The sequence below is a fragment of the Neoarius graeffei genome, chromosome 24 (genome assembly GCF_027579695.1).
Source record: "Neoarius graeffei isolate fNeoGra1 chromosome 24, fNeoGra1.pri, whole genome shotgun sequence".
In the NCBI taxonomy this organism is placed as follows: Eukaryota; Metazoa; Chordata; class Actinopteri; order Siluriformes; family Ariidae; genus Neoarius; species Neoarius graeffei.
In genome coordinates this window covers 12,750,907-12,811,854 of record NC_083592.1, presented here as the reverse complement: position 1 = coordinate 12,811,854, position 60,948 = coordinate 12,750,907, and the positions used below count along the sequence as shown (strand labels likewise).

Genomic DNA, 60,948 nt, shown 5'->3' with positions numbered 1-60,948 from the left:
TAGCGACAGAATGATGGAACTGTCAATGCACGCTCAAAGGTAAACCTGTAGATGGCAGTAATGCAACACTGTGGATGCCAGCTGCCGTAAAACCCAAATGAAGAAGAAAAAGATGAAGGTAAACCTGCGCATGCGCACACGGACTTCCTCTTTCTGCTTGACTGCATGAAGCGAGCGATTTGCTCGGGAATCCCCTCAAATTAAATAACTTCCCAACCACATATCTGGCCTGATATTTTGTGAGATATTACAGAAATAAACATGTATCACAATGACCACGTTTCAGAGGGAACTAAATTTCACCGAATTTATGAAATCGAAAGGCCGTCTAGCTTTAAATCAAGACCATTATTTAATGATTAATTCCTTTTAATTCACAATGAATATATTATATTTGATGGTCCAAAAAGAAACATTACCGCCCCCAAACAGGAACAACTAAAGAGACAGAAGTGCGAGGACTACGATTTTGAAGCAATACAAAATAAAAGGAATTTGTTATGAGAATTATTCGCCAGATGAAATAAAGATATTGAAGGGATAATAAGGTTATCAGTGTCACGGCCACCTCTGCCATCAACCTTGTTCTTCTGCCTTATTTCATGTGCAATAGCACCAAGAGATTCTAACATACCGTACACTTTCAACTGCAGGGTTAAAAAAAGTAGTCACGGGAGATCTGTGTGAACCCAAAGTGTAAAGGAAATAATTACTGCAGTCTTTTTTGTACATATTCAGATCACTGTGGTTTTCACAAAATTATATCAACACTCATATTACTGACTTACAAGTCAAGCATCATATCACTTCATACCGCATCCCTCCATCACAACCTTTACATACCAAACAAAGACGAGGCTGAAATGACAGTACTAAAGCTTTAAAAGAAATGTGATAACTTGTATATGTATATACTTTTACCATGGCCCGACTATCCACAAACATTACAATTACTGTTGGGCTGGTTCTACCAAAGGCAAAGCTCATTTCACGTTGATCCTGAAGCACCTTGTCACGCCACCATTTTATAACTCTTGAGGACATGGTACAGTCACAACATCCTGAAGCAACAACTGCTGGCTGCAGTCGACTTTTAAATGAACTCGGCTGAAATGTATGAGTGGCATGAACATTATCCAAAACAGCAAGTGTGGCAAAAGAATGGACTAAGCTACGTCAACTTCCATATATCTTGCGCAATCAATAGGAAACCAGGCACCAAATGAATCACTGAAGCATTTTTAAGCTACGTTCATATTCCTAGATGACAAGATATGACGATATCAGAAGTCGTTTCAGTCCAGGAAGGTTGAAAAATATGACTTTTTTTTTTTTCTGATGAGTCAAACTGTGTACTAGACAAAGCTCACAGTGTCATTTTGGACTTTTCCTACTGAAAATATTAGGGAAGGCAGCAGTTGCTGGCAATGTTGGCAGTGTATCATGGGCATAACACACCTGAATCCTCCATTCTTAATGCTGAGGTTAATTGTGGCATGGTGTGGTGTTTGAAGGCATGGTCAGACTGGCACGGCAGGACCTTTTTTCCTGGATTGACATTTCAGCTAAACGTAGTTGTTTAATGTCCTGAAATATAAGTGAGCGTCACTTAAGCACCTGGTTGTCACATGTAAAAGTTCTGTACGTGTTCCATAACTGTTGCTGTGGTTGTTAAAAGGTCAGTACATTTAGCAGAAAGGAGCCAAACAGGGCAAAAGACACGTGCTGTGCCAAACCAAGGAAGGAAACTACATGTAAATTATTTTCTTAATCTTTTCCCCCTATACTGTAGCATACTGGTTTGTGAGTTATATTCCACACTTCCCCTACCCCTTCGTCTTCTTTTTACTTTTACTTGTGAGCACTTGTATGCTAATGAGTCCAAGCACATGTTTTTTTCTGCAATAATATTGTAATTTTATCTGAAGGGGTCATAGTTAATTTAGTGTCTTAAAAAATAATTGCATGTCGTTCTTCCATGAGGATGTGAACTGAATTCTGGGAAATGAGAGAAAATTAGTGAGGATGAGATGAGTCCCATCCTCCCACTGTCGTAGGCTAAGTATTTGGATGCAAATACAAACATGTATTCTGTAATATTCCTCAATGTGAATAGGATGTTTGGCATGTATTATTAAATAAATGAATATTTAAGTGAATTTGGCCTGGAGTTTCTTGCTCTTCTCTGGTGTGATATATGATGCACTTCAGTAGAGATGACTTTCTTGGAATTCCTTTTAAGACATGTTGGAAAGTCCAGATCTGCATTCCTGATTAGTTATTGATTAGTAAATAATATACTTTAAGATAAGACGATTATGTGAAAAAAAGGTTAAGATAAAGACATACAGAATTCGTGTCTAACATTAAGTAATTTGTTAAAAACATGGGCGGGAAAAATAATGAAATATACTTAAGTGAAAGGATACTTAATGGGTCAAAATTTTAATCAATTAAAATTGGAAGTATCCAGCCAAAACGTGCTAAAGTGATTTTTTTAACTTGACACTGTACTTTTAAATGTACTCAAGTCAGTGGCGGCTGATAGTCTTTCAAACAGGGGAGGCTGGTCAGTTACGATGTTTCCAGATTTTAAAAGAAAAAAGAAAAAACACATCAATTTTGCCCATACTCTTGCCTCTGATCTGGCTGATTGTTGGCAGCGTCACAAACTGTGAAATAACAGGTTCTTTTGGCCCATTAGCCTACTGTCCAATATACATGATGGTGGTGTTGGGGGGGGGGTATATTTTAACATTTTATGTTTTAAAATTGTGGCATGTTGTTTAAAAATTGATCATTATTGAAAGCAGCTCTTTGTCAGGAACCTCAGCAGTAACAGCAGAGTGTTCTGGAATAGGCACAAGCACTGACCTTGGGGAGCCAAACATAGAGCTGGGTGCCACACATTTAATTCAATGACACTTTCCCTATATTTTACTTATTTTGACTGAGAAATGTTTTATTGACAATTTTGATAACCCTTCACTTTTAATCCAGGTCTGTAGTGTGAAATGTTCTCGGCTGTGTTTTTGTTTAAAAATGTTTTTCAAATTGTAGCTGTGTTTAATTCATATCCAAAAAAATATATATATTCCAATATCATATACTCAGCATAAACATTTTAAATAGATTCTGTATTTTTGGTCCATCCATGACATATTACTAAAGTAGCCTATTTACTGTTGTTGATGTGGGTCACTTGCTGTTAGCCAATTCACTTTCTCGTACCAGGAGAGCTGAAAGGAACGAGTATTATTCCCTACCTTTTTCACCAAGTCAATTTGAGGCGTTGGTCTACCCTGCTCTTTAATTTTAATTTTTTCCTTGAAAGGAAGACTGGCAAATGGCTTCGCCAAAATTAAATCAACAATGCTTGGCATCCGTGCGCAGCTTTCTTGCTAGCTGACTAGCCCCCTCAAGTTCAAGTTCAGTCACTCAAATAAATGAAATTTCTGGAACTAAGATAGCAAACTTGACAACACTATATTTACACTTTATTTACAATGAAAATATATACAAACTAAAAAAGCTGGTAGAAACCGTATGTAATGAATGAAATCGAAATGTAAGCTGATCTCTTACAATACACCACAGCACTTGCGAATCCGCATGAGACTGAACTGAAATTCACCGCTGCCTGTCTATATTTGAAACGAGCTGTCAATCAAAGAAAATATCCGGCCGCTTTCACCAATCACCAGTCTCCTCGCGGAAAGCTTTGCCATGTCCCTCCCACTGTGAGGCTGGGAGTCCGTGGGCAGGCGTTTTCGCAGTATTTGTCCAATAATAGTCTTGCATTTTGATATTGAAAAGCACATAGCTCCCAAATGCCATTGAAGTCCACTGAGGCTGGGCTGCATCGCGCTGTCACGAGGGGGAAAAACTCACGCGCACATTAGGCGAACTGGGGAAAGTTATAACGGAATGATTTCGCACTGTAGTTGGGTTGAGCACATATATTTCTATGATTCTGAATCTGAAATAGCAATGTTATAAGGTCGGCTATAACATAAGCCTAGCGCAATTCATCCTACACGATGTTCGTCATTTTTAGAGGAGGCTGAGCCTCCCTCGTTGTCTTAGAGCAATCGCCTGTGACTCAAGTATTAAACAGTAAAAAAGTACATGATTTTAAGTGACAAAATTAAGTAACGTCATGTTTTCAAGTAAAAAGCTAACCTTTGCTACTTCCCTACATCTGTTAGAAAATGGTGTTTGTATTAAACTATACCGTATTGCCTAGAAATATAATTCAATATCTTTAACTTTGCTGGTCATATGCATGACTTACACGACATAATTTGCAGGTGAATTAATCAGAAATAAAATATAATGTAACCAGTATTTACCATTAGCTAAAAATTGACTTGATGCAAATGTATTTTACTGGAATCTACGCTAGTCTGTGCTGACCTCAGAAAAGATGGCAGGCTAACTTAGTCAAATGCAGACAATTAACATTAGCAAAACAGCAAAATGTAGCTCAACATGTTTTTTTTTTTTAAGAAGAAGAACAACAACAACTTTATTCATCGCACGCATGTGAAATTCCTCTCTGCATTTAACCCATCTGAAGCAGTGAACACACACATGCACACACACACATACCCAGAGCAGTGGGCAGCCATGCTAACAACGCCCGGGGAGCAGTCGGGAGTTAGGTGCCTCGCTCAAGGGCACCTCAGCACAAGGCCGTCCCATATTAACCTAACCGCATGTCTTTAAACTGATCAACTGTGAGCTACTGCTCACTTACGTATCCCCCCGCTCTCGCTTATATCAGAATGCAAGCAATGGAAGGAATAGGACACTTATTATGAATGTTGACTTCAAGAAATAATGAACCCTGAACCAAGTAAGTAAAGAGCAGTGTCTCTCCACAGGGATTTCAAATCGCATCCTGGTAAACTGTCACTTTGAAATAGCATTTTGCTTCTTGAAATAGCGTCAAAATCCACCTTATATGTTCTGTAAATACATTCAGTCGGTAAACAGGAAGTCGATGTGCGACAGACCTGAAAACAGTTATACACAGTATAGAACCCCAAACTGAAGCTCATTACCAAATATCAAGCAGTTGTGGTTTGCAGTTGCTGAGAAAAATGTTACGAAACTTTTGTAAATCCACGCTACATGTTTCATAAATACGTTAAGTCGGTAAACAGGAAGTCGATGTGCGACAGACCTGAAAACGGTATACACGGTATAGAACCCCAAGCTGAAATTTGGTACCAAGTGGCTATGATTTGTGGTTGCTGAGAAAAAGGGTGTTTCAGACGGATGGAGATACAGACGGACGGACGGACGGACAGAGGTAAACCAGTATACACTACTCTGACCAGAGTACTCTGGTCTACTCTGAGTCTCTCCCGAATGACCAAGCCTCTCACCCTGTCTCAAAGGGAGAGCCCAGCCACCCTGCGGAGAAAACTCATTTCTGCCGCTTGTATCTGCGATCTCATTCTTTTGGCCACCACCCATAGCTCGTGACCATAGGTGAGAGTGGGAACGTAGATGGACCAGTAAATTGAGAGCTTTGCCTTTTGGCTCGGCTCTCTCTTTACCACCACAGACCGGTTTAGCGTCCGCATCACTGCTGACGCTGCCCCGATCCATCTGTCCAACTCCTGCTCCCCCCTACTCTCACTCATGAACAAAACTTTGTTTTTCATGCATTGTAAAACTGAAATGTCACAGCACAGCTGCTCTTCACACTTATTATAGCCACATTCACTGGCTATGAGCAATCGCGCACTCTGATTGGCTACTCTACTACTAGGTTATCGGCTCATATACCGTGAGTAGAGAAAAACAAAATGGCGGAGTGTGTTGCTGAACCAGCTGAGGACGAAATAAAAACTCTCCTCGAAAACAAAACCGTAAAAAATACAAAACAGCAACAAAATTGGAAGTATTTGATGATAAGAACGCATCTTTTTTTATTTTTCAAGAATTATTATTATAGCATTTTTCACAAATGGCTACTGTCATTTCGCCGGTTTGTTTATGTTCTAAGCAGAAATTATTTTGTCGGACGTTTTGTATAAAGTTTTTATTGATCAAATTTGCAAAAAATAAAAATAAAAATGCTCTGTTTCTCAAAATCCAGTGAATGTATTCCACTCAATCTTGTCGTATATACCTTACAGCCGACTCGGTGCTAAGCGCCTCATCGGCAGTCAGCTCATGTATGACTCAACTTTGTGGAATAACTGTTAAACAGAGCAGCGGCTACAATTATCGACACCTTAATGATCTTTTGGCCAGTGCAAAAGTAGAAAAGATTTTGATTACGTAAATTGTGCATGAATAATTGCTCAAACTTCCACTGGGGAAGAAAAATGAGTTGATTCCCGATTACTTAGCGTATCAGATCATGTGACACCGTTCCACAATTATTGATACCTTTGTCCACAATTATCGACATCCAGATGATTATTTATTTTAAAAAAATTATTGGTATGTAGTATTAAGTTAACAAAAAATAGTTTTTATTTAAAATTTGTTTTACATGGACTTATATTTAGTACAAAGTATCTTTTATATAAATATATCAATGTTAGTGCTCACGTAAATGGGGAAGTAATTCTAATGTTTGCAAACAAATGCACTGATAATGTTTAACCTGTGTCAGAAAATCTTTTTGTTCCACTTTCTAAGTATTTTCGTAGATCATATTTTGTTAATCATTCGTTGCTGTTTGTATTAATTTCTAGTTTTGTCGTTTACCAATAAATATCAACAGCAGTGGCGTGCACAGACATTTTGTGGGGCAAGTGCTCTGGGGGGAAAAAGGGCACTTTTTTGCGCATGTGGAACACCTTATTATAAAAGTCTGAGATTTAACCCTCCTCTTGTGTTCATAATCATATCAAAGTTTTGGGTATTTTTATGTAGTTCCATCTTTAAAAAGTCTGATCTTCCCGTCACTGACTTGAGTTTCAAGACTGTGTTTATTCACAGATTTCCGTGAGATCATCTTAAAATTTGTAACGAAATATACACACTCAATGGGCTCAACGGAGCTCTCCTTTATTTGCATAACGGCGTGCATACTAGCATAACGTGATATTCTTAATCATGTTATAAAAACAGGTTGGAATTGGAGAGTGGGGTTGCCTCAATGGTTTAGGCTACATTTAAAATGTTGTTCAGTTTGTTTCTCCATATGGAAAGGGAGCAAATAAGCTGGCAAAGGCTGCCATGTGCAGTTGTTTCTGTATGCGACGGGCTACTTCACGACAAAATAATTACAGCTTGGGCTTAGAGGGCAAACAATACATTTTCACTCAATTCATGTGTTACCTGGCTGGTGGGGCAGGGGAAGAGCTGACTGACTGCCCGATGTGTTGTCTGCGCTATGACAAGGCCGTGGCTTCCAGGATGCTATGCTGCTGCAACCTCACATTGAATGCACTGCACGCTTGTTCACGTGACAGAGCAAGAGAGACAGAGGTCCGGTGTGTGTGCGGAGGGGGCACACATCGGGACATTATTTTCACACATGCTTTTAATGCCGCGGCTTTTCTAAAAGATCATGTCGACATTGGCCTCAGTAAACTGTAAAAAAGGGCACTTTTTTGGACAGAGGGCAGAGGGGCAGGTGCTTGAGCACCACCTCGTGTCTATCTGTGCACGCCACTGATCAACAGGCAATTGACGTTGTAACCACATGAAAATCCAGGTCAAAGGTTGCATGTCATTCCTCGAACCAAAATATAATATGCGGTAGATATTTACAACAAACTGCAAAAATATATTTTCTGAATGGAATAGAAAAATCTGAATATTTCAAGCATGTAATTTTTTTATATGCTAGTAATTTAATTCTGGTCTAATTCTATTTATTGCAGTAGGATTCCAAATACTCTATAAGTATTCCATTCTGTTATGAATCAGAAAAAAAATATTATAAATCACAGCACTTTTATTTTTTTTTTAAGTACTTCATCTACTTCAACAATATTACACAAAGATTGATCCATAACAGTTGTAAATGTCACTTAATTCCACAGGGTGTCGGTAATGGTGGACACCGGTGCAAGTGATCACTATTATCGACACCTCACGTGACTCCTCAAACTCGCGTTTAGATACAAAATCTAAACACGACTGTCAAATTAAAGAGTAAGAAACAAAGTAGGTTTCGACAAGGAGATCATGAAATATCGGTGAATTTGATCAGTAAAAACATGTCCATGATCTTTCCACCATGCTTACTTGCGATGATAACGTCTGAGTTTTCCTCAAATTGCTGATCGTGCTGACAAAATTCCATCTCAGGTAACAAGCTGTGTCATCAGACGACAAGATCAAAGGGCGGGGGGTCTTCCGGTTGATTAATTAACCGATAATAACTGTTGGAACTGAAACTCACCTTTGTAAAATTGTTCTTTCTTGGTAAATCTGAAAAGGCCTCGATAATTATGGACTGTCGATAATTGTAGCCGCCGCTCTGTATTGTGTGGAAATGTATTTATTCTGACTGAAAGCGAATTATTTGATATTAGTAATAGATATGTTGTAGGTCAATTGTGGTTATGAACATGAGCAAAAAAAATCTGCAGATGTACTTGTAATGCAAATGCGGCATGTCGGCTCTTCAGCAAGCGGTCATGTCCTCAAAGCGGTGTGCTTTCGAGGACAGGTAGAACTCACCTGCAGACATCCCAAGTCTCCCGAAAGTTCCAGGAGTCTCCCGCATATTGATAGCGGCTCCCTGATGTCCACAAATTACATACAATCTCACGGAATCTAGAGCAAGCGAGCAATCTTCATCCAGAACCTATCAACCAGTCAGTGAGTGCATAGAGCATGAAGAAGAGCAGCAGCTGCTCCAGCTGTTTTCTGGAACCCAGGAAATTAATGCATGGTACAAATCATCGGGGGTTTTTTGTTTGTTTGTTTGTTTGTTTGTTTGTTTGTTTGTTTGTTTGGGTTTTTTAAACTGATTTGGGTGAGGAGTGTGCTCCCATCACCCAATCAAGCATCCAGCCAGAGCAGGTCATGATATATTTTTTACCATATTAACATGCCATTGTGTGTTATGCCTGATGTAAAGACTCTCGTCTCTGCGAGCCTACCACACAGATTTAATACTTGTCATTTTTAGGGCATACCTAACAACGTGTTTTCTTTCTCTCTCTCCCCCCCCCATCTGTCCCTCTGAGTTACATGTTGATCCTGGGATTGAGATGCTGGCCTCTTCTGCCCCTCGGACCTGCTTGATCCATCCTGGTGCCCTGTGTCTGGTCGGAGTTTTATCGCCCCACTCCTGTGAAGGACGGCCCCATGAGGACAGTTGAGGGTTATACCTGTTAAAACTGTTAATATTATAGTCAGGCTGTCTGTTGTTGCCCAAATGAGGATGGGTTCCCTTTTGAGTCTGGTTCCTCTCGAGGTTTCTTCCTCATGTCGTCTGAGGGAGTTTTCCTTGCCACCGTCGCCACAGGCTTGCTCATTGGGGATAGATTAGGGATAAAATTAGCTCATGTTTTAAGTCGTTCAAATTCTGTAAAGCTGCTTTGCGACAATGTTTATTGTTACAGTAGAAGCGCTGTACAAATAAACTTGATTTGATGTTCAGCTTTCACGGTTATGATATAGCAGTGTCTCTTTGCAATTGTCATCTTTGTAAGCTCGGCACAAGGCTAAATCTCATCTCTAGCTGCTTTATCTTGTTCTACAGGGTCGCAGGCAAGCTGGAGCCTACGGGCGAAAGGCGGGGTACACCCTGGACAAGTCGCAAGGTCATCACAGGGCTGACACATAGACACAGACAACCATTCACACTCACATTCACACCTACGGTCAATTTAGAGTCACCAGTTAACCTAACCTGCATGTCTTTGGACTGTGGGGGAAACCGGAGCACCCAGAGGAAACCCACGCGGACACGGGGAGAACATGCAGACTCCGCACAGAAAGGCCCTCGCCGGCCATGGGGCTCGAACCCGGACCTTCTTGCTGTGAGGTGACAGCGCTAACCACTACACCACCGTGCCGCCCACAAGGCTAAATAATGGCAATAAATTACTTTCACTTTCAGTTCTGGAGCTGCAGGAGCAGGTGGTGCGCAACTGTCAGGAATTTGTTCAGATTCACCTCCAAAACTAAGTCGCTCATAAAACTACAACCAGGGGTTAAATTGGGCCGGGGCTGTCCGGGGCTGAGCCCCGGCACATAAGCTCGGAGCGGATGGCATATGATCACGCACACATCAAAAGCAACAAACCCTTTTCACGATTTTCAGTTCTGAATAATTAAATATCGTTTTATTAATCAATAAACCCATGACTTTTATGAGATAGATCATAGTTTTCCTGATAACAAGACGACCTGTCAAAGCTATTTAGAACAGAACTTTTTTTTTTTTTTTAGAACAGAACGTGCGATCAGAGATTCTGGTTTCTGGAACACTGCGTGGGTTGCCAATTCCGCTTTTTATAAGTGACTTTGGGGTTTCTTTTTTTGTGAGCTCGCTTTAAAAAAAAATCAGAAGTCGTGGTTTGCGGGTTTTTGGGCTTGTGTTTCAGCGTTGTGACTTGTTTATAATTTTCTCCGTACACCGTCTCCCCTTTTACCTGCATACGATCCTAATCCATCAGAGGTGCTTGAACGAACTGTCTGTGCATTTGGCGAGTTCAATTTCCAGGGGAAAAAATAATACTGATCTAAATATGTTGTGTTTTTATTTTTAAACAGTATGTGTTTAGCAAAACACATACTGTCTAAAAATAAAAACACAGCATATTTAGATCAGTATTATTTTTTCCCCTATTCAGTATTATTTGATATTTTGTTTTTAATAATAAAAAATATGATAATGATTATGTTCACTGTATTGTTAATATTATTAGTGTTTTATTATTTATTGTTAATATTTAATTTAATGTTAATTTATTATTATTTATTGTTAATATTATTAGTGTATTATTAGTGTAATTATTATTGTTATTATTATGTATTCAATTATTTATTTGGCATGTGGTGCTTTTTGTATTGTCTAGAACGTACATAAGATGAGCATATTATAGCAGCAAAATAGAAGCACAATCATTTGAATGCAGCAAAACTTTTGCTGCATTCAAATGATTGTGCTTCTATTTTGCTGCTATAATATGCTCATCTTATGTATGTTCTAGACAATACAAAAAGCACCACATGCCAAATAAATAATTGAATACATAATAATAACAATAATAATAAATGCTTCCAATGTTATAGTGTTGTTTGTATTTTTTTGCATTCACTGCATGAATATATTTGATTGACAATTTGACTGACAGTGTTTTGGCATATTTAACATTTATCCTCCAAAATAAATCAACTGTTTTGGTTTAAGATTGTGCAAGCCTTCAAATTTTCTCACTGAACATTTCTCCTTCACATTTTTCACCTGTAGGCATGCGACAAGATTTTACATGATATTGCTCAACCTACCTCTGTAAAGTCAGCTAACAACTTATTAAAATGCACCTGAATTCAGCAAATAACATGTATGATAATAAAAAACTTCTGGGGGAGGACCCCCAGACCCCCCACTAATCATTTCCTTCAAACCAATGTACAACAACCTGTACAATCTGTTACATTGGCCAACCAATCTACATTCAAACTGCCATAATGTGTAGGGGGGCACTACAAGACACACATAGGCCTACAACACACAGATAAGGTGTATATCTCTGTGCAATATGATATGGTTATCAAATTAGAGGGTTATTTTCCAAAAAGTATATTGGGGCAGGGCGGCGGGGGCAGGGGCGGGTACGAGGCAGAGCCCCCCCACATAACCAATCCCAATTTAACCCCTGACTACAACCTTTTCTGGTTCAAACAGAACCAATTAGGACCATGTACACCCTTTCTATTTTGTACTATAACGTTAAGTAGAGGTGTGGGGGGGGGGGGTGTCAACATGTAATTACCGTTATTTATTTATTAATTCATTTATTTTTACTAAAATCATCGTATCTCTGCAACCATACAAGATTTTTTTTTTCAAAATTCCAAACCCTATGATCTTTTTGCGGCGTCCCTTTACAGACAGCTGATTTTAAGGTGAATTAACTGTTTGAAATTTTAAGGTAAAGTCTCTACAATAATCACAGAACTGGAGTGAAGGAAAAAGCCATTGCAAGGTTAATTTATAATTTATCAACTTCCCTGTGTATTTCTGAATATTGTCGTTGCCTTTTTGTCCACTGAAACACGTGTGATGTTACATTGCATCTAAAAACATGATTCCAATATCAAATGAATGGACACACCATCCTGTTATCTCTCTCAACTAACTCATTGGTGTTTTCTGTGTTTATAAGCTCTGAAAGAGATTCTCTCACAACATGAGCAAAATTTACGCTGTTCAATTAATACTGTATCTTCAGGTACTATTAACACATCCATCTTCCGTCAAATATGTGATTTTCCGATGTGAAAATCAGCACTCTCCAGTCACAAGACAAAGCAATTCTACAGAGATGCGAGAGCATTCTACGTCAGAAGCTTTCCAAAAAAAAAAAAAAGGAAAATTCCCAGTGAGAGATCAAATCTTGACGAATCTGTCAGTGGTCAATCCTGAGAACCATGATGATGTGAAACCAGAGCAGATTTTGACTTTGGCAGAGAGATTTCCAAATGTAATGAAGGCAGATGCCAGAGAACAACTCCATTTAGAAGTCCTGGATTATGTCTCATCTAACCTGGAAGCACTGGTACCAAATTATAAGAATTTACCAGGGAAGCTGTCCAAAGTCACATCTGTGAGCTCAGGGCAGTTGAGATTCAGGGAGCTCTCTCAGCTGATGAAGCTGCTATTGGTGCTGCCAAATTCTAACTGTGATGTGGAAAGGGCATTCAGCATGGTGCGTCACATCAAGACAGAATTTAGGAGTCAGACGTCTCACCAAACACGTGTGAATCCGATGTCTTGCAAGATTAACAAGTTTATTGACAGATACCCCTTTTCCACCAAATCAGTTCCAGGGCTGGTTCGGGGCCAGTGCTGGTGCTGGTTCACAACTCATTCAACTTGCGAGCCAGCTGAGAACCAGTTTGCTTTTCCATAGCTCGCGGTGCTAAGGGAAGCCACGTCATTACGTCGCTGTATACATCAGTTATGTCGTTGTATACGTCAGTTATGTCGCTGCGTTTGCATAAACCTTGGCGCAAATATCGAAGCAAAAACAACACGGAAGAAGCAGCAGCAGCAACAACAATAATAATGGATGACTTCGCGTTTGTACAGCTGCTGCTTCTCGTCGCTTAAAAATGGCGACCTTTCGCGGTCTTGTTATTGTTGTTGGTCTTAACAACTCCGCCCCCCCGCTGACGTAAGCGGTTCTTTCCTCTGGCCCAGCAGAGAGTTGGTGCTAGCCTGGAACTGTTTTTTCTGGCCCCAGAGCCAGTTCTTTGTCAGTGGAAACAGAAAACCCGGTTCCAAACTAAGCACTGGCCCCGAACCAGCCCTGGAACTGCTTTGGTGGAAAAGGGGAAACAGAGTACTACGAGGTGGAGGTGTCTGGAAAATTGCTCAAATCTGCAAAGCAAGCAGCCTCTAAATACAATGAAAGCTTACAAAAGGAACAGGCATAGAACAGAGGAAAGGAAAGAGTCCTTTAGGCCTAGGCCTACATGTACAGTTGCATTCATTGTCATTCATGCAATTCATTCATTGTTCTGTTATATTCATCTGTGTTTCGGTATCTAAGTAAAGCAATGTTCTGTGGTGAACATTTCTATCTATCCTGGTCATCCTTCCTTTTTTTTTTTTTTTTTTTGGGGGGGTGGCAGATTCAATCAGTAAGGAGCTTAATATATGGCACATTATAGTTATCATAGTTTATGGGTTGAGGGCAACTAAGTCCCCAAGTCAGGGTGTCAGCCAGGGGCGATTTCTCAGAGACAACAAGGGAAGCCGAACTTCCCCTAAAATTCTCTCCCCAAACTGCGGCGTCTACGACGTTGAATTCTCATTAAAACAATAACTTGCATAACATAATATATGCCCAAGATTGTATTTACGCTCATAACTATCTCTATGTCATCCTGTAACTTATTTGAGTGATGTCTGATGAACTTGCAGTTCGCTACGAGAATCACCTTTCTTATTTCAATGGGCTCTATGGACTGGCAGCCGGGTATCCGTTGCAGTCTATGAGACGGCTCTGAACAGCCAATTTCGGCTAGTTGTTATTGGTTAAAATCGACAAAATCGTCACTTCCGGGGAAGCTGGGTATCTCTGGGGGTAAACGGGACATGGGCGGGCCAAGAAGCCAGGCTGATAAAGGATTATTGGAGGTGGTGTTTGAAAGACATGAGGAGGGCGGGGTCGCTGTACTTCGGCGTCGGCGAGGAACACGGTAAGCATGATCAGTCAGTCCCTAGCGGATGTCGAGAAAGTGTAGTCGTGTGCCAAAGTGCTGTCCGAATTTCTTTTCATATAAACGTTTCTTCTCATTGATGTCTCTGTACATTACTCTGTAAATAAATGTAAATATTACTCGTTGTGCTCCGTTAACTTTCATCCATTCTATCAGTTTGATAATTCGTAAATTCACTCGTTTATTTCATTTGTAGTTCAATCAACGTGGTTGTAGGCTAGCTTGAGCCTTATTGGGATCTGCAGTGCTAGCTGCTAACAGCTGGTATCTATCTGCTATAATGGCAAAGTACGGCCAGTCATTTTGCCCCGCCCCCGCCTCGCGCTCCGTCCGGTGCGGTAGTGATGTCCCGATGCTCGCGCGCCGCAGCAGAGACCCGCGCAACCTTCAGCCGGTACAGTCGCTGTTCTTTTACCAGCACCGTTATTCTCATCTTTCCGGTGTGTTCTTGATTTTTCCATTGTGTCCTGTTTTGCCATATCAAATACCCAAAATGTATCATATTGTTCATATTTAAGTGAATAATCAATTCAGTCATCATAACTTGGCATTTTTAACCCAAGCAATCAAAAAGAGGAAATGTATTCAATATTTTCAAAAAATTTTACAAAAACATTTGAATTGTAATAAAAAAAAATTCCACAGCAGAGGCCAGATAAAGCAAGACGCTATCTTTATTCTTATTAAACATGATAAAAGAAACATTGAGTGTTAGATAAATGCAAAAAAAATAGTAAAATTAGAAAATTTATTTTTTGACCATAATGTCCCAAATGAGAGACCAGTTTCTGAGACAGACCCACATAACAACAAATTGACTCATCATAAATAACAAATAATTGAAAAATTGTATTACGTAGACCTAAAACTGAGCTTCCCCTATTTCAAAGCCCACCAGCCGCCACTGGTGTCAGCTATGAATCTGAGTGAACTGAGTGAATTCAGGTATTGTTCATCTCCAAAAGGCCACCCCAAAATCCACCAGAATGCAGGAAATCACATCAACCAAATTCAAATTTTCTGGGGGAGTACCCCCATACCCCCTGGCAATGTATTTGGCCCCCCAAAAAATCCTTCCCCAAAGAGGGGAACCTCCCTGAAATGAATTTTGTCAGGTTGGGATGTCTGCACCTGTATACATCACTGATGAAGGTCTGCCTCATGTCCTTCACAGAACTGAAGTACTGCCAGATAAAACATTTAATTCACTAAAAAGTTAGTACACTAGCTGTAACTGTCAAAGCAAGTACATTATTATATAAGTCATTACTGAATGTTGAATATACAAAACATTATTTCATTTCACGACTTCATTCATTTTAAATATTACCTCAGATAAAGGGTTGGTGTTTGTTAGCACAGCAGCTAACTACATGCCTTAGAAAGTTCTAGATAAGCTAGGCAGCAGGTTAAAAATAAAAATACAGCTAACCATATATTTGATATTTGGACAAATTATATTCGCTTATTTTCACATATTGTGTTAAAATATGAGTAAAATCCTTACATTTTCTTCAACGCTGTACCATTGGTTTGGACAATACAAACAAACAAACAAACAAACAAACAAACAAAGCTGCTGCACATAGAGATCAAAGTGACCAATCACCGCCTCCTTCTATTTGATTGGCTAATTCAAACTAAATTGAATAATTTTGTTCAATTGCCCCTGTGTAAACCCCCCCATGATATGCCAGCAGTTTTTGTATTATTATTATTATTATTATTATTATTATTATTATTATTATTATTATTTTCCTTCCCCCAGTTGGGACAGGAGATGGAGCTGATGCACTGAGACCCACAAGATTTTTCCAGAACATTAATCCAAAGCTCACTGACACAGACATTAATTCCAGCACTGAGAGCTGTAGACGATTCAATTGATTGAATCCAGCAACAATGATCCTGAAGCTGTCTTCAATTTTTTTCAGCTTCTAATTATTCAATTTAAAACTTTAAATATCGTTAAATTTATTCACTTCCATTAAATGACTCTGCAGTGACATAACTCTTCCTATAGGTGTCACTATTGAATCACTTTCAGACCAATTTAATTGCTGGTGTATTACAGGCCTATTAAAGAATGGTGTTTTGGTTTTGTTTGTTTTTTAAATATTTAGATTATTTTTCTACTATTTTATGTAATGTTTGACTCGAATTATCCAAGTAATAGGCTTAGAATTATACACAATAAACTTTAATATTAATTTCACTAGTTCTGAGCTTCCTAAAAGAATCTGAATTGGAACATGGAAACACTCATTTCTGCAGAAGGTTCCCCAGATGAACAACCAAAGAATCCTTAAGGACTCTAAATTAACACTTTACTTTCCTGTGCTCCAGCCTTTTACAACAGAAATGTGCAATATGCATTATGTTAAATGGTATATGGGAGAAAGAGTGAGTAGAGTGGGTAGAGAAAGTGGAGTTTATATCAAAAGGAAAGAGACAATGCATGCTTAGACTGATGAGTGAAGAATGTAATTCATAAAAAACAAAAAGGGCTATCAATGAATTTAGGGAGAAAGTTTCAACTGAAATATTAAAAGTCTGATTTCTTGCTAGATTGTATTTTAGTCTCACTTATTCTTCAAAAGTTTTTAGATTTTACCAAACTATTTCATTGTTGTGTTTTGCATTCATGAAAATAGAAAAATAATATTTACTGACATTTGGTTCCAGAAAAGTAAAATGCACAATGACAGTCACAGTAGAAGGAAAACAAAAACAGTCCTTTTTTTTTTTTTTTTTTTGGGGGGGGGGGGGGTGTTTGTTTGTTTGTTTGTTTGTTTGTTTGTTTGTTTGTTTGTTTGTTTTTTGGGGTGTCTAAAATAACTGAAGCTGGTAACTACTACTATTGTTACAACTTAGACAAGTTAGTAGTAGTAGTAGTAGTAGTAGTAGTAGTAGTAGTAGTAGTGTTCTCGGAAAATATCACAACAGTGAAGTAATTAAGAAATCCCAATCATTTGTTGGTTAGATTAGTTAAATAATAAAGAAGCTGGAAAATAATTTACCATCTGGAAAAGATGGTCTACTGGTATGAACAGCTTGGGATGTGTTTTAGCAGCTGGTCAGACAAAGCAGTAATTTTTCTTTTTCTTTTTTAATATAAAAATAGTTTGAGACCACATTCCCCATGCTAATACTGTTGTGTGTGTCGGTCTACAGGCGAAGAAACGCCTTTTTTTCACAGTAATCCCCAGAGCACAGTTCTTGGTAAGCGAAATTATTTGCATCCAAGAAGCAACATATTCCTGCACACAGACCATGCAAACACTGGCCCCCCGAGTGGTCCACCCACGCTTCCTGAATTCACACTGCAGTAGCGCGTCTCCGCCGCTGCGCGCCGCTCGAGTTCATGTTTATTTCGCTTTACTCAGGGAACATTCTGTTCCACAGACCTGCAGCGGGGACGCGCGTGACCTGCATGTGCCCTGTCCTTTGCAGTGTGTGTGTGTGTGTGTGTGTGTGTGTGTGTGTACAGTCACGTATGGGTGGTCCTAGAGGTCGCTTTATTAATTTAATAACAAAGATTTATCGATTATGATTAATTAGACAAAGTGCTAGATGACAAATCTGGAGTTGAAACTCAAAGCATGTTTGCCATGCAGGCTAAACACTAATCTGTTGTTTGTTTGTTTGTTTGTTTGTTTGAAAATACTGGCTGGCAAGAATAAAGGGAAAACAAATCTTATTCCAGTATGTAGAATTTGTCCTATCTGACGTCTTCGATGCAAATAATTTCACTTTCCAAGAACTGTATCCTGGGGATTACTGTGAAAAGGCTCAGGTTACACTCCTCTCACAGATACACAACATACAGGCCGCATCTTTCTTTTTTAAGGTGAAGAGTCCCTCCATCATGGTTGTAACAGTGTAATAACAATTATCACCTTGTGTACAAGGCGGGCTCAGTGCCAGGCGCGCTTCAGTGAGGTCTGAACGCACACGCCGCTTCAGGACGCAGCATGTGCCCGACGGTTTCCGCGTGCGCGCTGCTCCAAGGCCACTCGCTCCGCCCAGGGAGCACGCGATTGGACAGCACGAGCCATGTTTCCGCCGTTTGCTTGGGGATTCCTGGTAGCGCGTGAGACAGCGTTCCGGAAGTGACCAATCAGAGCGCGGTGTTCCGATGACGCCCTGGGATTCCGCGAAATTGTTTCTTTTGAGAAAAAGAGCAGCGAAAACACTGCGGCGGCGGCGCGCGCGCTCACAAGTTTTGACGCAGTTATGAGGAAAGCTCGCAAGGCGACGGCACGACTTCGGGATCCGACCGACGCCTGGAAATCGTACAACAGCTGTACAAAGGCGTAAAGAGAATCAGGGACACCACGTTTCCTGGAGGTGACTCGGAGCTTCTGATAAACGAGTTGCGCAAGACTGAAGAAGCGCTTTGTTCCTGGCGTTTAATTATCGCCCGGTCTTGTCAGGACGATCATGACGGATGTGGATGTTGCCGCGACGCGCGCGCTCTCCTCCACCGACGGAGCGGATGCTGAGATGGAGAACCAGGAGAGCCGCACGCTGCTGATGGTGGCGATGATCCTGCTGGACTTGAACCGGTGCGGCAGAGTGTGCCCTAAGGGCTCCGTAGAGAGCGACGCAGCCGGTCAGTCCGCCGTGAGGGAGAAGCGCAGAGCGGCAGGGGCCGAGCGGCGGGCGCGCAACCGGCAAAACCCCGCCGAGAAGAAGCACGGCTGCCCCTACCCGGGATGTGGCAAGATCTACGGAAAGTCATCTCATCTCAAAGCGCACTGCCGTGTCCACACCGGTACGGACGGGATTTCTTTCATGATCCCACAATATAAAGTCAGGGTGATGCCAGATCAGTATTTTCTGTAAACGTAGTTAACATTACAAACCACACATAGGATTAGGTGGAATCAGTACTAATGTACAGACAAATCAAATCAAATCATCCAGTTCGGGGTAGAATGTCACAATCTGGCAACGCACATCACAGGACGCACGTGCTGAAAGCGTGGACTGTCCTGAGTGTCTCTGGTTTATAGGCTGCCGAGTTCAGGACTCCTTAATTCTAAATATAACAACATCCACACTGCGTTTTTGTTTTAGATTAGACAGAACTTTATTGATCCCTTTGGGAGAGGGAAATTTCAATTCCAGGAACAGAAAATAGAGAAGACTTCTAGATAAATGAAATGAAATTAAGTATTTACGTATACAAATATAAAGAAGAGTAAGATTTGGGGTGGGCGGCACGGTGGCGTAGTGGTTAGCGCTGTCGTCTCACAGCAAGAAGGTCCGGGTTCGAGCCCCGTGGCCGGCGAGGGCCTTTCTGTGCGGAGTTTGCATGTTCTCCCCGTGTCCGCGTGGGTTTCCTCCGGGTGCTCCGGTTTCCTCCACAGTCCAAAGACATGCAGGTTAGGTTAACTGGTGACTCTAAATTGACCGTAGGTGTGAATGTGAGTGTGAATGGTTGTCTGTGTCTATGTGTCAGCCCTGTGATGACCTGGCGACTTGTCCAGGGTGTACCCCGCCTCTCGCCCGTAGTCAGCTGGGATAGGCTCCGGCTTGCCTGCGACCCTGTAGAAGGATAAAGCGGCTACAGATAATGAGATGAGATGAGTAAGATTTGGGGTGGGCAGCACGGTGGTGTAGTGGTTAGCGCTGTCGCCTCACAGCAAGAAGGTCCGGGTTCGAGCCCCGTGGCCGGCGAGGGCCTTTCTGTGCGGAGTTTGCATGTTCTCCCCGTGTCCGCGTGGGTTTCCTCCGGGTGCTCCGGTTTCCTCCACAGTCCAAAGACATGCAGGTTAGGTTAACTGGTGACTCTAAATTGACCGTAGGTGTGAATGTGAGTGTGAATGGTTGTCTGTGTCTATGTGTCAGCCCTGTGATGACCTGGCGACTTGTCCAGGGTGTACCCCGCCTTTCGCCCGTAGTCAGCTGGGATAGGCTCCAGCTTGCCTGCGACCCTGTAGAACAGGATAAAGCGGCTACAGATAATAAGATGCGATGAGATGAAGATTTGGGGGGGGGCGCAGCAAGAGAGGTATTGCACATTGTCCAGTATTGGTTTTTGTCAGGCTAGGCTACTGCTCCTTCCCATCCTCTGTCCTCCTGTTACCCCTACTCCCCCCCCCCCCCCCCCCCACCCCCCCCCCCCCCCCCCCCCCCCCCCCAGACAGGAGTTGTACAGTCAGTTTGAATAGAATAGAATACCTTTATTGTCACTATACACATGTACAATGAGATTAAAGCATCTCCAATAACAGTTAACTACAATGTTAACTGTTAAGACATTAATTAACTAACTGTTAACTGTTAATTAATGTTAATGTGTTAAGACACATTAACTAAAATGTACTATTTTGCACATTTTAGTACAAAATAAACCGTCCAAACATTATGGGAATGTTTAACCCCTGTAAGGTCGGCTCCAGAAAGTCAAAAGTCGTGGAATGACAAAAGTAAATATATGTATTTACTTCTAGACACGTCACATTTTTTGCTTCTTTGACGTTTCGACACGTGGTTTTCTCTAAAGGTAGCTCATGATGCATGGAAAAGACGTGATGGAAGGAGGAAGGGGCGTAACCGCAAGCTGAAAGGTGTAACCGTGTGGAAATGGGCGTGGCGCAGGCGGAAGGGGGCGCGGCCACAGGCGGAGCGCATCCTGCGGTTGTGACGGGATGAAATGTTACTCCAAGAACAACAAGTGTGTTTTGGCAGGACAGTGGAATGAAGTAATCCAGGGTTGTGTCACGGTGTCTTTATAAATAGCGACAAAACAAATCCCCATCTGAGGGTCTGCAAATGAAAGGAGCAAATTATTCAGGGTTTGATTTGGGAGCTTTGTGTTATTATTATTATCTCATCTCATTATCTGTAGCCGCTTTATCCTGTTTTACAGGGTCGCAGGCAAGCTGGAGCCTATCCCAGCTGACTACGGGCGAAAGGTGGGGTACACCCTGGACAAGTCGCCAGGTCATCACAGGGCTGACACATAGACACAGACAACCATTCACACTCACATTCACACCTACGCTCAATTTAGAGTCACCAGTTAACCTAACCTGCATGTCTTTGGACTGTGGGGGAAACCGGAGCACCCGGAGGAAACCCACGCGGACACGGGGAGAACATACAAACTCCACACAGAAAGGCCCTCGCTGGCCGCGGGGCTCGAACCCGGACCTTCTTGCTGTGAGGTGACAGCGCTAACCACTACACCACCGTGCCGCCCTATTATTATTATTATATAAACAGTGCATTATGGTAATCTGAAAAGGTGACATCAACCTCTCTCTCTAACACACGCACGCACGCACGCAGTTTCTTTATTGCCTGTACACACCCAGTGCACATGGCTTCTTTACTGTTTCCAAGAACAATCTGTGCTTTATAGCTTATATGGTGCTCATAAACCAGAGATTAAACACTGATTATATTTATCAACGTTGCCTGAACAGCAGATGACGGACTCTTTATCTATCAGTCTATTTAACAGTTATCCATGAAATCGAGTCGTACGTGAGCTGATAGCCAACAAGTCACATAGCACCGAGTCGGCTATAAGACATGTATGATGAGATTGAGTGGAATAACTGTTTTATTCGATCCACATTCACTGGATTTTGAGAAACAGAGCGTTTTTTCTTTTTTGCAAATTAGATAAATGAAAACTTTATACAAAACGTCTGACAAAATAATTTCCGCTTAGAATGTAAACAAGCCGGCGAAATGACAGGAGCAATTTGTGAAAAATGCGATAATAATAATTCTTGAAAAATCAAAAAGATACGTTCATGTCATCAGATGCTTTTATTCCATATCTTGTTGTTGGTTTTTTTTGTATTTTCTGGGAATTTGTTTTCAAGTAGAGTTTTTATTTCGTCCTCGTTTGGTTGAGCAACACGCGCCGCCATTTTGTTTTTTCCTACTCACGGTATATGAGCTGATAGCCTAGTAGTAGAATAGCCAATCAGAGCGCGCGCTTGCTCATATCCGGTGAACGTGGATAGAATAATAAGAAACGCACAAAGTGGGTTTGTTGCAAATGTTGTAAAAAGTACGACAGTGGTCCAATTACCTATCTTAATATAATTAGGTTCCTCTAAATAAAGACATAAAACCATCTACCTGAGGATCCCAATGCACTTGTTCCTTAAGATACCAGTTTAATCCCTTTTTTCTTCTGAAATTAAACTATATCCATGACTAACTGTCTTTATAGCAGAACAAATTTTTCAGTGCAGAACAGATACATTCAACACCGAAGTGTGAATCACAGTGTGTTGACCCCCCCCCCCCCCCCCCTTCTCTTTTTAGGTGAGAGACCGTTCCAGTGCACATGGCCTGGCTGCGTCAAGCGTTTCTCCCGATCAGATGAGCTGACGCGCCACTTCCGTACACACACAGGCGAGAAGCGCTTTGCCTGTCCCCTCTGCACCAAGTGCTTCATGCGCAGCGACCATCTGACCAAGCACGCACGCCGCCATGATGGCTTCCATCCCAGCATGCTCTGCAAGTCCAACAGCTGGAGGTGCCGCTCCTCAGCCTCCACATCCTCCTCTGGCTCTGGAGACGCTGAGTGATGCTCAGAACTTTTTAAATGCAACTTATTACATATTACAGATCAGTGTAGGATCTGCACACCCTTCTGATGTGTACACTGCCGGATCAAAAAAGTCAGCAGGACCATCTCTAGTCTGCGCTTTCACGTTATCCGTATCCGACAGGCAGAAACTCTTTTGCACACACAATACATTAAACTGACAGCAATATATACACCGATCAGCCATAACATTATGACCGCTGACAGGTGAAGTGAATAAAATGGATGCTCTCATTACAGTGGCACCTGTCAAGGGTTAATAAATGAAGTGAATGCTGGCTAAAACAGAAAGGTGTCAGCGTTCACTTTTTCAGCAGTTTGTGCTACAGGAGCTCTTCTGTGGGATTGGATCATATGGGCTAGCCTTCATGCGAATCAGTGAGCCTTTGACACCCATGACCCTGGCGCCGGTTCACCGGTTGTCCTTGGGATCCTTGGACCACTTTTGTTCGGTACTAACCACTACACACCAGGAACACTCAAGAAGATGTGCCATTTTGGAGATGCTCAGACCCGGTCATCTCACCATTGCAATTTGGTCCTTGTCAAAGTCACTCAGATCCTTATGTTTGCCCATTTTTCTTGCTTCCAACACATCAACTTCAAAAACTGACTGTTCTCTTGCTGCCGAATATATCCCACCCCTCGACAGGTGCCACTGTAATGAGATAATCAATGTTATTCACGTCACCTGTCAGGGGTCATAATATTATTGCTGATTGGTGTGTGTGTATATATATACAGTGAGAGTAAAAAGTATTTGATCCCTTGCTGATTTTGTTGGTTTGCCCATTAATAAAGACATGATCATTCTATACTTTTAATGGTAAATGTATTCTAACATGGAGAGACAGAATATCAAAAAGAAAATCCAGAAAATAACTTTAAAGAATATATATTAATTGATTTGTATTTCATTGAGGGAAATAAGTATTTGATCCCCTAGTATGCATTAGGAGTTCTGGCTTTCACAGACCAGTTAGACACTCCCAATCAACTTGTTACCTGAACTGAAGACACCTGTTCTAACTAATCACCTGTATGAAAGACACCTGTTCACAGAATCAGACAGTCAGACAGATTCCAAACTCTCCAACATGGGTAAGACCAAAGAACTCTCTCAGGACCTCAGAGACAGGATTGTTGACCTACACAAATCTGGAATGGGCTACAAAAACATTAGCAAGATGTTGGGTATTAAAGTAACAACCACTGGTGCAATTGTGAGAAAATTTAAGAAGTATAACATGACCATCAGTAGACCTCGGTCTGGTGCTCCACAGAAGATTTCACCTCGTGGGGTGGCAATGATCATGAGAACTGTGAGAAATCGGCCTGCAACCACACAGCGGGAGTTAGTGAATGACCTCAAGGCAGCTGGGACCACAGTCACCAGGAAAACAATTGGCAACACTTTGCGCTGCAATGGATTAAAATCCTGCAGTGCCCGAAAGGTACCCCTGCTTAAGAAGGCACATGTGGAGGCCCGCCTAAAGTATGCCAATGATCACCTCAAAGATGTACAAAGTGATTGGGAGAAGGTTCTGTGGTCAGACGAGACCAAAGTTGAACTATTTGGCCTAAACTCTACTCGTCATGTGTGGAGGAAGAAAAATGCTGCCTATGACCCCAGGAACACTGTGCCCACCGTCAAGCATGGAGGTGGAAGCATTATGTTTTGGGGGTGTTTCTCTGCCAAGGGCACAGGGCTACTTCACCGCATCAGTGGGAAGATGGATGGAGCCATGTACCGTGCAGTCCTGAGGGACAACCTCCTCCCCTCTGCCAGGAAGTTGAAAATGGGCCGTGGTTGGGTCTTCCAACATGACAACGACCCGAAGCATACAGCAAAGGCAACAAAGGAGTGGCTCAAGAAGAACCACATTAAGGTCATGGGGTGGCCCAGCCAGTCTCCGGACCTCAATCCAATCGAAAATCTATGGAGGGAGCTGAAGGTCTGAGTTGCCAAGCGGCAGCCCACCAACCTTAATGATTTAGAGAGGATCTGCAAAGAAGAGTGGGCCAAAATTCCCCCTGATATGTGTGCTAACCTTGTGGTTAACTACAACAAACGTCTGTCCGCTGTGCTTGCAAACAAAGGCTTTGCCACCAAGTATTAAGTGCTTTTGGCTAGAAGGATCAAATACTTATTTCCCTCAATGAAATACAAATCAATTAAAATATATTCTTTAAAGTTATTTTCTGGATTTTTATTTTGATATTCTGTCTCTCCATGTTAGAATACATCTACCATTAAAAGTATAGAATGATCATGTCTTTATTAGTGGGCAAACCAACAAAATCAGCAAGGGACCAAAGTTAAAGGAATGGTTGACAAGTGCAATGGCAGAAATGTAGATGTGTGCTGATATAAAATCTAGGCTCCACAATTATCATGGTTTACAATAATTATGATGACATGACGTAAAAAATACCATCATATCATCATTTCTCACATAAAACACATCGGACCAATTCTTGTAAATTCAATAATGAACTCCTGTTGAGTATCACCAGATATTACAGAACCAGCAGTTTCAGTAGCATTGGGTTTTGTATATTGTTTCCTTTTTTTGTCGTTTACAGAAAATATGGCTCTCACAGCAATCAGAAGTACATAATCCCCCCCCAGACCACTTGTACTTAATCAGCTATTATATATTCGGTTTTGGAAACGTTTCCTTGGTTTTGCACTGGAGCTTCAGTACTGATGTAAGTAACAAGTCTTCCTGCAGTTTTTTGCTGGCTGATGTGATTTAGGACACCGTAGCACTTACTATAATCCATAAACATTAACAGAAATTCAGCATAGCTGAACATTGTATCACCATGGAGGCTGCCATTTTGGAAAACAAGAATCTGGGTTGTTTTTTTGTTTTGTTTTTGAAGTATGTATGAGACACACTTCTATTGCTTGTTAGCTATATTAGCCTTCGAGGTCAAAGTGAATCAAATGTCCGACGCCAAACCAAACCAAACCAAACCAAACCACTTGGCTGATTGAATACATTTGTTTAGGGGTCTTTAATAGAAATGTATTATGAACGGTCATCAACATTCTATGTGAGTAGTATAAGAATAGTATTAGATAGCTAACGCTAGCTGAGACTGAAGACTTACATGTGGAAAAAGTCACGAAACTCGATCGCATTAGCTGGGATTCAGTGTCATGATGAGAGAAACTCTTTGTGTCGCGAATTACATACTGTAGATCTTCTCATTGTGCCATTTTATTACATAAGCTTTCAGATGATATGTTGTTGATCCATAACTTTTTATGACTGTAAAATAATGTGTATTTACTGTATATCTTAACGCCCCATCCGAAGTCCTCCATCTCTTTCTTTATTTCTCTGTTTTCACTGATGAGCGTGTTGCTTCTACAAAGAGAATGTGTGTTTTGTTTTGTTTTTTAACTATTTCTGCCTTGTTTTTACTAATCCATAAAATATCGGGATATGATTTAGTACTGCCGTTGTTGGCGTGTGTTTTGACGAATCCCTATGGCTAGTTTAAGTTTTGATATTTTATCGGCGCAAATGTTTTTTCCACTGAGTCTTTGGAGTTCAAATATATCAAGTAAGTATGACTAGGTTAAGCTGAGTAGCAGAATTTACAGAGAAAGTACCATGAAAATGGTCGATGTAGCCATTAAACGTAAGCATGAACACTAAAATGCTTCATATATGTAGATATAATGTGTAACATGCTACATGATAATAGGATTCTTGTCGAGGTACTCCAGCTTACAAGCTAATTAGCAAGCTAGCAGCTTCCGGTAACTAGTTGGCTAGTCAGGCAGTTTGAGTTTTGTTGAAAGGAAATTGAATCTGGAAGGAAATGTGTTTAACAAGAACCGACATGACATGATTCATGTTATTCTTGTTTTAACCTAGCTAGCTAACATATCTTGGAGACAAGCTAGCTAGCGAGCAAGTTGGTATGATTCCGCAAACAATGGGCAAAGGAAAGAGACTAGAATCCCCCAAAAGCAAGTGCAATTTTTTTATGTTAGTACTTGCAAATTCATTTTGATAGGAAGTAAACAAACAATCACTAGTTACCGTATTGATTATATGTACTAACTTCATCTTTTGGTTTATTAAGTGGTAGGGAAAAGGATGCATGTGTGTGTGTTTTTTTTTTTGTCTTTCTTTTTTGGATTTCAGTAACCAACTCATCTTGCACAGAGGCAAAACAACTTAATTTACATAATTTACTTGAAATATTCAACACTGTGACTTAGTGTTTTGATATACAAGCAGCCACCAAGCGAATGACAATAACAGTAATGACTAATATAGTGTGTTCAGATAGTGTGAGGAAACTAATTCAGCTGTCAGTCACACGGAAAATTGCCACGTCAGTACAGTACACCTCTTCTGTACCGAGGCTCTCAGTTCACATGCACTTTTTACAGATATGGATGTATTTTTCCATGTCAGAATTTTCAGGTTCTGTTGATTCTGCTTTCACCTGTAAAGAATGTAATAATACACTGCCTCGTCTCAGACATCCTACCAAATTCGTCCTTGTAGTGAAGGTCGAATGGACTGAACTAACCACTGACATGCTTTGTATTCATTTTTTGTTGTTGTTCTTGCACACCTACCACATCTGTACATATGATGATAATAATAATAATAATAATAATAAGATGAACACATTTCTCATTTTGAATTTTCTTGTATTATTTTCAACAAAACATGATGTTCACTTGTATTTTCCGTTCATGCCTTCATTCAGAATTACTTCTTTTTCTGAAAATGTAAAAATAAAACATTTAAAACACAGTGAGGAAAGTGGTGTATCGGTGAATTTCCATGGTGTCACGCTTAACCTAAATGAGTTTGTTTGATTTTTGAATGCCAGGTCATATTTCATTCAGTCATATTTCCAAACATGACGCCCTCTTGTACTTTGTAGATTGCACTTTTGCTGTAATTAGTATTTCTTACTGTAACAGAATCTCATCTCATCTCATCTCATTATCTCTAGCTGCTTTATCCTGTTCCACAGGGTCGCAGGCAAGCTGGAGCCTATCCCAGCTGACTACGGGCGAAAGGCGGGGTACACCCTGGACAAGTCGCCAGGTCATCACAGGGCTGACACATAGACACAGACAACCATTCACACTCACATTCACACCTACGCTCAATTTAGAGTCACCAGTTAACCTAACCTGCATGTCTTTGGACTGTGGGGGAAACCGGAGCACCCGGAGGAAACCCACGCGGACACGGGGAGAACATGCAAACTCCGCACAGAAAGGCCCTCGCCGGCCACGGGGCTCGAACCCAGGACCTTCTTGCCGTGAGGCGACAGCGCTAACCACTACACCACCGTGCCGCCCCAAGTGTAGATCATAAAAACAATTTTCCCAACACCCAATTATTTTTGTTTAGTGGACTGAAAGCTACTGAATTCAAATCACAGACTTCCAATTTTATAAAATATTTTTAAATAGAAAAATTTATGAATTTACAGCCATGCAGCCTTAAATTCTCAACTATTTTTTCCTGCTTCACCATGAATCAATTCAAGATACTACATCATGCATCACGTGATGGGCTTTCCCTGTTCACGCAAGGCATTGTGGGATACAAATTTGAAACAGGAGAGAAAAATAGAGGATGTGAGCGTGCGAATAAAACGTGAAAGACCGACTACAGTAACGGAAAGAAAGCGAGAAGAAAAGACGTTATGTTATATACAAAGGAAAGGAAACGCAGGACCAAACTAATAAATATCGGTGCTCAGCGAGCACCTCGGTGTGATCAGTATGTTCGTTTAGCGACAGAATGATGGAACTGTCAGTCCACGGTCTTATTGTTTCAGTGGGGTTTCATGGCACCAGCTGAAAATCACCACATCAAATGAATCCACTTGAACAGTATCGCAAGTTCATCCTGAGATACAGCGATTTCAAAACATGATGCACGAATCGATCTATCGATCTAATTTTGCTGTCAATGCATTCCTTTATGTATAATGTATCCATCACCAAAGTATTATACATTAAAACAACCTATAAATATGTCTTTATAGGTCAAATAAATGTGTGCAATACATTCATTTCAAGTTACACATCACAAAGTTTCCAGCTGATTTACTCCAAACTTAATTTTCTCTTCAGAAGATGATGATACTCAACATTTCCGAACATTGAAACAAATAAGAAGTTGGAGTTTTGAAATATTTTGTCGCTGATCCTGTGTATAATTTACATTCACACAGCTTTGTCCACGGCGGCACGGTGGTTAGCGCTGTCGCCTCACAGCAAGAAGGTCTGGGTTCGAGCCCCGTGGCCGGCGAGGGCCTTTCTGTGTGGAGTTTGCATGTTGTCCGCGTGGGTTTCCTCCGGGTGCTCCGGTTTCCCCCACAGTCCAAAGACATGCAGGTTAGGTTAACTGGTGACTCTAAATTGACCGTAGGTGTGAATGGTTGTCTGTGTCTATGTGTCAGCCCTGTGATGACCTGGCGACTTATCCAGGGTGTACCCCGCCTTTTGCCCGTAGTCAGCTGGGATAGGCTCCAGCTTGCCTGCAACCCTGTAGAACAGGATAAAGCGGCTAGAGATAATGAGATGAGCTTTGTCCACCATTTTGTCATAGTTTTTAAAAAGGAAGCCATGCTGGCTCAATCCCAAAGTCTAAATGATCATTGAATAAATTTCACTTATGTTGATAAAACGATGCCCTTAAAATGGCATCAGAGATTTAAAAGTCAACATGGATGCGTTCACATGAGTATCGTATTGTACACGATCCAGAAAACACAACTCAGTAGCCATTTTTATTACCATAGTCATGAAAGTTTACTTCCTGTGTGACGCTACTTTAGTCAAAAAGCCAGAACACAGCACTTGAACTGAAAATGAGAAACAGTCATTAACACCAAAGTGTTTGGACGCACTTTAGGTAGCATTTTACAGCACACTGATATTACGTGTGTAAGTTAACATCAAATAAAAATCGACCAAATGATGCTAACTATGTGGCCTTTTTCATATAATATAGGCTATATTGCATTTTATAAGCCAGTTGGATATGCATTTTTTTTCCATACATTCATCTCGAAATCATTAAACGATCATTTGTGGTGAATCTCTGAAGAAGTCGAAATGAAACCGTAGACAAAAAACAAAGTGCAACGTTTTCCATACATGCTACACAATGCTGCGTTTAGTGCCGCGAATGAGCAACTAGCACAAGAAATGAAAATCGACAGTGTCTCGGCAACATCCTTAAGCACATACCGTACAATACAGCTGTCCATTGAAAGGTGAACAAATAATAAAAAAAAAAAACAAAGACGACAAACATAAAATGATAAGTACAACATGGAAGCAGGTACTACAGTTGATAAATCGGCGCTAGCAAAAAAAAAAAATAATAATAAAATAATACAACACCAAGTGTTTATGCACAGTTGAATCAATTTTCTAACCTCCAATCGTACAGTGATTACACAACGTCCACTAGGAGGTTTTACACACACTCTTCTCCCAGCTAACTAGCATACAGAGCGCCCTACCATAGGAGGACACTACCAATAATAATAATAATAATAATAATAACAACATTAATTATTATCGCAGGTTTATGTATATGTGTGTGCAAGAGTGTGTGTGTGTGTTTTTGTTCAGAATTTCCTGTACACCATTTTGATCATAGCATTACCTGTACATTTCGTGCCATAACGTGGATTAAACATCTTTTATAAGGGTACAAGAATAAAAGACAGAAGGAGAGAGAGAAGGGGGAAAGAGGAACAGAAAGAGAAATTTTACTGGATCTGGCAGGCAGATGAAGATGTGGCTTGGCAGCACATGCAGGTTGGATTCACTGATTTTGGAGGGATGAGGTCCAGGTCTTCGTCATCGGGGATCTCATCCAACCTGTATCCATCCTTCAGAAGCTGGATGTTCAGGTCCTGGTTTATTTGCTTTGGAGGAAAGCAGACGCTACTAAATGGTACGTCTTACTTTCTCATTCTTCTTAACTTGTTTCAACCACATTAAACGTAAGTATAAGTGGATAAAAGCATTCAAAATGTACATCATAAATACAACCCCAATTTCAAAAAAGTTGGGACGCTGTGTGAACTGTAAATAAAAACTGAATGCGATGATTCGCAAATCATGGAAACCCTATATTTCATTGAAAATGGTACAAAAACAACATATCAAATGTTGAAACTGAGAAATTTTATTTGTTTTTTGAAAAATATATGCTCGTTCTGAATTTGATGTCAGCAACACGTTTCAAAAAAGTTGGGACAGGGCCAACAAAAGACTGAAAAAGTTGTGTAATGTGAAAAAAAAAATTAGGTTAATTGGCAACAGGTCAGTAACATGACTGGGTATAAAAAGAGCATCCCAGAGAGGCAGAGTCTCTCAGAAGTAAAGATGGGGAGGGGTTCACCACTCTGTGAAAGACTGGATGGACAAACAGTGCAACAATTTAAGAATAACGTTCCTCAATTTAAAATTGCAAAGAATTTGGGGATCACATCATCTATGGTCCATAATATCATTAAAAGAGTCAGAGAATCTGGAGAAATCTCTGTATGCAAGGGACAAGGCTGAAAACTGACATTGGATGCCTGCGATCTTCAGGCCCTCAGGTGACACTGCATTAAAAGCAGACACGTGTCTGTAGAGGAAATCACTGTATGGGCTCAGGAACACTTCAGAAAACCATCGTCTGTGAAAACAGTTCATTACTGCATCCGCAAATGCAAGTTAAAACCAGATATAAACAATATCCAGAAACACCGCCACCTTCTCTGGGCCTGAGCTCTTTTACGATGGACTGAGGCAAAGTGGAAAATTGTCCTGAGGTCTGATGAATCAAAAGTAGAAATTCTTTTTAGAATTCATGGTCACCATGTCCTCCAGGCTAAAGAGGAGAGGGACCATCCGGTTTGTTATCAGTGCACAGTGCACATGACATGGGTAGCTTGTACATCTGGGAAGGCATCATTAATGCTGAATGATATATACACGTTTCAGAGCAATATGCTGCCATCCAGACAAAATCTTCTTCAGGGAAGGCCTTCCTTCTTTCAGCAAGACAATGCCAAACCGCTTTCTGCACATATTAAAACTGCATGGCTCCGTATTAAAAGAGTCTGAGTGCTAAACTGGCCTGCCTGCAGTCCAGACCTGTCTCCCAGTTAAAACATTTGGCGCATTATGAAGCGCAAAATTTGACAAAGGAGACCCCGAACTGTTAAGCAACTGAAATTGTATATCAGGCAAGAATGGGACAACATTTCATCTTCAGAACTACAGCAAATGGTCTTGTCAGTTCCCAAACATTTACAGAGTGTTATTAAAAGTAGAGGTGATGCAACACAATGGTAAGCATGCCCCGTCCCAACTTTTCTGAAACGTGTTGCTGATATCAAATTCAAAATGAGCATATACACTACCGTTCAAAAGTTTGGGGTCACTTTGAAATTTCTTTATTTTTGAAAGAAAAGTACTGTTCTTTTCAATGAAGATCACTTTAAACTAATCAGAAATGCACTCTATACATTGCTAATGTGGTAAATGACTATTCTAGCTGCAAATGTCTGGTTTTTGGTGCAATATCTCCATAGGTGTATAGAGGCCCATTTCCAGCAACTCTCACTCCAGTGTTCTAATGGTACAATGTGTTTGCTCATTGCCTCAGAAGGCTAATGGATGATTAGAAAACCCTTGTACAATCATGTTAGCACAGCTGAAAACAGTTTAGCTCTTTAGAGAAGCTATAAAACTGACCTTCCTTTGAGCAGATTGAGTTTCTGGAGCATCACATTTGTGGGGTCGATTAAATGCTCAAAATGGCCAGAAAAATGTCTCGACTATATTTTCTATTCATTTTACAACTTATGGTGGTAAATAAAAGTGTGACTTTTCATGGAAAACACAAAATTGTCTGGGTGACCCCAAACTTTTGAACGGTAGTGTATTTTTCAAAAAACAATAAAATTTCTCAGTTTCAACATTTGATATGTTTTCTTTGTACTATTTTCTATGAAATATACAGTTTCCATGATTTGCAAATCATCTTATTCTGTTTTTATTTACAGTTTATATAGCGTCCCAACTTTTTTTGGAATTGGGGTTGTCACAGAAGGCTACAATTGGCAAATTTTTGTGGTGTAAAAGGCGTAAACCACTTCAGGGTGTTCTGTAAATGATTTTTATCCATAGTGGTGTCAAATAACTCGTTGTACAAACTAATTTACTGCAGCACAAACTGCTGAAAAAGTGAATGCTGGCTAAAACAGAAAGGTGTCAGTATTCACTTTTTCAGCAGTTTGTGCTACATGAGCTCTTCTGTGGGATTGGACCATATGGGCTAGCCTTCATGCCCAATGTGAATCAATGAGCCTTCGACACTCATGACTATGTCGCCGGTTCACCGGTTGTCCTTTGGATCCTTGGACCACTTTTGTTCGGTACTAACTACCGCATGCCAGGAACACCCTGCAAGATGTGCCATTTTGGAGATGCTCAGACCCAGTCATCTCGCCATCGCAATTGGTCAAAGTTGCTCAGATCCTTACGCTCGCCCATTTTTCCTGCTTCCAACACATCAACTTCAAGAACTGACTGTTCTCTTGCTGCCGAATATATCCCACCCCTTGACAGGTGCCAGTGTAATGAGATCAGTGTTATTCACTTCACCTGTCAGGGGTCATAATGTTATGGCTGATCTCTTTATAACTGTTTATTATGAACAACATTTAGCTTGGGAAATAGGAAAAATAGGAAAACACATTAAAAACGTCTACTTCTCCACCAAAAGTGTCATTAAATGCTCTGAATGTGGCCTTTCACAGGAAAGAAGGAGTTACAGCTAACTTAGACATTGTTCGTTGTTATCAGAATCTACAGATTTTGTTGTGATGTTGACTTTACCCTTACTGAAGTATGGAAACGTTTCAAAGGTTTTCTCAGATTTTTCAACTGAAATTCACGCTCAAATCAAGAATTTTTATAGTTGTTCTTTCGCGTTAGATGAGAAAACATGACACAGTTCAACTTTTCTTGACGCGTCGCTGTGTGTTTGGAGGACAACTGGGGTGTCCCGCGATTAATATTTAACAATTATTCACCGATATTCACTGAGCCTGAGACGGACGGATGATTGTTTTAGTATAAATACACAGGTGATTATTTTTTAAAAAATTAAATAGCGTATTTAAAAAATCATTTATTTCAAACCCTAAAAGCGGCATGCCAATGTACCGTAATAACAGTGCGGCGCAGACTTGTGTCACTTATCTATGCCGCGTCACATAAAATACCTTGTATTGAAATCAATAAAATATATCACAATTCCACCTTACCTTTGAATATTTTTAGACCAAACTTCGTAGCATCGTTAGTGCTTTGAGTTTAGGAACAGTATTTTCTTTCATAATTTGTAATCCTTCCTCACTTATGCTGAAGCGTTTGGCCACCATTTTGCCGAGTCGCTCGAGGTGATTATCGAGGAATAGTCAGAATTTCTCGACCAATCAGTGTGCGTGATTTTCTATAGTCACCTGCGCATTTATATTAAAGGAACAGTCCACCGTACTTCCATAATGAAATATGTTCTTCTCTGAATTGAGACGAGCTGATCCGTACCTCTCTGAGCTTTGCGTGACCTCCCAGTCAGTCAGAAGCGCTGTTACTCCTGTTAGCAATGTAGCTAGGCTCAGCATGGCCAATGGTATTTTTTGGGGCTGTAGTTAGATGCGACCAAACTCTTCCGCGTTTTTCCTGTTTACATAGGTTTATATGACCAGTGATATGAAACAAGTTCAGTTACACAAATTGAAACGTAGCGATTTTCTATGCTATGGAAAGTCCGCACTATAATGACAGGCGTACCTGTGAAGTGAAGGTATCAATGCGCTGTCGAAGCGCGCAGAAGGTGTTAGTACGCCTGTCATTATAGTGCGGACTTTCCATAGCATAGAAAATCGCCACGTTTCAATTTGTGTAACTGAACTTTGTTTCATGTCACTGGTCATATAAACCTATGTAAACAGGAAAAACGTGGAAGAGTTTGGTCGCATCTAACTACAGCCCCAAAAAATACCATTGGCCATGCTGAGCCTAGCTACATTGCTAACAGGAGTAACAGCGCGTCTGACTGACTGGGAGGTCGCACAAAGCTCGGAGAGGTACGGATCAGCTCGTCTCAATTCAGAGAAGAACATATTTCATTATGGAAGTACGGTGGACTGTTCCTTTAATAATGATTAACCCTAGAAATGTAAAGTACATGTATCCAAGGGACTGAGAGATCTCACCTCAGCCGAGGAGTATCCTGATGAGGAGTATCTGGACACGTCAAAGTCATCATCGCTGGGGAAAAAAAACACAGAGTAAGGGGGGAGGGAGAGAGTCAACTAAAATGACTCAGGACACTTGACAGGTCGCTGTAAAGGAAGATATGTGATTGATGTACCTGTCTGTGTCTAAAGCAACTAACGGTTTCTCATCTGGGCTTTGGTCTAAGGAGGAGTAACCTTTGTTGGGAACCACCAGCCTAGAAAGAGAGAGAGAGACAGAGAGAGAGAGACAGTTAGCTCTGGTTGCTGATTGCTGATAACTAAAATATAAATATATTACAGTATGACTGTATCCTGTGTTAATCCTCGCTAGAAAAGCGTTGTCGTGCAATATTGGGAAAATAAAATTAATATCAATATCATAAGTGCCGGGGCGGCACGGTGGTGTAGTGGTTAGCGCTGTCGCCTCACAGCAAGAAGGTCCTGGGTTCGAGCCCCGGGGCCAGCGAGGGCCTTTCTGTGTGGAGTTTGCATGTTCTCCCCGTGTCTGCGTGGGTTTCCTCCGGGTGCTCCGGTTTCCCCCACAGTCCAAAGACATGCAGGTTAGGTTAACTGGTGACTCTAAATTGACCGTAGGTGTGAGTGTGAATGGTTGTCTGTGTCTATGTGTCAGCCCTGTGATGACCTGGCGACTTGTCCAGGGTGTACCCCGCCTTTCGCCCGTAGTCAGCTGGGATAGGCTCCAGCTTGCCTGCGACCCTGTAGAAGGATAAAGCAGCTAGAGATAATGAGATGAGATCACAAGTGCCCTCTGATTACCTCCAAATGCTCACTGCAAATATTTGATTCTTTCAGCTCATTTCCCAAATCAGGAATAGATGCAGAAAGACTTATTTTAAAGCCGGATCAAGAAACAAATGATGACTGTGAAGGCATCAAATTGTCTGACGTTCTCAGTTGTATTGTAACTTTAGTTTAAATTGAAAGAAAGCCACCAGGACGCTTGTGTCTATCTGTTGCTTCATGCTCAGCCTCATCCACCTCTACTTCCTAGTCAAGTAGGATGTTGTGCAACTTGCGATAATTGTTTTAGAAAAAGTTCTTGGTGACAGTGATGCTTAAATTATATTACACCAATTATATGGGACATACTTTGGAAAAACTCATTTTTCTGTGCTTGTGTGTATCAGTGTTGTAATCAAGTCGCTAAACCTCGAGTCCGAGTCCAGACTTGAGCCCCCAGTGTACAAATCCAAGTCAAGTCTAAGGCCCTGTCCACACGGCAACGGATTCAGGTGAATCTGATAAAACTGTTTATCGTTTCGGCCTGGCGTCCACACGGCACCGGCGTTTTGGGTACCCCAAAACTAAATCTTTTGAGAACGGGTTCCAGAGTGAAAAAATCTGGCAACGGCGCCGTTGCGAAGTCGTCTGGATGAGTGGAACGGATTTGTTTATGATGACGTCACAACCACATGACTGTCAGTGCTTCATGCCGGGTAGAAGTGTAACGAACTCGATGCGAGTTGTCAACAAATCCTATAACTTGGCTCATGAAATGCGCTTACAAAATATTTTCACTGTGAATATTTATTGTGTAATGGTGCAGAGAGAGAGAGAGAGAGAGAGAGAGAGAAAATAGCCCTTAGGGCAGAGTTTTTAGTCCAAACACTGCGGAAGCAGTACCAAACCGCGCACCGCCCGTGCGCTTTCCAAAAACAAAAACAATCCCGCCAGCAAAAATAGGAAAAAAAAAAAGGAGTGATCTCACCTCTTCAGATGTTGGTTTAAGTCCGACAATACATTCCTCAAAAACGGCGTAGAAGAACAAAGTAATCCATCAACGTGTAGCATTCAATTTATTCCGGACCATTAAAGAATTCTGGAGGATATCAGAATGTTGGCGTACCGGCTTCCATCTACCCCCATTCATTCCTCTTTCTGCGTCTTTCGTTTTACGCTACTGATTAATAATCAAAACTTTATGTGGCTGATGCTACAGAAGAAGGGGTTTATGCGCATGCGTCCTACTTCTTCTATTGTTCTGGTGTCTCCGATGGGACCGTCTTACAGCGCATGTAGAGGTGTGGCATGTGTATTGCATCGTTTTCAGCAAGTGTTGCGTTGCCATATGTACCTGAAATTTTACTGATCCGTTGCCCATGTGGACGCGATATTTAAAAAAAAAAATCTCGTTGCCGTTGTCATGTGGATGTAGCCTAAGTCATTAAAGAAAATTTCAGGTCGAGTCCACTATTGATCCGAGTCAAGTCCGAGAACAAGACTCCAATGGGACCATTTGACGGTGGCTGTTGCTGCGTTTATGTGAAAGCGTCTCTGCTACTGTGTTGGACTAACGTTACTGCTCAACTGCCCCATTTTAGTTAATAGGCTACAGATAAAAAGCTCGTTCATCGCTCAGCAAGCCCCGCCCACTATCAACAGGCAAATAACATGAGAGAGGGTTAACACTAGCTAGTTCATCACTCAGCAAGCAAGTCCTGCCTACGATCAACAGAGCAATGAACATAGCATGCCACTTCCTTCTCTGGGTGGAGTCTTGCCAAATGACGATTGAAGTTCAAGGTTGTCCCCGTCGTCTCCTCGATAGTTCTTCTACATATGGAACACATAGCAGTGCATTTTTTTCCACTGCACGAGAAGTCTGTATAAGCAAAGCGGACAGTCCTGGGACGTTCTCTCCAGGCATTTTAGCGCCGTTAACGTTAGTTTGTTCCTGAACATGACGTATAAACACGTGAATGTGCATTCTCTTGCACGAAATTAGTATAAAAAAAAAATCCAAGTCCCCGTCTCCAATTTACAAGTCCAAATGCAGTAGTCCGAGTCATCAGTGCTCAAGTCCAAGTCAAGTCACGAGTCCTTAAAATTAGGGCACGAGTCCTGGACTCGAGTACTACAAGTCTGGTGCGTATACATTTGGGTATCCTGAGTGCCTATAAACTCACACACTCTGAAATAAGACACCCAGTCAATTTCTTTTGGGCTCCTATTTCAGAAAACATGAGCTTCAAATAGCTGTTCGGATTCGGCTCTTCTTTCTATGTCACAAGTGGAGCTCAGTAGAATGACCCCGCTCCCTCATCTAAGTATGTCCACTCATGGCTTGAGAACTGCCTTTGAGAATTAATATTCATGAGCAAAGTGCTACCTGATTGGCCAGTGGAACAGGTGGGTGGGGTGAACAACGGAACAGGTGGGTGGGTGGCTGATTATCATTTAAAGGAACAGACAGGCAAATTAGCTGTTTTGTACAGGGCTGTTTAGATAGGATGAGAAGGGAGCTGTGGTGCTTTATCCTTGTGCTATTTTGACCAAAGCGTGTCACAGACATTTCATTAAGACCTCAGGGAACTCTGTCAACTTGTGGAAAGGGGTATAATACGTCACCTTGAATACAAATACATCTGGGTGTTTAAGCTAGAATTAAAATCTTCCATATTTTCACTGGTTACTGTGATTGAACAATTCAAATTGTGTTTCACCAGGAATTTGGCCCTGACTGACAGATACTGTACCCCTTTTCCACCAAAGCAGTTCCAGGGCTGGTTCGGGGCCAGTGCTTAGTTTGGAACCGGGTTTTCTGTTTCCACTGACAAAGAACTGGCTCTGGGGCCAGAAAAACCGGTTCCAGGCTAGCACCAACTCTTTGCTGGGCCAGAGGAAAGAACCGCTTACGTCAGCGGGGGGGCGGAGTTGTTAAGACCAACAACAATCGCAAGACCGCGAAAGGTCGCCATTTTTAAGCGACGAGAAGCAGCAGTTGTACAAACGCGAAGTCATCCATTATTGTTGTTGTTGCTGCTTCTTCTTCTCCGTGTTGTTGTTGCTTCGATATTCGCGCCAAGGTTTATGCCAACGCAGCGACGTAACTGACGTATACAGCGACGTAATGACGTGGCTTCCCTTAGCACCACAAGCTATGGAAAAGCAAACTGGTTCTCAGCTGGCTCGCAAGTTGAACGAGTTGTGAACCAGCACCAGCACTGGCTCCGAACCAGCCCTGGAACTGATTTGGTGGAAAAGGGGTAAGAGAGAGAAAGAGAGAGAGATTCAGACTATCCAGTTTCCACCTCCTCATCATCACTTTCACCTGTTCCCTTTTAAAAACTTCTAATTTTACTCCATTCCCTGTATGTAGTCGTCTACCTGGCATTCTGAAGTGTATTTTTTTTCTTGAACTCAGTGTAGCCTGGCCTGATTGTACATCATTATAACCTTTGGTCTGTATCCAGGAATCTGTTTTTTTCCCTCCAGCTGTCCTGCATCTCATCTACTTCCTACTTCACTGAGTCATTTCATGCCACAGTAACAGGCTGTGATGTTGGAAATGGCATCGCGGTTCGTTTCTACATCAAGAAATCACAGAAAAATAAATAAATTCCTGCCCTGACCGTGTTCTGGCCATGACGTTGTTCTTCTTGGGCTGCTGATTGACAGGACTTCCTGCTGTGCCGTTCTTCAGAGAACCCTTCCTGGCCAACTCCCGCTGTTTTTCTACAAGGAAAAAAAAAAAAACATAGCGAAATGGTCAAGCACTTCACTAGTTCAGCTAATCGCTATTTAAAGCAGGCTTGTTCAAACAGAATGTGGCCTATTTACATGTTTAATGGTTTGTGAGGATGCCAGTTCCACTTCATTAGCCACAATAAGTTCTTTGGTTAGGGAAGCTGCAAGAATGTTTGCTAAAATTGATTCAAGGGCCTCAGTCTTCGACTTACCCTTTTCAAAACAAGATATATTGGGTTGTTTTGCTTTTTTAACCTTGACATATATTATCACACCATGAATATCGTCCCAATAACTGTAAAACCACAAAACCGTCCATCCTGAAAAGTCTCCCGTGTCAGAAAGTAAAGTACAAAGTCCTGACAATGAAGACTCCGTCCATATACACTCACTGGCCACTTTATTACCCTTATGAAAATCTACCATGGTTTACTATGGTTTTACCATGGTTTTTATGTAGTAACCATGATTCTACCATGGTATCTCATGGTTATTCTAAGTACTATGAACCAATCATAGTATTACTATGGTTCATCCATGGCAGTAACCATGGTTCTACTATGGTATTTCATGGTGATTCTAAGTACTATGAACCAACCATAGTATTACTATGGTTCATCCATGGTAGTAACCATGGTTCTACTATGGTATTTCATGGTGATTCTAAGTACTATGAACCAACCATAGCATTACTGTGGTTTATCCATAGTACTGCAGTAGCTGTGATAGCATCATAGTTGTATGTGTAATAGGTCATAGTAACTACGAAATTAGTTTAAAAAGGGATAGTATGGTTTTTAAAAGGATGCACTAACTGTAGTACTACCATGCTTTCGTCCAACAGTCAATGCTGTAGAGAAGGATCTCGATTAACAGCCCAGATACATTAACATTTACTTAGAACCTAAAAATTTAAGTGAACATTGAGGTAAAATGCACCATGGTTTTCATGGTTACCCAAAAAACCATGGAAACCATGAATAACTATAAACCATGGTAAAACCATGGTTAGTTTTCATAGTAAAACCATGGTTAATTTTCGTAAGGGTAGGAACACCCATCCATAGACCTGCTGTTTTATGTAGTTATCTAATCAGCCAATCCCTTGACAGCAGCACAACGCAGATCCAAATCAAGAGCTTCACTTCAAACATCCGAATGGGAAAAACTGTGATCTCAAAGTGTGACTTTCTTTCACCGTGGTATGGGTGTTGGTTTGAGCCAGACGGACTGGTTTGAGTATTTCAGAAACTGCTGATCTCCTGGGGTTTTCACACACAACAGTCTCTACACGGAATGGTGCGACAAACAAAAAACACTGAGTGAGTGAGTGAGTGAGCGACAGTTCTGCACTGTAAAAAAGAATAGTTGAGAATACTTGAAATTTCAAGGCAACAGTCTGCATTAATAATTTTATGTTTTGCCAACGATGTGCCCATGATAATCCAAACTATGATAACACTGTTATCTTTATTAAGAATTCTTAATTAAGTCAATTTTCAATTCCTCATTCTGCCAACATAGATTTCTCTTTTTGCTGAACAGTGGCATTCACAGTAGTACAAAAAGGCAATTGAGATTATCACAATTTTTGGGGGGGCTTTTTTCACCTTTATTTGGATAGGACAGTGTAGAGACAGGAAATGACCTCAGGTCGGAATCAAACCCAGGCCCCCGGATTTATAGTATGGCGCCTTATCCACCTGAGCCACGACAACATGAACTTCAACCGGAGAGAGAACCACATTGCCCAGTCCTTGCATTTGGGAGAGGAAACCACGTGTCTTGGTCATTCAGAGCATGTGCTGAATAAACACCTGTGACAATTATGTATTTTCAATTCAGATTATTCACTATTGTATATTTACACATCATTGAGGTGCACCCTATCAGTTTGATGTGGATTTTTCTTGATGTGGATAATTCTAAAAAATAGAATTATGCTTTGTTCAAGTAATTCCATATTCACAATTGAATGGACAAGAAAATATGAATAATTATTAACGAACAGAAAAATCCACATCAAACTGATAGGGTGCACCTCAATGATGTGTAAATATGCAATAGTGAATAATCTGAATTGAAAATACATAATTGCCACAGGTGTTTATTCAGCACATGCTCTTAATGACCAAGACACGGGGTTTCCTCTCCCAGATGCAAGGGCTGGGCAATGTGGTTCTCTCTCCAGTTGAAGATCATGTTGTCGTGGCTCAGGTGGATAAGGCGCCATACCATAAGTCCGGGGACCCGGGTTCGATTCCGACCTGAGATCATTTCCCGATCACTCTCCGTCTCTCTCTCCTGCTCATTTCCTGTCTCTACACTGTCCTATCCAAATAAAGGTAAAAAAAGCCCCCCCAAAAATTGTGAGAACCTCAATTGCCTTTTTGTACTACTGTGAATGCCACTGTTCAGCAAAAAGAGAAATCTATGTTGGCAGAATGAGGAATTGAAAATTGACTTAATTAAGAATTCTTAATAAAGATAACAGTGTTATCATAGTTTGGATTATCATGGGCATACATCGTTGGCAAAACATAAAATTCTTAATGCAGACTGTTGCCTTGAAATTTCAAGTATTCTCGACTATTCTTTTTTTACAGTGTGTGGATGGAAACAAACGCCTCGTTGATAAGACAGCTCAGAGGAAAATGGTCAGATTGATTCGAGCCTTTTTTGCCAGGAAGGGTATAGCAACTCACAGCAACTCTTTACAACCGTCGTGAGCAGAAAAGCATCTCAGCATGCAACAGAAAACAGAAGACCACACTGGGTTCCACTCCTGCACCCAAGAACAGGGATCTTATAGAATCAAGAACAAGTTTCTATTAAAGTTGCTGTTGAGTGTATATGCTGTGGGATATTATGTTAAAGTATGATTTCGGGTTTTGTTATCAAGAATTAAATCTCTGTAACTCACTGACAGAAAGTGAATTTTATGTCGCGGGTTTGCATGCGACAAAAGGCCAAAGTGTAGCTGTTGTTCCAATCTCCGAGAGTGTGTACCTATTTTCCTCTGCAGTGGTGATGGTTTGTAGTTGAGGGTGGCCGGCTCACTCTCTCTCGTATCCGAGTCTCCCTCAGAGGCAGTGGAGGACGCTGGATCCTGAAGTGACGGAGCAGGAGAATTAATGATGAATCTATCAGTCATCATCCAAAACTTGAAAAAAGAAAAGTTTTAACAGTGTGCATCCATGAGCTAAATCTGTTTCTCATGAGCAGAATCCAAAAATGTATATTCTTACTGTGTAGCGACATTAACATTAACACAAATGAGTAAACACAAAGAGAACCATACAAACAAGGTAAAGGTTAGTTGATAAGAGACGTGTCTTCAGAGCATACAGTCATGTGAAAAAGAAAGTACACCTTCTTCCAGTTACATGGTTTTACCAATCAAGACATAACCAAAAAAAAAATCATCTGATTCTTACCAGGTCCTAAAATTATGCAAATCTAATCTCAGGTGTAAAGTAACACACAGCAGATTCCACCATGTCATTATTTATTTAACAAAAATTAAGTGAAAATGCAGAATCCATGTGTGAAAAGGTAAGTACACCCCATGATTCAATAGCTTGTAGAACCACCTTTTGTAGCAATAACTTGAAGCAATCGTTTTCTGTATGATTTTATCAGTCTCTCACATCATTGTGGAGGAATTTTGGCCCATTCTTCTTTACAACATTGCTTCAGTTCATTCATGTTTGAGGGCATTTGTTTATGCACAGCTCTCTTAAGGTCCTGCCACAGCATTTCAATTGGGTTGAGGTCTGGACTTTGACTTGGCCTTTCCAACACCTTGATTCTTTTCTTTTTCAGCCATTCTGCTGTAGTTTTGCTGGTGTGCTTGGGATCACTGTCCTGTTGCATGACCCAATTGCAGCCAAGCTTTAGCTGTTGGACAGATGGCCTCACATTTGCCTCTAGAATACTTTGGTCTACAGAGGAGTTCATGGTTGATTCAATGACTGCAAGGTGCCCAGGCCCTGTGGCTGCAAAACAAGCCCAAATCATCACCCCTCCACAACCATGCTTGATGGTTAGTATGAGGTGTTTGTGCCGATATGCTGTGTTTAGTTTTCGCCAAACATGGCGCTGTGCATTATGGCCAAACATTTCCACTTTGGTCTCATCGGTCCAAAGGACATTGTTCCAGAAGACTTGTGGCTTATTCGGATGCATCTTTGCAAACCTAAGCTGTGCTGCCATGTTCTTTTTAGATAGAAGAGGCTTTCTTCTGGCAACCCTTCCAAACAATTATTTGCGCAGTCTTTTTCTAATTGTACTGTCATGAACTTTAACATTTAATATGCTACCTGTGGCCTGTAGAGTCTTAGGCTATGTTTACATTAGACCGTATCTGTCTCGTTTTCTTCGCGGATGCACTGTCCGTTTATATTAAACCGCCTGGAAACGCCGGGAAACGGGAATCCGCCAGCGTCCACGTATTCAATCCAGATCGTGTCAGCTCCGGTGCTGTGTAAACATTGAGAATACGCGGATACGCTGTGCTGAGCTCTAGCTGGCGTCTCATTGGACAACGTCACTGTGACATCCACCTTCCTGATTCGCTGGCGTTGGTCATGTGACGCGACTGCTGAAAAATGGCGCGGACTTCCGCCTTGTATCACCTTTCATTAAAGAGTATAAAAGTATGAAAATACTGCAAATACTGATGCAAATACTGCCCATTGTGTAGTTATGATTGTCTTTAGGCTTGCCATCCTTCCACTTGCAAGTGGTAAGTGATGTGCGCTGGGATCTCACACACACAGCGGCTCAGTCCCGAATCACAGCTTGTTCACTCCACTCGCGCGCTCTGTGAGCTGCGCAGGGCCGGAGTGCGCACCCTCCAGACGGCACTCGCTGTTCAGGGCGGAGTGATTTGGAGCGCAGGATGCCTGCGGAGCCGAGCGTATCCGTGTATTGGTATTGCTGTGTGCACGCAAATCGTTTTAAAAACGTTAATCTGATGATCCGCTGATACGGTCTAATGTAAACATGGGCTTAGATGTAGTTTTTCTCTGAGCATTGCACAGTCTGACCTTGGAGTAAATTTGCTGGGACGTCCACTCCTGGGAAGATTGGCAACTGTCTTGAATGTTTTCCACTTCTGAATAATCTTTCTCACAGTAGAATGATGGATACCAAATAGTTTGGAAATGGCCTTATAACCCTTCCCAGACTGATGTGCAGCAACAATTGCTTCTCTAAGATCATTGCTGATGTCTTTCCTCCTTGGCATTACCGTATGTTTACATACACCTGAGTGCTCCAGACCAGCAAACTGCCAAAACTTCTGCTTTTTAAGAGGTGGCCACACTTGCTGATGATCAATTAATCAAATTCATTTGATCAGCAACACCTGACCGCTAATTGCCTTCATAATTTCTATGAAAGCAGTAAGGGTGTATTTAATTTTTCACACGCTGCTACTGCATTTTTGGCTTACTTTGTGTTAAATAAATAATGACAGGGTGAATATGTCATGTGGTATTGGTCATCTGAGGTTGTATTTGCCTAATTTTAAGGACCAGATGATTTTTTATGTCCTGACACTTAAAACCTAGACTTGAAAGAGGGTGTACTTTCTTTTTCACATGACTGTATGTTATTTTTTTACGCACTCTTTATTCCCTTTATGTGTAGTGTGCCCCCATCAAAGTCCCTGTGAATGGGCTGTTACTATAGAAACAATAATGTAGGCCTATTAGAACAAGAGCACTAATATAAACCTGCGATTTGAAAATGAATCACCACCTTCTGATCAGGATCGAGAATTCAACAGTGCTATGGTGTAACAAAAAAATACATCACAATCCTTTTACTGAATACTAAACCAAACAAAAAATACTTATCTTTATGTCATCTGTCCTTTCGAGTAATTTGTACTCCGATTGGATACTGTGTGCTAAAGCTACCTGCTTTTAGTTTCTCGTTTATTGTGAAGACTAAATATTCTACAACCCCAATTCAAAAAAAGTTGGGACACTGTGTAAAATGTAAATAAAAACAGAATACAGTGATTTGTAAATCTCATAAACCCATTTTTTTCCCCACTGTAAAACAGACAACACATTTAAACTGAGACATTTTACTATTTCATGAAAAATATTAGCTCATTTTGAATTTGATGGCAGCAACATGTCTCAAAAAAGTCGGGACGGGGGCAACAAAAGGCTGGAAAAGTAAGTGGTACTCAAAAGAAACAACTCAAGGAACATTTTGCAACAGATCAGTAGCATGATTGGGTATAAAAAGAGCATCTTAGAGAGGCGGAGTCTCTCAGAAGTAAAGATGAGCGGTTCACCGATGAGGTTCACCGATCTGCGAAAAACTGCGTCTACAAATTATGGAACAATTTCAGAATAATGTTCCTCAACGTAAAATTGCAAAGACTTTGAATGTCTCATCATCATCTACAGGACATAATCTAATCAAAAGATTCCGAGAATCTAGAGAAATCTCTGTGCGCAAAGAATAAGGCTGAAAATCAAGACTGGATGCCTGTGATCTTCGGGCCCTCAGGGTGGCACTGCATTAAAAGCAGGCATGATTCTGTGATGGAAATCACTGCATGGGCTCAGGAACACTTCCAGAAATCATTGTCTGTGAACAAAGTTCCCTGTGCCATTCACAAATGCAGGTTCAAGCTCCATCATGCAAAAAAGAAGCCATATGTGAACATGATCCAGATATGGCGCCGTCTTTTCTGGACCAAAGCTCGTTTAAAATGGACTGAGGCAAAGTGGAAAACTGTTCTGTGGTCAGACGAATCGAAATTTGAAATTCTTTCATGGAAACCATGAACGCTGCATCCTCTGGACTAAAGAGGAGAGGGACCATCCGGCTTGTTATCAGTGCTCAGTTCAAAAGCCAGCATCTGTGATGGTATGGAGGTGCATTAGTGTCTATGGCATGGGCAACTTGCACATCTGGAACAGCACCATCAATGCTGAAAAGTATATACAGGTTTTAGAGCAACATATGTGCCTATCTAGACGATGTCTTTTTCCAGGAAGGCCTTGCATATTTCAGCAAGACAATGCTAAACCGCATACTGCATCTATTACAACAGCATGGCTTCATAGTACAACCCCGATTCCAAAAACGTCGGGACAAAATACAAATTGTAAATAAAAACAGAATGCAATGATGTGGAAGTTTCAAAATTCCATATTTTATTCAGAATAGAACATAGATGACATATCAAATGTTTAAACTGAGAAAATGTATCATTTAAAGAGAAAAATTAGGTGATTTTAAATCTCATAACAACAACACATCTCAAAAAAGTTGGGACAAGGCCATGTTTACCACTGTGAGACATCCCCTTTTCTCTTTACAACAGTCTGTAAACGTCTGGGGACTGAGGAGACAAGTTGCTCAAGTTTAGGGATAGGAATGTTAACCCATGCTTGTCTAATGTAGGATTCTAGTTGCTCAACTGTCTTAGGTCTTTTTTGTCGTATCTTCCGTTTTATGATGTGCCAAATGTTTTCTATGGGTGAAAGATCTGGACTGCAGGCTGGCCAGTTCAGTACCCGGACCCTTCTTCTACGCAGCCATGATGCTGTAATTGATGCAGTATGTGGTTTGGCATTGTCATGTTGGAAAATGCAAGGTCTTCCCTGAAAGAGATGTCATCTGGATGGGAGCATATGTTGCTCTAGAACCTGGATATACCTTTCAGCATTGATGGTGTCTTTCCAGATGTGTAAGCTGCCCATGCCACACGCACTAATGCAACCCCATACCATCAGAGATGCAAGCTTCTGAACTGAGCGCTGATAACAACTTGGGTCGTCCTTCTCCTCTTTAGTCCGAATGACACGGCGTCCCTGATTTCCATAAAGAACTTCAAATTTTGATTCGTCTGACCACAGAACAGTTTTCCACTTTGCCAAAGTCCATTCTAAATGAACCTTGGCCCAGAGAAGACGTCTGCGCTTCTGGATCACATTTAGATACGGCTTCTTCTTTGAACTATAGAGTTTTAGCTGGGAATGGCAGATGGCACGGTGAATTGTGTTCACAGATAATGTTCTCTGGAAATATTCCTGAGCCCATTTTGTGATTTCCAATACAGAAGCATGCCTGTATGTGATGCAGTGCCGTCTAAGGGCCCGAAGATCATGGGCACCCAGTATGGTTTTCCGGCCTTGACCCTTACGCACAGAGATTCTTCCAGATCTCTGAATCTTTTGATGATATTATGCACTGTAGATGATAATATGTTCAAACTCTTTGCAATTTTACACTGTCGAACTCCTTTCTGATATTGCTCCACTATTTGTCAGCGCAGAATTAGGGGGATTGGTGATCCTCTTCCCATCTTTACTTCTGAGAGCCGCTGCCACTCCAAGATGCTCTTTTATACCCAGTCATGTTAATGACCTATTGCCAATTGACCTAATGAGTTGCAATTTGGTCCTCCAGCTGTTCCTTTTTTGTACCTTTAACTTTTCCAGCCTCTTATTGCCCCTGTCCCAACTTTTTTGAGATGTGTTGCTGTCATGAAATTTCAAATGAGCCAATATTTGGCATGAAATTTCAAAATGTCTCACTTTCGACATTTGATATGTTGTCTATATTCTGTTGTGAATACAATATCAGTTTTTGAGATTTGTAAATTATTGCATTCCGTTTTTATTTACAATTTGTACTTTGTCCCAACTTTTTTGGAATCGGGGTTGTAGAAGAGTACAAGTGCTGAACTGGCCTGCCTGCAGTCCAGACCTTCCACCAATTGTAAACATTTAGCACATCATGAAACGAAAATTACGACAAAGAAGACCCAGGACTGTTGAGCAGCTAGAATCCTATATCAGGACAACATTCCACTCCCAAACTCCAGCAACTGGTCTCCTCAGTTCCCAAACTTTTACAGACTGTTGTTAAAAGAAGAGGGGATGCTACACAGTGGTAAACATGGCCCTGGCCCAACTTTTTTGAGACATGTTCCTGCCACCAAATACAAAATTACCTTACTTTTTCTTAAAATGGTACCTTTTCTCAGTTTAAACATTTGATATGTTTTCTATGTTCTATTGTGAAAAAAATAAATGGGTTTATGAGATTTGCAAATCATTCCATTCTGTTTTTATTTACATTTTGCACACCATCCCAACTTTTTTGGAATTGGCCTTGTACTTCTTGCACGACTGTACTTCATACACACCCTTTCAATCACTGCTGATGACGTGAAAAGCAAATGAAAAGCAATCCCAGAGGGGGCGTGTCACTATTTGTAATCACCTGACTGTCACTGATAGCGTCATGAACAGTACAGTCTACAGTCTGGGCTAGAAAGAAATCAGCCCCAGCCTCACTTCTTTATACTATTCGTTTCTTATTACCGTTGGAGATGCTCTTGCATTTGGTTACACAAAAGACCAAAACAATCTGCCTTAAGAGGTTTATGAACAGCAAATAATCTCATGTGGATGGCAAAAATTAAATGAAACGGATGAATGGATCTTGATATCTTTTGAAATTTTGAAAGGAAAATGGGGTGGGGGTGGGGACATGCCGCCATATAAAAACGTGAAAATATCGAGCTAGTCTTGTAAACAAAGACAAATTGTTTCGTTTTATTTGTTCTGCTGTTGGGGAAGTTTTTTGCTGGTAATGAAGTACAGTCCAAATACACAAAAATAAAAAGACGTACTGAATTGAAATAACACTATGACCATGTCATCAGATACTGCTGGTCAGTAACTGCATCTGATTTAGTGTTTTCCACATCCTGATGTGATCTGACCATCCTCAGATTATCCTTATTTCCCATCTCCAAAACCCATGGTTAATTTATCAGACAGGTAATTTATATCAAAAGGTCCTTCAAAAGCCTATTTGTTTTGACCTCTAGTTTTATGTTCCTTGGTAATTAGAGCCATTAATAAATGAACATTAAAAGAACCAAGAGATCCGAAGACTGAACTGACTGATCCTTTGGATACTGAAGTCTATCATTCCCAGAACCATGTGCATTCAGAGCCATGGGCTGCTTGTTTAGATAAACTCATGCAAGCTAACAGCGGGCAACCCAGACTCATTTTCGGATGTTACTGAGATAATTAGACAGAATCCATCATGTTCAATTCCCTCGGTCATCAGCTTTGGGAAAACTATCCAGAAGCTGCTGTAGACATAACATCCTCCATCCAAGGAAAGCTGCTCATTGAGCTGTAATCAGGGCTCTGTTAATGGCCACAAGCTTCCGTGCTGCATGCTTTCAATTTCAGAATCAGCGATTTCTGCTCAGCTGTGTCTCCCCTGTGGCTCATTCACATGTTAAGAACTGTTACATCTTTAAATAATGTCAGATCATACACAGATGATCAGCTTTTAACTGTAATGATAATGCAGCCTAAAACTAGTGATGTCCTGAATTAGTTTTTGCTTTAACTATGGAGAAGTAGTTTGGAATCGCGTTTATACTATATAGGCAAAAGTATGTGGACGCCTGACCACTCATATGTGGTTCTTCCTCAAACTGTTGCCACAAACTTGGAAGCACACACCTGTCTAGTATGTATGTTGTCACATACATTAAGATTTTCTTTCACTGGAACTAAGAAGCCCAAAGCTGTTCCCTGCGAAGTCATGGTTTGCCAACGTTAGAGTGGAAGAACTTGAGTGTCCTGCAGAGAGCCCTAACCCCATTGAACTTGTCCCCAAGCCTCCTTACACGACATCAGTGCCCAAGCTCTTGTGCTCTTATGCCGGAATGGGCACAAATCTCCGCATCTATTCTCCAAAATCTACTGGAAAGCTTTCTCAGGGGAGTGAAGCAAAGAGGGAACCAAGTCCATTTTAATGCCTATGGGATGTTCGGTGGTCAATGTCCAGATACTTTTGGCCATGTAGTGTATAGATCTTCGTATGGCAGATGATTTTATCCGTGCCACTGAGGCGGGATTCAGATGATACAGTCCAAACAGTTGAGGGTTAATGTCCTTGCAATCATGAGCATACAGCGTTAACTACTGAGCTGCCAACGTCTCACAAATCAACACAGTTGGATTCACAAGAATGTACAAAGCTAATTCAAGACTGTAAGAGCTTATCTTGAGGACACACTGTCATCCAGACCTGGTGTGAGAGGAAGTTTATTCCAGTATACCAAGTCCTGATGTTTCCTTGAGTCATGACTCTTGAGTCATCTGTCCATCTATCTATTATCCGCAGCCTCTTATCCTGTGGGGTCGTGGGCAAGCTGGAGCCTATCTCAGCTGACTATGGGCGAAAAGCGAGGTACATCCTGGACAAGTCACCAAATCATCGCAGGACTGATCCCAAGAGACAAACAACCATTCACACTCACACCAATGGTCAATTTAGAGCCACCAGTTAAGAAGAAGACACCTTTATTTGTCACATGCACACTTCAAGCACAGTGAAATTCATTTAACCCATCTGAAGCAGTGAACACACACACACACACCCAGAGCAGTCTGGAGGGCAGCCACACCAGAGCGCCCGGGGAGCAGTCAGGGGTGAGGTACCTTGCTCAAGGGCATGTCCCACGTCAACCTCATCTCATCTCATCTCATCTCATCTCATCTCATCTCATCTCATCTCATTATCTGTAGCCGCTTTATCCTGTTCTACAGGGTCGCAGGCAAGCTGGAGCCTATCCCAGCAGACTACAGGCGAAAGGCGGGGTACGCCCTGGACAAGTCGCCAGGTCATCACAGGGCTGACACATAGACACAGACAACCATTCACACTCACACTCACACCTACGGTCAATTTAGAGTCACCAGTTAACCTAACCTGCATGTCTTTGGACTGTGGGGGAAACCGGAGCACCTGGAGGAAACCCACGCGGACACGGGAAGAACATGCAAACTCCGCACAGAAAGGCCCTTGCCGGCCACGGGGCTCGAACCCGGACTTTCTTGCTGTGAGGCGACAGCGCTAACCACTACACCACCGTGCCACCCCCACGTCAACCTAACTAGCCTAATCTGTGGGAAAAACCAGAGCACCCGGATGAAACCCATGCAGAGAACATGCAAACTCCATACAGAAAGACCCCCGTCAGCTGCTGGGCTCAAACCCAGAACCTTCTTGCTGTGAGGTGACAGTGCTAACCACTACACCACCCTTTTGAGTCATACCTTAGGATAATTTATGGCTCGAACAGTGCATTATTTTTGGAGGGAGTTTGCAGTTCTGCCTGCGCTTTAAATCTGTTCAACTCCAGGCAGCTAGAAGAAGAACACAGCAGTAAAGTGACAAGATGAAGTCAGGAAGATTGAAGACAAGCAGCATCTCACCCTGGACAGCCAGATGATCAAGCAGAATGGCTACACTGCAGGCCGTGTGTGTGTGTGTGTGTGTGTGTGTGTGTGTGTGTGTGTGTTGCAGACAGTGGTGATACACTCCCAGTCTGGCCTGAATGAGAAGCTGGATGCTGAAGCTCTGAGAAGACGGAAGCATCAGATTTTATGGATGTCGCATCACCGCATCTCCTGATCAGACATCAGATTGAGAATATCAATACGTCATTTCGATCAGACGTACAGCCTAATTAGGCCTACGCATTAATGGGAATTACTGATCAGATGAGAGAGATCATCGGAATCACTGACATCTCCGCCCCGTGCGATTCATTTCCAAACATCGACACGTCGGATTAAATCCTGCGATCGGAATATAATCGGATTACAATCCGATTTCTTTTCCCCACCACCACCACCACGCTGTTACAATCTGCATACATGTCTGCTACATCACAGGAGGATCCGAATATGTGATCTGTGATTATTTGTGACAGTGATGCTTCACTCACCAAGGCCTGCATCTCTGCCTCGGTCGGCACTTGGAATCGGTCGATCTCCTCCATCATTTTGGCTCAGCTGCTCTTCTTAATCAACAAACAAAACACCACAACACACAAACAAACAAACAAACAAACAAACAGAGAGAGAAAGGGAGTGAAGGGAAGCCTCGATCGCGCTGTTCTTTTCTTTAAAGATGAGCTCAGACCCGAGGATGCCCCCGGCTCTCCTTCATCCCAGCGGTCGGTGGATGAAACGGCGGCTGCGTCCCGAATGTCTCCTCGCTCCCTACATAGGGAGTGAAACAACCGGATTCAACACGCTGCCTCGTGCGCAGTGCAGAGGAAGGCATTGAAGATTCGACCCGCCCACTTCCGGCTCCCTCCAGCGGTGTTTCCCCAAAAGGTGGTTCTGCAGATTAAAAACACTCACATACCTGACTTATGCTTCATTTAACAGCATTATGTCATACACACGCAGGCCACTTTATTAGGAACACCCATCCATCCATCCATCCATCCATCCATCCATCCATCTGCTGTCTGATGCAGTTCTCTAATGCAGGGGTTTTCAAAGTGTGGGAGAGTGAGCCCCCCCCTCAGAGAGCAAATAAACAACAGCGCTCCCCCCCCCCCCTTACAATTTTTGTTGTTGCTATACTTAATGTTCCATTCGTATTTAAAAAACATGGTTGTTGTACACATTTTTATTTTTTTTCTTTTACACATTTTAAACATCTGTGCTTTTTTAAAACATCGTTTTACGCATTTTAAACATCTGTGCTTTTTGAAAACATCTTTTTTTTTACACATTTTAAACATCTGTGCTTTTTTAAAACCTCTTTTTTTTACACATTTTAAACATCTGCTTTTTTTAAAACATCTTGTTTTACACATTTTAAACATCTGTGCTTTTTTAAAACCTCTTTTTTACACATTTTAAACATCTGCTTTTTTAAAACATCTTGTTTTACACATTTTAAACATCTGTGCTTTTTTAAAACCTCTTTTTTACACATTTTAAACATCTGCTTTTTTAAAAAACATCTTGTTTTACACATTTTAAACATCTGTGCTTTTTTTAAACATTTTGTTTTACACATTTTAAACATTTGTGCTTTTTAAAACATTTTTTACACATTTTAAACATCTGCTTTTTTAAAACAGCATTTTACGCATTTTAAACATCTGTGCTTTTTGAAAACATCTTTTTTTTACACATTTTAAACATCTGTGCTTTTTTTAAAAAAAAACATCTTGTTTTACACATTTTAAACATCTGTGCTTTTTTAAAACCTCTTTTTTACACATTTTAAACATCTGCTTTTTTAAAACATCTTGTTTTACACATTTGAAACATCTGTGCTTTTTTAAAACCTCTTTTTTACACATTTTAAACATCTGCTTTTTTAAAAAACATCTTGTTTTACACATTTTAAACATCTGCTTTTTTAAAACCTCTTTTTTACACATTTTAAACATCTGCTTTTTTTAAAACCTATTTTTTTTACACATTTTAAACATCTGCTTTTTTAAAACATCTTGTTTTACACATTTTAAACATCTGTGCTTTTTTAAAACCTCTTTTTTTACACATTTTAAACATCTGCTTTTTTAAAAACATCTTGTTTTACACATTTTAAACATCTGCTTTTTTAAAACCTCTTTTTGTACACATTTTAAACATCTGCTTTTTTAAAACATCTTGTTTTACACATTTTAAACATCTGCTTTTTTAAAACCTCTTTTTTACACATTTTAAACATCTGCTTTTTTTAAAACATCTTGTTTTACACATTTTAAACATCTGCTTTTTTAAAACCTCTTTTTACACATTTTAAACATCTGTTTTTTTTAAAACATCTTGTTTTACACATTTTAAACATCTGCTTTTTTAAAACCTCTTTTTTACACATTTTAAACATCTGCTTTTTTAAAAACATCTTGTTTTACACATTTTAAACATCTGTGCTTTTTTAAAACCTCTTTTTTTTACACATTTTAAACATCTGCTTTTTTAAAAACATCGTTTTACACATTTTAAACATCTGTACTTTTTTAAAACTTTTTTTTTACACATTTTAAACATCTGTGCTTTTTTAAAACCTCTTTTTTACACATTTAAAAAGCACAGATGTTTAAAAACTTTTTTATACATTTTAAACATCTTTGCTTTCTTTAAAAAACATCTTGTTTTACACATTTTAAACATCTCATAGCATCGTTAGCTAGCACCTCTTGGCAGACAACACACTGTGGCAGTGGAGCATCTTCAGATCCAGTCCATGAAAATCCAAACTTTAAATAATCGTGGTTATACTTCCTTCTTTTTTTGTGTGTGGCCCAGACTCTGTCTCCTCACTCACTGTAGCTTTAGGTACTAAAAATCGATCCATTTTGTCTCTGGCAAAGGCTAGCTGAAGTTCGCTAAATGTCCGCAATAGTAACTTATTCTGGTTTATTTTTCCTCATGTTGTGCCCCCCCTGAAGAACTCTGGCGCCCCCTAGGGGAGGTGCACCCCACACTTTGAAAAGCCCTGCTCTAATGGGTTGTTTTCAGAGTATTTTTTAACATAGTTACTTGGAGACCAAATGGTCTCCCATGCCCCTTTTCCACCAAAGCAGTTCCAGGGCTGGTTCGGGGCCAGTGCTTAGTTTGGAACCGGGTTTCCTGTTTCCACTGACAAAGAACTGGCTCTGGGGCCAGAAAAACCGGTTCCAGGCTAGCACCAACTCTCTGCTGGGCCAGAGGAAAGAACCGCTTATGTCAGCGGGGGAGCGGAGTTGTTAAGACCGACAACAACAACAAGACCACGAAAGATCGCCATTTTTAAGTGACGAGAAGCAGCAGCTGTACAAATGTGAAGTCATCCATTATTATTATTGTTGTTGCTGCTGCTGCTGCTTCCGTGTTGTTTTCGCTTCGATATTTGCGCCAAGGTTTATGTAAACGTAGCGACGTAACTGACGTATACAGCGACATAATGACGTGGCTTTCCTTAGCACTGCGGGCTATGGAAAAGCAAACTGGTTCTCAGCGGGCTCGCAAGTTGAACGAGTTGTGAACCAGCACCAGCACTGACCCTGAACCAGCCCTGGAACTGATCTGGTGGAAAAGGGGTACCAGTGGCCAGATTTGGTCTCCTAGTCAATGCCAAACCAGCTTCACTGGGAGACCAAATTTTAAACCAAGTTATGTCTTATCATTTGGTTCAATCAGTTGCAATTAATTAACCAAGTACCATGTAAGTATACATTTAACAAGGAAAACAAAGATCTACACTACCGTTCAAAAGTTTGGGGTCACTTTGAAATTTCCTAATTTTTGAAAGAAAAGCACTGTTCTTTTCAATGAAGATCACTTTAAACTAATCAGAAATCCACTCTATACATTGCTAATGGGGTAAATGACTATTCTAGCTGCAAATGTCTGGTTTTTGGTGCAATATCTCCATAGGTGTATAGAGGCCCATTTCCAGCAACTATCACTCCAGTGTTCTAATGGTACAATGTGGTTGCTCATTGCCTCAGAAGGCTAATGGATGATTAGAAAACCCTTGTACAATCATGTTAGCACAGCTGAAAACAGTTTAGCTCTTTAGAGAAGCTATAAAACTGACCTTCCTTTGAGCAGATTGAGTTTCTGGAGCATCACATTTGTGGGGTCGATTAAATGCTCAAAATGGCCAGAAAAATGTCTTGACTATATTTTCTATTCATTTTACAACTTATGGTGGTAAATAAAAGTGTGACTTTTCATGGAAAACACAAAATTGTCTGGGTGACCCCAAACTTTTGAACGGTAGTGTATGTTATAAGATATACACACAAGATCATGTTGGTTAAGAAAAACAAAACTAAAATTTGGTTTCTGAGATGGCTGATGTCAGAATCCGATGTCATTACTGTGTAACTTTGAGTGTCTTTGACATAACATTTGTGCTTGGTAATTGCTCTTGATAGCTGTGTAGTCACTGTAGTGTGTTTGTCTGTATGGTGATTGGTGAACCATTTTGCATCACAGAGTATGCCGCAGCGGTGCAGCCGCATGGACTCTGGGGCCTGTGATTGTATTGCCCAGACCAGTTGGTCTCCTAGTGGAAAATCCTTCAAAAATGCTCTGGTTGTTTTACAATCAGGGTACGCAAGCTAAAAATCACATTTAACACTTCAATATCAAAAGGCTTGACTAAATAAACTTGGTTGTTTATTGTAGCCCTGTGATAGCTCTATTTACCATGCAAAAAAAACCAAAAATTTGGTGATTTGGTGGGGTTTTCGCACACAACAGTCTCTTGAGTTTAGACAGACAGAATGGCGCGAAAAACAAAAAACACTGAGTGTGAGTGAGCGACAGTTCTGTGGGTGGAAACAAATGCCTTGTTGATCAGAGACGTCAGAGGAAAATGGCCAGCTGTGGGTTAACGCTAAGAGCATCTTAACCAGGAGGGAGAGTGTTCATTGTGCTGCTACCATTTAGCGATGATCTTTGTGTTACACTGCTTTTGGGAAACTCAGCACAGATTGGTTCAAGCTTCCAGGAAGGATATAGTAATTCGTATAATCACTCTGGAGCAGCAAGGTGGTGTAGTAGTTAGCACTGTCACCTCACAGCAAGAAGGTCCTGGGGTTTGAGCCCAACAGCCGACGGGGGCTTTTCTGTGTGGAGTTTGCATGTTCTCCCCGTGTCTGCGTGGGTTTCCCCCACAATCCAAAGACATGCAGGTTAGGTTAGTTGGTGGCTCTAAATTGACAGGAGGTGTGAATGTGAGTGTGAATGGTTGTGTGTCTCTATATGTGTGAGCCCTGCGATGATCTGGCGACTTGTCCAGGGTGTGCCCCGCCTCTCACCCATAGTCAGCTGGGATAGGATCCAGCTTGCCTGCGACTCTGCACAGGATAAGTGGTTATGGATAATGGATGGATGGATATAATCACTCTTTACAACCGTGGTGAGCGGAAAAGCATCCCAGCATGCAACAGCAGAAGACCACATTGGGTTCCACTCCTGCCAGGCAAGAACAGGAATCTTAGAATCAAGAACAAGTTCCTATTAAAGTGGCCAGTGAGTGTATATACATATAGTTGATTAGGTTAGTTTACTTTAATACTGCCCAAATCCTCCTGCACTATAAGGCCTAAAGTATTGAGACACCTGACCATCACTCTCACTCTCCTTCTTGAAAACATCCCATCACAGATTTATTCCCCCTGTCGTTCCTATTATAATAAGCTCCACTCTTCTGGGAAGGCTTTCTGATGTCAGGTGAGGAGGTCTGGGGTGCAGTTCACCCCAAAGGTGTTCAGTGGGGTTGAGTTCAGTCTCAAAAATGTGATTAGTTTTTCCTTTGTGTATTACAGTATTTTTATTTATCAAACACTTTGACCTTTTGTCACAGAAATGTAACTGATGTGCTCTGAGGTTCTTCTTCCTCTTTGTTAGGAAGGAAGTTGTCACTTGTTGCCAGGTCAGGGTTCATGTGGACCCTATGGATCCACATGTCATATTAACCGGAGCATAGTTTTACACCAGATGCCCTTCCTGTCACAACTCTCCATTTCTGGGCTTGGGAAACACCCATTCACACCTATGGGTAATTTAGAGTCACTAGTTAACCTAATTGCACATCTTTGGACTGTGGGGGAAACTGGAGCACCCAGAGGAAACCCACACAGACACGGAGAGAACATGCAAACTCCACACAGAAAGGCCCCCATCGGCCGCTGGGCTCGAGCCCAGAACCTTCTTGCTGTGAGGCAACAGTGCTAACCACTACACCACCGTGCTGCCTGCATGCTTTGAGGTTCCAACTTTTTATGAGTACACAAAATCTTACATTCGTATCTTTGTACTTTCATTCAGGAACAAAAGCAGAAAAGTTTAGAATTTCATAAGTGAACCATCACGTTATGTACACATTTAATGTTCAGACAATTTTCAAAAACTTGTCACTTTTCTCATTTTAACATATCATTTTCCAGAAGAGTCATTTACTTGTACATGGAATGGGACATTGTTTTTAAGAGATAATCACTTCTTATTCACAGAATGCCATGTGTGCAGTTTCAGTGTAGAGCATGTTGAAATGCACCTTCACTTATTCCACACATCATCGCATGTTAAAACATGATTGTGTGAAATGTACAAAATCTGATAAGAAGGTTTGGGATCTGAGAGATATATTTTCACAATTTTGGATGAGCCAGATTGGTTGTTATTATTACTAGATGCCAGATTTATGGTTATGTGGTTTGGTTTTGTAGCTCCGCTACAACACTCAAGAAGCAAACCTGCTGGACAGACACCTGCAACACAAAATGATTCAGGACCTTGGACAGCATCTCCTGCCCACCATACCTACTAACACCTAATCTCGAAAGATTATAAATGTCTTACTGAAGCTGTAATAACACAAAACTAAAGCTAAAACAATACTTAAATGTACTCTTTTATGATATAGACACTCCATTTGGTGTTCCATATATGCCATGTTCTTGGATATGTTCTTTACTGTCAGTATTTTAATGAGCATGTAATCACACTCCTTGATGCATGCCAGTTTGATTCCCACTGCTAATCTCAGTTGAATCTCATCTCATCTCATTATCTGTAGCTGCTTTATCCTGTTCCACAGGGTCGCAGGCAAGCTGGAGCCTATCCCAGCTGACTACGGGCGAAAGGCGGGGTACACCCTGGACAAGTCGCCAGGTCATCACAGGGCTGACATATAGACACAGACAACCATTCACACTCACATTCACACCTACGGTCAATTTAGAGCCACCAGTTAACCTAACCTGCATGTCTTTGGACTGTGGGGGAAACCGGAGCACCCGGAGGAAACCCACGTGGACACGGGGAGAACATGCAAACTCCCTCAGTTGAATCATTTGAAGATTTACACTTTCCCAAAACAGTTGAGCAACAAATCTCACTCTTGCTTGCTTCAGTGGATAGTCTCAGCTGGATATTGTAGATTTGCGCCTTAAAATAAATGACTACTGTCATCATAAAGACTCTCCTATGCTCATACTCATAATCTGCTCAGACTGAACTTCCTTTCAACACACTCACTCAAATACTGTCTCAATTTATAACATGAAGTTGTGGAAGAGTAATGATTTATTGTCCTACTACTGTATCTGGTGTGTTTGTTTCCTCTTGAGGTTACTTGCTCACATCCTCACTAGATCCTAATATCTGAAAAGCTGCTTTTGGACAATATCTATTAGTAAAAGTGCTGTAAAGGTAAAAATTTAATTGGATTCGTATGCTTAGAACATCTAAGGTGTGAACCGCAATACAATGTTTCGGGTTCTATGAAGGTTTTCTCCTCACATTTCTCTTCACCAATGGTACCTTGATTATTAAGTTTCAAGAGCTGGATTTCTGTAAGTTGTAGATTCTGTAAATGTTTTTCTCATGTTGTTTGGTCTTTGGAGAAAAGCATCACGGCATGAAATGAACGTTAATGTTATTCTGCTCCAAATCGGTCAGCAGATGGAGCTAAAGGCATTCCCATAGATTGTGTGTTACAAATAATATGTCCCAGGTCTCAAATTTATGCAACATCCTCAGTGGATATTGGATATAAATCATTCTGGAGAGTTCTCACACAAAATTGTGTTGGTTGGTAATAAATTAACTGTCAAAATCCTGGCAACAGATATCGGGTCTACAGTTTGACTGGATTTATATAAACAGTGTATATTGTAGGTGTTTGTTGCCAGAGGTGGACAAAGTACCCAACTTCATTACTTATGTCAAAGTACAGATCCCACTGGCCAAATGTTAGTCCGATACAAGTGAAAGTTCTCCAGTCAAATTTTTTTACTCAAGTTAAAGTACTTGCTTTTAAAAATACTTAAATATTAAAAGTACATTTTCTGTCAACACATTGTATTATTGACACAATACTTATAATACCTCATGCCTCTGAAGCAACCGACTGGATTATTTTGTGAATTCACAAAATGAATGCATGCTGGGGGTGGCACGGTGGTGTAGTGGTTAGCGCTGTCGCCTCACAGCAAGAAGGTCCGGGTTCGAGCCCCGTGGCCGGCGAGGGCCTTTCTGTGCGGAGTTTGCATGTTCTCCCCATGTCCGCGTGGGTTTCCTCCGGGTGCTCCGGTTTCCCCCACAGTCCAAAGACATGCAGGTTAGGTTAACTGGTGACTCTAAATTGACCGTAGGTGTGAATGTGAGTGTGAATGGTTGTCTGTGTCTATGTGTCAGCCCTGTGATGACCTGGCGACTTGTCCAGGGTGTACCCCGCCTTTCGCCTGTAGTTAGCTGGGATAGGCTCCAGCTTGCCTGCGACCCTGTAGAACAGGATAAAGCAGCTAGAGAAGATGAGATGAGATG

General features: G+C 41.1%; 2 protein-coding genes across 2 annotated transcripts; one reads left to right on the top strand and one right to left on the bottom strand.

Annotated features, from left to right (window-relative positions):
- The first annotated feature begins 18,494 nt into the window (after positions 1–18,494).
- Positions 18,495–23,794, top strand: klf9 (Kruppel like factor 9). Its single transcript, XM_060906722.1, has 2 exons — positions 18,495–19,165; positions 22,687–23,794. Exons 1-2 carry the CDS (start codon positions 18,832–18,834, stop codon positions 22,950–22,952), a joined length of 600 nt encoding a protein of 199 aa, XP_060762705.1. The 5' UTR covers positions 18,495–18,831; the 3' UTR covers positions 22,953–23,794.
- A 6,000-nt stretch (positions 23,795–29,794) lies between these two features.
- On the bottom strand, positions 29,795–52,812 carry fam219ab (family with sequence similarity 219 member Ab). The gene is made up of 6 exons (XM_060907606.1): positions 52,596–52,812; positions 42,797–42,896; positions 39,673–39,775; positions 35,434–35,514; positions 35,276–35,330; positions 29,795–30,919 (listed from the first exon to the last, which is right to left on the bottom strand). Exons 1-6 carry the CDS (start codon positions 52,650–52,652, stop codon positions 30,761–30,763), a joined length of 555 nt encoding a protein of 184 aa, XP_060763589.1. The 5' UTR covers positions 52,653–52,812; the 3' UTR covers positions 29,795–30,760.
- Positions 52,813–60,948: the final 8,136 nt, after the last annotated feature.

Bases quoted from the DNA above. Each gene is read 5' to 3' on its own strand.
- klf9 (XM_060906722.1), top strand. From the start codon at position 18,832: ATGACGGATGTGGATGTTGCCGCGACGCGCGCGCTCTCCTCCACCGAC. The intron at 19,166-22,686 runs GTACGGACGGGA...TTCTCTTTTTAG, and splicing joins GCACTGCCGTGTCCACACCG to GTGAGAGACCGTTCCAGTGC.
- fam219ab (XM_060907606.1), bottom strand. From the start codon at position 52,652: ATGATGGAGGAGATCGACCGATTCCAAGTGCCGACCGAGGCAGAGATG. The intron at 35,515-39,672 runs GTCAGGGCAGGA...CTCTCTTTCTAG, and splicing joins AACGTCATGGCCAGAACACG to GCTGGTGGTTCCCAACAAAG. The intron at 35,331-35,433 runs GTACATCAATCA...TTTTTTCCCCAG, and splicing joins GTTGCTTTAGACACAGACAG to CGATGATGACTTTGACGTGT.